The sequence below is a fragment of the Meriones unguiculatus genome, chromosome 18, assembly GCF_030254825.1.
Source record: "Meriones unguiculatus strain TT.TT164.6M chromosome 18, Bangor_MerUng_6.1, whole genome shotgun sequence".
Lineage (NCBI taxonomy): Eukaryota > Metazoa > Chordata > Mammalia > Rodentia > Muridae > Meriones > Meriones unguiculatus.
The window spans coordinates 46,844,238-46,915,396 of record NC_083365.1 but is presented as its reverse complement, the minus strand read 5'-3'; the positions used below and the strand labels follow the sequence as shown (position 1 = coordinate 46,915,396).

Here is a 71,159-nt window from a genome sequence, read left to right as displayed (position 1 = left end):
CCACCTGGCTCCAGCTCTCTACTCAGGGCATAAGTAGCTTTCAACTGTTAATGTTTGGTCACTACTTGTCCCTGTGTGACCCTGATATGGAAATACCTGCCCTTTGTTGGCCAATCATTTTATAGGGGGGCTGGAGAGATGGCTCAGCAGTTGAGAGACCTGGCTGCTTTTCCAGAGGACCTGGGTTCAATTCCTAAAACCAACACGGCAGTTTACAACTCTCTGTAATTCCTGTTCCAGAGATCCATCCGACACTCTCATATAGACATATATACAAGCAAAACACATAAAAATATATTATGTATGTATTTGTATGTTTGTGTGTGTGTATGTAGGTGACCACAGAAACATGTGCCAGATCCCTTGGAGATGGACTTACAGGAGGTTATGAACCACGTGATGCAGGGGCTCAAACTCTGGTCCTCTGCAAGATCAATGTGCACTCTTAACTGCTGAGCCAATCTCTCTAGCCTCTAAGCCTGTTTCTTCTTTGATGTAGCAATGATGCTAGTTACCGCACAGGAACCGTGTAATGGATTGATACATGTAAGCATTTTAGAACAGAGCCTGGTGCTTCCATGGTAAATGGGTAACAAGCATTCCTGGTGCCCAAGGACTTCACAAGCACCAGCTCCGTATTTCCTGCAGAACACTCTGCTAGTTACCATAATTACGGAGACTGTATAGGTAAGTGCTCCTCCATTTAAAGAGTGTTACGTGCTTTGTTAGGAGTGAGGGCTTGCAGTTAGGCCGACACAGCACAGACTCTACTCACAGCACAGGGAGGCGTGAAAATGCCAGTGGGCTCCCACTGAGCAAGTTCAGAACAACTTAAACTTTAAGATAAATAATAAGGAGCTGAGGAGATATCTCTGTTGGTGAAGTGTTCGCTACACAATGATGAGGACCTGCTTTCAGATCCTTAGAAGCGGTGTAAAGATCTGAGCACGGGAGGTCAATCCCACCACAGGGGAGGCAGAGGCTAGCAGCCAGTCTAGCAGAATCAGTGGGCTCCAGGCTTGGTGAGAGATCCTGTCAGAAACTACAGTAGAAAGGCCAGCAACACAGCTCAATGGGTAAGGGCGCGAGCCCTGCGAACCCAGGGACCTTACTTCAATTCCTGGAATCCACGTAAAGGAAGGAGGGGAAAATCAGCTCCATAAAGGTGTCCTCTGGCCTCCGTGAACATACAGTACACATATACACGCATCATACAAGCATACACACAGACACACACATACAAATCAGTGATGGGAACGATAATATATTAAATAAATCATGAGCCACAAGTCCATAATGAAACAAATAAGCAAATATACAAACAAACAAATGGGATGTGAACTATAGTCTTCACTATGTCAGAACACCAACTAGTACATAGAGAAAGTGCTGTGGAGTTTTGAAAGTGTCGCTGATTAGGGCCTGGAGAGGTGGCTCAGTGGCTAATAGCACTTGCTTCTCTAGCAGAGGACCTGGATTCGGTTCTCAGCACTAACATCTGGTGGTTCACAGCTGCCTGTAACTCCAGCTGCAGGGAGTCTGGCACCTTCTTCTAGCCTTCAGTGGTACTTGGTACTTGCACACATGTTGTGTGTTAAAAACTCAGGCAGGCACCCACACAGGCACACTTTAAGTCTCTGATTAGCAAATTTCACAGTAATAACTTGCTTGAGTGGAAATTGTTAATGGATGCTAAAACCACGGGTTGAATTTGAGGGGAGTAGTATCTTTATATATTCCTCCAAAATGCTTATTTATTACAAGGGATAAAGTCTTGACTTCGGAGTAGCAAAACCCAAAAGAAACCTTAGCTGAGGGATTAAAGTTGCCTGCATCAGCATTCAACAAAGCAGCGCCCTGAGCTTCCTGCTTCAGGAAGGACAGGGTGTCCTTTTTTTTTTTTTTTTTTTTTTTTTTACCAAATACACACCAAAAATCTAAGTGTGACTAGAACAGTTGATACAACCAGTGTGAGCCCATTCTACCACAAAACCAGGTCAATACCCCTGAAAAGTTACAGAGGCTGCTAGGATTGTTCTAGATTAGACACCTGGCAACTAAGTGCTCACGGGACTCTGGGCCAGGAAACGTAAACGATTTTTGCTATACAGAAACACAACATGAGTGGAGCTTGTGGTGTTCTGCGTATGCGACTCTCCCGATGCTTGTGTGGATATGAGAGAAAGTGTCCCTGTCTTTAGGAACACACACTGAGGGCGAAGGAACTTCTCCAGTGACCCAGGAACCAGGACTAGAGATATGTGCACGTTAAGGCAGTGTGACATAAGGCATGCAAGTAAACTAAAGCATGGGCATTTGGAGACCCCGTGTAAGGGTCCGTACGTGTTCTGCATGGCACTGGTGTGCCCTTAAAAACAAATCTGGAATTATTCAAAGATTTTAAAAGCTAGTCATAAACCCAATCAAACAATTTCCTTTCATCCTTGTTTGGAGACAGGGCAGGGAGAGAGGGGAAAGAGAGAGAGAGTCAGAGAGAAGATTGGTTAGAGAGAAGTGTGGACAGTTGTGTTTCCAGCGGCCCTGCCGAGCGCTGACAGAGAGAAGCATTACATTACGTCTGGCCCTGTTCCAGTGAAGGAGGAAGCAAGCAGCGGAAACAGTGACCGCCTGTACAGCCCAGGGCCCTGCTCCAGGACCTGTGATGGGGAAGTGGGGAGCTGGCTTGAGCAGAAATGGAGCCTGGAAGGCTGCTAGGGTGAGCTTGGCTGAGTCCCAAAGGTCAGGGCTCTTGCTCTCTCCCAACACAGGAAAAGGTAGCAGGAAGTGACTCAAAAATCAGCCTTGAGTTTCTATTGAGCAGGCGCTGTTCTGGGCAAGGTACATATGTCACTGGACTAATCCACACAACACTCAAAGGGAGGACAGAGGGGCTGTTTAGAGCAGAAGAATGAAAGAGATTCGTTTTCTGACCATCAGGATGAACGCCACTCAAAATGCTGCCTGAGCTAAGAATTTACAAAATTAACCAGTGACTGTGGGGCACTCCAAAACAAAAGCCAAAAACTAAACGAAAGCAGAAACCCAAACGGGGGTAAGGGGGATACTTTGTGTCAGGTACAAAAGAAACTTGGGACAAATGGCTATCTGTGGTGTCTATTAGAATACCAAAGCACATGCTGGCCTCCAGGCTCCATCAGTATCATAATTCTCTGTGGCTCTTTTCAGCTCTTCTCACCCCACCCCCTACCCTAAACTTCCCTAGTTTATGGGCCTCCTTCCCCACAGCTTCTCATTCCCTTATAATCCTGACATTTCAGCTATGTGCTCTCTTGGTCCTCTCTGGTTTTTTGGCTCCCTCTCCATATCCTTTCTCACACTCTCTCTGTCTTTCTCTCTCACTCTCCCCTCCTTCTCTCCTCTCAAGGCCCATCCAGTCTGCTGGACATTTTCAGTGTACTGCTTTCTCTCCCTGCTCTGGATTCGTCCAGATGCTTCTGGCTTTACTCCCTAATAGCTAAAACCTTCTCCTCAACTGTACCTTGGAGCGGTCATATTTCCACTTTATACATCTGGTGCCAAAACCCTCAGTTTGTATTTCTACCACCCTGAGGACATCTGCTACATAATATGAACCTTAGGTTTGTTTCTCTGACTGAGATGGAAACACTGCAGCCAACAGCCAGAGCCCTTGAGCACTAACAGAGGTCCCCAGCCCTTGTACAAAGCTAGGTCCCTAGTGATCTCCACTGACAGCCTGGAGATAAACTAAGAGCCTCCCCCCCCCACCATCGTGCACCAGCCCCCTGAACTTTACGTGGAGATCACAACCCAGAGCTGAGGGCAAAAGCCACTCCCAGAGAATTCCTAACCCTGGTGGCTCTCTGTGATTTCCAAGTCTCCGCTCACATTCCTTGGCTAAATGGAAACATCTGAACCTAAAGTCTTCGGTTTAAACAGCCCTCCAGAGGTTTTGGTAAGAATGTGGAGGCAGTTAGACGCTAACTCCCTCCTCATTTCCTGGGAGATCAAAATGCACAAAGGTAAACAGAACAACAGACTCGAGTTTCAGTTTATAAGCCGGAGACTCAAACGCAGAAAGACTGGAGCAAGCAAATCTCACAGAAAAGACATGGTGATGAAATTATTATGCACAAAGAAAATTATCTGGGGCAGAGAGTGAAGGGCGGGCGTTATAGCAAGCTAGCCTGGGAGGGCCCAGCAAATAGGCCTGACCTGTGGCTGGGAGCTTACTCTCCAGCAGTTCTGGCTTTGGCACTGCTCTATAGTTTGGTCTCTGTAGTTCCAGAGGGTGGGGTGGGGTTCTATGCACATTATAGGTGGTTTAACAAGATAGATGTATAAAGTGAATCTCTGCTGTCAACTTGACGGGATTTGGAGTCACCCAGGAGACACACCATTTGCAGGAGGAAGACTGAATGTGGGCCACACCATCCCATGGGCTGGGGCCTTGGGTGGAATAAAAAGGGACAAAAGAGAAAGTGAGCTGTGCACCAGAACTCATCCCTGTTTCCTGACTGAAGGTGACATGGGACCAGCTGTCTCCCACTCCCACCACCAAGCCATCTCTACAGTGATGGACTGTATACCCTCAAACCATGAGCCCAAACAAGCCCTCCCTCCCTCAAACTGCCTTTTGTCCAGTGTTTTGTCATAACAATGAGGAAAGTAACTAATACAGCTGTGTTCCACCCATTGGCGGCCAGAGGTGGGAGCCCCATACCCCAAACTGTAGAAACAAAAAATGACTAGACATTGCCACAAATCTTTGAGGACAAAGTTTCCCAAGGTTGATAATCCCTGCTATAAAAACAATAATCCAGATCCTTTGGTTATAACACACTCTACAGATCTGTGAGCTCCCAGGAGGGATGGAGAAAACTCACTTTGGTACACAAGGGTACATAAAAAATAGCATAAAAAATACCCCTTGGTAACAGATCCCAGAACACACTGGCTGCTATTGCAGAGGACCTGGGTTTGATCACCAGCACCCACATCAGGGCTCACAACCACCTGTAACTCTACTCTCAGGGGACCCAACTTCCTCTTCTGGCTTCCTCGAGTATTGTACACACTTGGTACACACACCTTAAAGAGCTTCCTACAAATAGAGCCATGAACACACAACTCACCGCATGGAAATTTCTAAAGTGAATCAGCATAGACTAAAGACAAAGACACTAAAGAAAATGGGTGGGAAGGGCCAATGAGCCTACCAGATGGAAAACATTGGCCAGAAAAAGAGGTTGTCATGGATTAGATGAAAATTCCAACCAAATAGTGTTCAGTGAGAAAAATCAGTCTGAATAAGACAATTGCTTCTATGAGGGAAGGCTACAAAGCAGGAACAGAAGCACAGCTGATGAAAGGAAGACAAAGCTGGGAGGTGACTGAAGGCAGGAGGCGATGGAAGAGACATGAGGACAGATAGAAGAATGGCAGGAACGGTTGCAGTTGGAAGCACTTAGCCATGGTGACAGGCTAGAAATGGAGAAGGGAATACAATGGGGCAGAACGGAGACAGTGGTTGCTTTTAATTCCAGTGAAAATTACAGATGCAGAAAAACGGACAAAAGAGAGCCAACGTGCACATAATTAGAATTCCTCAAGAACAAAGGCCAAACAATGAGACACAATACTTAAAATAGAGTGGAAAGAGATGTGCTTGAAACCAAAGATATAAATCTACCTGAAAGGCACTCTGTGTGCCAGGGGACTTTGGCCTAGAACAGCCAATTCCAAGACTCTTCTAACAAAATTACCAGACTTAAAGGGGAAGCAAAAAAATTCCTTTGGCCAGCCACGCCAAAAAAGAAAGAAAGAAAAGGGGAAGAAAACCAGGCTGGTCTCCACAGCAGTCAGTGCTAAACAGTGGCACATGATTCTTGGGGCATTTTAAATATTGTATGTCTTCTTTGGATAATGGCTGAGTCCTTTGCCATTTTTTTCTCTTAAATATTAAAAGAAAAAAGGTGTATATGGGTGTTTTGCCTGTCTATGTATCTGGTGTGTACAGTACCAACGGGGGCCACAAGAGGGAACTAGGTTCCCCTGGGACTAGACTTACAGATGGTTGAGAGCTCCACTGTGGGTGCTGGAAATTGAGCAGCCAGGGCTCTTAACCACTGAGTCATCTCTGCAGCTCCCTGTGTCCACCTTTACTAGGACTGCCTTTGGCTAGAGAGCAGTGATCATTTCCTAAATATTCTGGACACAATACCTTTTTGGACATATGACTCACAAATGTATCATCTCAATCCTATAGATTGTCTATCTTCTTTTAAAGGTGCTTTTGTGTGTGTGTGTGTGTGTGTAGGTCAGAGGATAGCCTGTGCAAATCAGTTCTCTCTGTCTACCTGTGGGTCCCAGAGATGGAACACAAATCATCAGGCTTAGTGGCAAGAGCCTTTATACACATCGTATCATCTTGCTGGGGGGGCGGTATTCATTTTCTTACTGGAATCTTTGATGTATGAAAGCTTTTAATGTTTAAGCCAAGGGCCTCTCATGAACCTAGACTGTCCTGAAATCTTGATGCTCCTGCCTCAGCCTCCCAGATGCTGGAATTACAGACACATATCCTCAAGCCCAGCAAAAAGAGTTTAAGTTTTATTAAATATGGCCTTTATTTTGTTTTCTTTAACTGCTCGTGCATTTGGCATTCCACCTGAGATACCATTAGGCCAAAAGCCCTGCTCCTACATTTTCTTCTAAGATTTTTAGAATTTTGGCTCCTATATTTTAGGGTTGGGCCTCATTTTGACTTCATATTTGTACATGCCATTAAGCGAGGGGCCATCGTCAATCTCTGATCTGTGGATATCCACTTGTTACAGTGCCATGCGATGAAGAAATGCCATTTGCCCGTTGCACTAGTTATTTGTCTTGTTGCTATAACATAATACCTGACAAAAGCTGCAGGAAGGATTCATTTTAGTTTGCTGTTCAAAGGTACATCACAGCAGGGAAGCCATGGTGGGAGGGGCTTCAAGCCAAGACACAGAGCACCACGAATGCTACACAGCTCACTCTCTCCTTCCTTTCCAGTCCAGGACTCCAGCCCATGGGGCGATGGTACCCACATTGTAAGTCTGCCCACTTCAGTTAACCTAGTCCAGAAAATCCCTCACATACATGCCCGGAAATTGTTTCCATGGTGATTCTAAATCCTGTCACATTGACAAGTCAAAATGTACCTTCATGCCCATCCAATGGCCTTGGCACTTTGGTAAGATAACTGGCCATCAACATGTGATTTTAGTTTTGGAGCCTCTGTTCTATGTCATCACGCTTACCCCACTACCAAGCAGGTTAGATTTCTGTAACTTTTTAGTAATTTCTGAGCTAAGTTAAATTTATTCCTGTGTATTCTATGCCTTTTAAATTTTTTCTGTGATAAAATACTACAACTAAAAGCAACTTAAGAAAGAAAGGTTTATTTTGGGTGTACAGTTCTAGAGCATTAAGCTTGATGACATGGATGATGATCATGGATGGGGGAGGGACAGCTGGAAACAGAGATCCCATTGTGTATATACACAGAGAGCAGAGAAACGGCCTGTTTTGTGCTTTTTGAGGCTATTGTAAAGTAGGTTCTTTTCTTGATTTTTCAGATTGTTCTTTGCTGATGTGAAGAAATACAACCAATTTGTAATGTGGTTCTTATATCTTGCGAGTTTCCTGAAACCAGCACACAGTTTTATCCCTGCTTCTCTAGCGTTTCCTAAGTAGGGGAGCCGCCATCTGTGAGTGGACAGAGCTTCGCTGCTGCCTTTCTGAGCTGGGTGACTTTTATTTGCCTTTATGCTTAACGGCTGCACCAGAATGCCCAGTGTGCACTTCCTGCTCACACCACGAAGCTTCCGGTGGCTCCCGGCTTTGTTGTTCCACGTGGGGTTTTGATAAAGGTCTTTGAGGAAGTTTTTGTCTTTTCCTACTTTGCCAAATGCTTTGCTTTGGTTTTGCTTAGACAGGATGATGGATTCAGTTCAGCGATCTTTCTGGATGAATTAAGAGGGCCGAGTAATTTGTTTGTTTGTTTGTTTGTTTGTTTTCCCCATCACTTTGCTCTATTGCTCGAGTGTAACACACTGGCTACTTTGTTTTATGTGAAATCACCTTTGCATTCTGGCTGGTTGTGCCATGCAATCCTTTCGGTATGCCATTGGGTCTGATTTGCATGTGTTTGTTGAGGGATTTTATACGTAGCTGTTGACCTAGTTTTTTCATGGTGGTTTGGCTTTGCTGTTGTGTTTTGTTGACCTCCTGACAGGAGTTGAGAAGTGTTCCCTGGTATTCTACACTTTGGGTGATTCTGAGGGAAAAAAAATGGTGCTACTTGTTCCTCACGTTTGATAGAATTTATCACTAAAGCAGTCTAGCCCTTGATTTTCTTTGCTGAGAGTTTTTCAATTTCTAGTTCAATATCTTTACTTGTTTTAAGTATACAATCATCTTGTTTTTTTAAAAAAAAATTTTTTTTTCAGCTTAAAGCTCAATTTATTTTATTTTTGGGACTCAGAGTCTCACTCTCATCCCCTGCCCCCAAGTAAGGTAAGCCACACTGCCTCAAGAGGTACTTCAGTATATGTAAGAAGCTGGAAACGAAGGGGTGAACAAAGAAAGTCATACCTGCCAGGTAAGAATAATTAGGACACTAGGATCCTAACTGATTAGCAAACAAATGCAGTTCAGGCTAATGAGCACTAAGCATGACGACAGGGAGCTATGTAATATTTCAGAGTGCCACCCAAATTAAATGCAAAACTGTAGCTATAATTAATAGCTGTGCAATAGATAACAAAGTTACTCCACTCAGCATTAATTTCTGCTGTGCATGGAGGTCAGCAGCACACGGATGGGTCACACGGGGAGAGAAGCCGAGTTAGTGTGCGTCTGGGGCGATGCTGCAGAGGAAGAAGCCTCTGTCACAGGGAAAACCTTCATTTTTACCCTGTTAGCCCAGAATAGCAGGCAGATTATTCCACTTAGTAGCTCAAATACCCACATTCCTTCCAAGTTGTGGTTTGATGAAGCCCAGTTACCTCTAGCCAGGCTAGGGTATATATATATATATATATATATATATGTATATATATATATATATATATACATACATACATATATATGTATATATGAAAAGGAAATTAAATAGGGAAGGGGAAGGAGAAGAGGAGAAAGGGGGAGGAAGAGCTGTGATCTGAATAAGAATGGGCCCCAAAGGCTCATATATTTGAATGTTTGGTCACCAGCTGATGGAACTGTTTGGGAAGGTTTGGGAGGTATGTCTGACCTTGTTGGAGGTGTCTGTCTGTGTCTCTCTTTCTGTCTCTCTGTGTCTCCCTGCCCTCCACCCCATGGATCAGGTGTCCTCTCTCAGTTACTGCTCCATCGCCATGCCTGCCTGCCTGCCTGTGCCATGCTTGCCACCATGAGCTTCCAGAATAAATGCTTTCTCTAATAAGTGGCCCTAGTCATGCTGTCTCTTTACAGCAACAGAACAGTGACTAAGACAAGAAGGTAAAAGTAGATCTTCCTTAAAAGCTGTTTGGGGACCTAAGCAGTTAAGAGAATTTGTAGTATATTTGAAAAAAACCAGTTGCCTGGACACTGTGGTAGGATTCCCCTGTGTTTTCTTCCCGTCATTCTGTGAGCCGGTAGCCGTGTCTATGCCTCTTTCCCGCAGAACGTTTATGCTGACTTCATTTCTGCTCATCCTTGCTTAGCCACACCCCTTCCCCTCTCCTGACAGCTATTTTGAGAGTGACAGAATAATAGGCTCCCAGGAGTGAACAAACACTCCTAAGCCAACCCTTGCTCTAAGGCTTCATCTCTCACATGCAAAAGATGGCGGTAAATACATTTGTCTATGTCACAGATACTGAGGATATTCAATAATGTCATTTATTAGACAAAAATAATAAATGTGCCACATTTCTTGTGACCAAAGGACTATCACCAGGTCACGGAGAATAATCTCGACAGCTTTACAAGAAGATAAAACTGTTATAGAAATAATTATCTGGTTTCAATGAAGTTAAAAAAAAGAAACTAATAGCTGTCCTGTTATGGTTAGATTTTTTTTTTTTTTTATCAATTTGACACAGAGTCATCTGGGAAGAAAGAACTTCAATTGAGAAGATGTTGCCATCCATAAGCAAGTCTGTGATACATTTATTAATTGATGATTGATGTGTTAGAGCCAAACCCTCTGTGGGCAGTGTCACCCCTACGCTGATGGTCATGGGTAGTGTAAGAAATCAGGCTGAGCAAGCTGGTAAGGAGAGTTTCTTCATGGCTTCTGCCTCAGTTCTGACTGTGGTGACACACACAGGGGAGGCTATACTGAAGAGGTAGAGGCAGGAGGATCACAGTTCAAGGCAAGCTTAGAAGCAGGAACAGAAAAGTTACAAGTGATCCCTCATAGCTTGTTACAAATCAACTGCGAGAGAAGCCGCCAGTCACCCCCAGCCCCAGTTACAGCCATGAACTGGAAAAAGAAAACCATAGTAAAATCTCCACTTTGAAAAAAAAAAATAACAGGAAAGTGGAGAAGTCACTGGCATAGTCACAGACCAATCTGACCTCCTTCTGCTCTGCGAAAGAAACTGTTGCCTGTTAGGCCAACTTCATCCTGGGAATCTCTCCTTTCTCCACCATCTTCTGGGACTACAGCATCAGCAAAGAGAATGTCAGAGGGCCGGGTCTCTTTGGGAGTTGTGTGGTGCTGGACAATCATGATCAGCACCTTTTATCCCTTTATTTCTTTTTGAACAATAAAATTCAACCAATAAAAACTGGTTTGGGCCAATGAACTGACTCAGCAGGTAAAAGCACTTCACTGCAAGCTTGATAACCCAAGTCTAGTTCCTAGAGCTCATATTTAAGAGGTAGGGAGAGAGAGGGGACAGTGCAAGTGAGCGAGCAAGCAAGAAGGGAGAAAGAGACCGAGACAAAGACAGAAAGACAGAGAGACAGGCAGGCAGTGGCATTTGGAATCCCAGGATTCCTAAGGGGAGACGGGTGGGGCAGGATAGGGACACTCTCCAGAAGCATGTGGGCCAGCTAGCCTAGAGCACACAGCATGGTAGAACAGGAGCATGCCTGCCTTAACATGGTGGAGGGGAAGAACTGACTCCTGGAAGTTGTCCGCTCATCTCCACGCATGTAGCTCCATAGGCATGTACGCCCCCTGTGTATGTATGTGCATGTGCACACATATGGACACACATTTTTAAGGTTTTTAACTCTAAAAGGAACATTTCCCAAATGTTTGCAAGGTATTTGAACTAAGCACGCCCAGCAATGCCTTTTAGGAGAGTCCTGGTGTCTGCTATCATTCTTGGCTTCCTGCCCTCACCCAGCCTTCTTATAATTTTGCTTGTGCCAAACCAGCATATTTGAAGGTAAGAGCTTTAATATAAACCTTGTCTCAGCCCTGGGTCCTTGTTGGACATATTGGGTGGCCTCTGAGAAAGGCTGTAAGCAACTGAGTCTGAAATTTAGCATGTGGGTTAAAAGCACTCATGTTTCTAGACATTGCCTGTCTTTCTTGTAATGATCTTGCCACAGGGAAAGAAGAACAAACAATGCATAATAACCATTGCACTTTCTTACCACTTCCAGAGCCGCCGGCTTTGTTAACCCATGATTGGCCTTCCAAAGATCCTGGAAGTGATTAAACACTTTGCCAACAAGTCACCAACTTCCCAGCTGGCAAGTGTGTACCATCCCTGAATGCAGCAAAAGCGACTGGGCTGGCAGCACCCACTGCCAGCACACAGTTCCATTTCGGAAAGGCTGATATTGCTGGTATTTGGTGGCTCAAAGAAGGCAATGGCATGTGTTGTCATCTATGCAACCCCACCGTGATCACTCCAGACAGTTGTTTAGCTCCACAGGTCCTTAGAGACCTGGGGTCCTTCCCCTTTGTGACCTGTCATCTCCAAGGCCACTGTTTGTGGGCTTCATTGCCATGGGTTTGCTGGTATGTATGTGTGTCTCCATTGGTGAAAAAAGGAAAAGAATGAGAGTGAAGTGTGAGAAGAGGTTCACTCACAGTCTTAGGGCCACGCAAGAAAGTGGGTCATGGGGACTGGCTATGTGGCCTAGAGAGGGGTGGTTGGGCAAGGAAGCATTAGTAACGCCTGTAGGTTGGGGTATAGATAGGTCACAGACCCACTGTGTAGAGCCTCTCCCCCTCCCCTTTATACACTCAGGCCAAACCCTGCTCATTCCTACCCAGAACCCCAAGCAAGCCCCAGGGATTATCACACCACATTTTAGTGAGGTGAGTATTGCTGTATCTCCAAGCTCTCCCTGAAATGGTGTCTGTCATCCTCCCTGTGCCAAATGGGGCCAAGGGAAAGGGTTAGAAGCACCAGAAACACAATGGATATCATGAATGAAAGGGTATGCTAGCCCAGGCTAGCCCAGACTAGCCCAGGCATCAACCAGAGATAATGTCAAAAGAGGGCTGGTGTGGTGGCTCAGCCACAAAGGCATTTCCCACCAAGCCAGACAACCTGTGTTCAATCCCCAGGAACCACATAGCAGAAGGATAAAACCAACTCCTGCAAATTGTTCTCTGACTTAAACTTGCATTCCCTGGTACACATGCATGTACATACATACACACACACACACACACAGTTTTTAAGTGTCAAGAGAAGATGTGCCTATGTGGAGTGGAGCAGGAAGGGACCTGGGAAAGCCTGGAGTAGCTACAAGCTATGATGTGTGACAGATCCTGAGAGACAAGATGGGGAAAGGTTTCCACAGAGGCACTGCAGCCAGGAAAGCTACCGCAGAGCCATTAGCAAATGCTGGGGCTCACAACTCGCAGCTACAAACTCTTCACACCTTCTCAGATCACTAGCCCTGAACACCCTGGTGTCAGCCTCATGGAGAGAGGTGATGGGATTCAAAGGCAGAGCATCCCCTGGTCAGTTACCTGTTAAAAGGTCCATGCTCATGGCTGCTACAGAGGCTTAGAGTAGAAAACTAGGGATCTGTATTCTAGATATAGCACAGGTTGAGTTACAAACATATAATACCGGCTTATAATGCACTAATTATATTTGGTATCTCTCTGTGTGTGTGTGTGTGTATGTGTGTGTGTGTGTGTGTGTGTTTAACAGCAAGGGTCCATGTAACCTAGGCTAGTCTCAAACTCCCTATGTAGCTGAGTAGTATGACCTTGGACTCTTCCCAGCACTTTGAAGGAGCCCTTCTCTGTCAGGCTCTGTGTCAGGTAGGGCAGCCACAGCCCGGGACTGCTCCCTCAGACATGGCCATTGAAACCTCAGTGTCCCTCTCCAGCTCCTCTCAGGGTCACTGGCTCTACTGCACACTTTTCCCATCATCCCTCAGAACTGCCACTTAGAGGCCAAACTAAGAACCTTGTACAAATAGAATAGCACCCCTGTGCCTGTAGTAGGGGCCTTAGCTTAACCACACGCAGGCTAGCTACCCACCAGGACTTTATTATCCTGTGGTGCAGATCTGTACGTACTGACACTAAACGCAAATCCATTCAAGTCAAAATACAGGTTGAAAATGCAGTTTGTATTGCACAAACCCATTTTATCAAAAACCCAAATGCGTACACCTAGGCACAGCCTCCAACCTTTCCCCCCCGAGGGGTGGGAGTATGTGGAGTGGGTTTTGCACTATAGTGAGCAAATATTTTCCTAGAACAATAAATATTAGAATCTGAAAACAAACGGGAAGTAGTGAAACATGCCTATAGTGCCAACACCTGGGAAATGGAGCTGGAAAGAACAGGAGTTCAAGGCTGCCTTCAGCTGCATTGAGATCTGGAGGCCAGCAGGGGTAAATAAGACTCTGACTCTCTCTCTCTCTCTCTCTCTCTCTCTCTCTCTCTCTCTCTCCACACACCACCACCACCAAACATATGACCACCCCTCAGGAAGTACATGTGATGAAGTCATGGCTTCCCCTTTGCCTTTTGATTCACTTTAACCCAGCAAACATCTCAGAAGTGGCTAGTCAGCACTAGTTCTTGCCAGTGCCTGAGCAGAGAGTCAGAGCGATGCAAATGGTTCCTACAATAACCCTCCATGTGGGCTGGAACCATCCGTGGAGCCTCTCCAGGAAGGCCTTCAGGGAGGTAGAGGGTATCATCCAGACGCCTGGGACATCTGGCTCTCAGGAGAAAAGGGAGCCACAGCTGAGGGGCAGAGACAAGAATGGGGGGGGAGCAAAAAGCCCTTGGTGGAGCTTGCCCTCCCCACCCTCGCCCTCGGGCAGCCCAGCCTGGCAGCTGCAGTGACTGTTATCAACCAGAGTTGCCTCACAAGAGAAAGGCCTGGCCGTCAAAAGGGTCCTGTCAGGCTTCCTGTCACAGCGGAGCCATTTTGAGTGACACAGTCTTCTCAGGAGCTGGAACGGGACTAAAGGTCCCAAGCACCAGGACCCTGGGTCTATCCTTCCATCTCTGAGCCAGTTAGGGAGGCGTCGCTTCATAACTTAGGAACATGTTTTGTTTGTTTCATTTCCTCTGCTTTTCTGATTTGCAGAGAGTAGGGCTTCAAGAGATAGAGTGTAAGGAAAGGGCAGTTCAGATACTAACTGGGTCATGTGCCAGGAAGACAGGCAGGCAGGCAGGCTCGCGCGAACACACACACACACACACGCACGCACACGCACACTAGCTCTATTACTACGGAGCACCTGAGCACAGAAAGACAGGTTACCTCTGAGCACAGTTTGAGTTTGAGCCCTGGACTGATTCAGTAGGGTTGGTCAGGGACTGGGTATTTGTTACTCCAGTTGCCACCTGCCGCCAGGCTACACTGCTACACAGCTAGCCCGAGGGATTTGAGGTGTAGACGTGGAATGTGCTGTGGCTTCCTAAGAGCCCTGGGAAGAGGAAGCAGAGCCAGGGTCTGAAGAATCTGCAGCCCTCTTCTCTCCCTGAGATTTCGCCCTGGCTGCCGGGCTGTTTTTCCCTCAGTAAACAAAGACCCAAACTGAGAAAGCGTGGGGATGCGGGGAGAGGGGGGACCCTAGCGCCCTAAAGGCTCCGATCCTCCCTCCGCTGAAGACAGAAGGAGTCTAGGAGGACCTAGGGAGGAAGAGACCGGATCCCCCGAAGCACCGGGGCGCGGGGCGCTGAGCTGAATCGGCGCAGGTTGAGAGATCGGGGAAGGAAGAGTGGTTCACCTGCGCGGACAGCGACTGCACACTTAACCACTCGCCCTCTCCCCGGTCCTTAGGGCTCCAAACTCCCAGCCTGACTTTCCCGTAGTCGGTTTGGATCCGGTCCTGCCGTATCCCAGCACTTGCCCCCACCTCCAGGAAAGGGCAGAGGATGGCATCTTGAGTTAGGTGACCTGGACCTCCCTGGGAGGTCAGCTGCACAGAGGAGGGCGCTCTCCACCCTCGGAGCACCGCCGTCGCCTCTCAGACCCTGTGTAGAGCAGACTAGGGGTGGCAGGAGCGCACCCTGGGCGGGGTGGGGAAACACTTGGCGGAGGGAGGCAGGTGTCACCTCGGTCTGGGGACAAAAGTTTCGTGGGCTACCCGGACTTGGCCCTGCCTGCCCTTTCCTCATCCATCCTACCTCCTCCTCCGCCTTCCAGACTGGACCCCTAAGGTCCAAGAAGTCCAAAGCCCGGAGAAGTGCACCGTGTAAATATATTGGCTTTATTCGTGTCCGTTCGGACGCCTCGCAGACAAACACCCAGGTAAAAAGACCCTTAAATAAAACGCCTTCGGCTATTGCAATGCAAAAATAAATATCAATCCTCCGGCTGCAGCAGCAGCCGCGCTGCGTCCCCCTCCCCCCAAAGTCCCCTCGGTCAACCCGTCAGTTATAAAAGTGTTCAGCGAGAGAGTGTCGGCGTGAGTGCGAACGGGCGTGCGCTGAAGGGCAGGGCACAGTGGAGCGGTGATGCAACATTCAGAGCCGCAGACCCCCGGGGCCCGGCGGCGGCGACCCCTGGCGAGCCGCCCCGGCGCCGGCCGCCTCCCGCGCACACTCACTGCAGAGTCCCGCGCTGGGGAAAGAGTTAAAAAAGAAACATTGACAAGGGCAGAGAAAGCGGCTCCCCTCCCCGGCGTCCCCGAACGCGCTCCGGGGGGTCCGCAGCCGGGCTGGAGTCCTGATCCCCGGGGACGCGGGTCCCCTCCGGGCGCCCCCGCGGCTCCCGGGCGCGCGGCGGCAGAGCGGGTCCCCGGGGCGGCTGGCGCCTCACAGGGCCGAGTCGGAGTCGCTGGAGTCCAGGCTGTTCCTCAGTTTGCAGCCGCCGAGCGGCTCCCTCTGCAGCGACAGGCTCTGCGTGCTGCGGCGCAGGCACTCCAGGCTCTGCAGGAACGACTTCTTGGCCTTCTCCTCCTCCATCGGGGACACCCCCTCCTCCTCCACCTCCTGGATCTCGTCGAAGGTCACCGGCTGCGTCTTGAAGCGGGACTGCCGGGGCCGCCGCAGCCGGCCCTTCCCCCGGGGCAGCCTGGCGGGCCGCACGGGCTGCGGGAACTCGTCCGCCAGGCACACGAAGTGCGGCATCACTGCCTGGTAGCTGGAGCAGATGCCCAGGAGCTCGCCGGGCTTGGCGGCCGCCATGGCGCCGTCGGCGGCGGCGGTGGGGCCGGGGGACGGCGGGGCGCCCGGGCTCTCCGGGGGCGGCCGCGGCTCCGGGGTCCCCCGGGAGGCGGCGGCCTGGGGCTCTCCGGGCGGGGGCTCCAAATCTGCTGCGGGGGTGGCGGCGGGCCTCGCTGGCCCGAGCCGGCGCTGCTGGGGAGGGACGGCGGGCTGGCGGGCCCGTCGGGGGTCGCGGGGCTGCGCGGCTCCGCTCGGCCGCTCTCCGAGAGGCTCCCTGCCGCCGCCGCCGCCGCCGCTGTCGCCGTAGCCTGTGGCCCGCGGCGGCCCGCCTCACCGCTTATATAGCCCGCCTCTGCCCACACGGCTGCAAGCTCAGATGACAGCGAATGCCATTTAAAGCGTGGGCGCCCCGCGCCCTTCCGCCTGACGTCGCCCTCCCCGCTACTCTGGGAAAGTAACGGCCCCTTCCCCCCGGCACCGCCCGCCCGCCGCGCTCCGGAAGGCGCGCCCCGCCCGCCGCGGGCCAGCCGGCGAGAGCGCCCGCTACTCGCGGACCCTCCTCCCCGGACCCCCAGAACCCAGCCGCCACTGCTGGTCCTGGGACACTCCCAGCCCACTCCCAGTCTGCAAGGTTTCGGGACGATTCCCCGGCCCCCGCCACCCCCTCTCCCCCGGCCCCGGTCCCTCCTGGCGCGCAGGCTCTCCTGCCTTTGCGGGTACCTCGCCAGGCGCACGGGGCCACAAGGCAGCTGCTGGCCCTCCTGCCGGTCGGTCCCCGCAGCCAGGGCGGCCAGCTCCCCGGGGTTGAGGTCCAAGAAATGGGAGGGCTTCTGAAACCCTGCCACCCCCTCCGCAGGCGCCGTAAGGAATACACACACACACACACACACACACACACACACACGCATGCACTCACGAAATACAAACACACCCCATTATTCCATTCTGGTTCTTCCTTCCCTACGTGCTTATCTCCTCACTCTCCCTACCCCAAGTCCCACCCCCGGCACCCCCATTCATGAACCGTAGAGTGGCACTTGGATAGGGCACTAACGACAATAATAATAGCTCCCATCTGGAGCACTTCACCCGAGCCAGCCAGCGAGCTCCCTGTGCATACATTATCCTGTTCGTCTTCCTAACACCCCGGTGGGATAATTAGTGTTCCTACAATTTTACATGAAAAAAGGGGAGCTTCAGAAGGGATCATTAACTAGTCCACTAGAACCTGATGGAAATGGGTGGGGTGGACTCCAGAGCCCAACAAGAAGAGCAGCATCCCCAAGCCAAATCCCACCAGTGAGTGCCCCAAGACCTTGGAAAGAAGATTCCCAGGGCAGCATCTTGCCTCAGGCCCCCAGAAGGGAACTCTGCCTTGACCAGGAGGCTCATGGCCTCCGACAATGGAGGGCGTCAGTGAGGTTTGGCCTCCCTCTATACCCACTCACCCAGGGCCTCTTAAGTTGTGTGAGAGCTCAGGAAGTAAATGGGAGCAACAGTGAAAGAGCTCTTGGGAGATGGAGGCCAGAGGATCGTGAGTTCAAAGCCATCCCTGGCTGTACAGAGAATTCCAAGCCAGCCAAGGCTACGTGAGAGTTCCTCAAGGCAGGGAGAGAGACAAAGAAGGATCGCATTGCCTCCCTCCTAAAAGTTGAATTCCGATGGGAAGGGGGCGTAGAAACATCAGGAAGAGCAGGTGCCTTGATGAAAATGCAGAGGGAGAAGGGTGCAGAGCCAGTCAGCAGAGGAGACTTCTCATAGTGGGCGGCTCGCGGCCGGAACCTGATGGACAATGATAGCACTGCCACGCCCTCCAAATGGGCTGGGGCGGGTCTGGCTCCGCATCAACTTCTTCGATGCAGGTGTGCACACCATGCTATTTTCTCAGCAACCGTGGGCATCCAGAACCACTGTCATTGCTGTGGACTCTCGAGGAAACAGAGGCACAGGAGAACCAAGCACAGCCAGTCAGCAGAGCTGAGATCCGGTGTGGTGGCTCCCTGGCGCTCAGTCTACCCACCACACTGAAGTGGAAAATTAAACAGTTGGTGTGGCGGGGGGGGTGGGGGGGGAAGGGGAGGGCAAAGGAAAGAACCACATGGTGCCAAGGCAGGAAGAAAGTGTTTGGACATCAGGACCCCTGGCACAGGTCACTAAGGCAACAATAAGATGGGTGAGTGCAGAGTGATTGAGTAGGGGAGGAGAACAAGAAGTAGGGGCAGTTTCTTAAAGTTTTGAAGCAACGCCATAGAAATGGAATTCCATCATGAGGGCACAGGTAAGGTACTGAAGTGGTTTCCTCCAAGGGATGTTTTTCAAAAACTGGAGATTCTGAGGAGAGAAGCCTAGGAAGGAGTAGGGAATTCACACAGAGGATCCAGAGGATCGTCACATGACTTCAGACTCAGGCCACCAAAGCCCTGCATTAGGGCTGAGGCCAAGGAGATGCAGGAAAATGGTCTGATTGTTGATTTATCTGACGATGAGGTGTGGGGCAGATCACAGGGATCAAGGCTAACTTCTTTGCATTTGTGGCTCCAGCAAGCATCCAAGGACACTACTCTCAGGGTAGAGTCTGCCAGCTGTCCATTTTCTGCCTGAGGGAGACCTCAAATGCTCATGGCAGAATTATACCAGGTAAAAGGACAAAGTCGATTTGCATAATCTTGAAACTTGAGGGCACTTGTCTTTGCATTGCCTTTATCAGCAGTTTAGCGATGCTCAAATAGCAATATGGGTACCAGGAAGGGAAAGCTGGTCCTAATGAAATCTCCTCAAATCCACAGTACTGGTTGAGACAGCTACCAGGGAGCAGGAGGCTGGAACCTTTGTTATGACTGAGCGAAATGCTTATCACTGACATGTGGCTATTTGTAACTCTAGAAAAATGGTTAGGAAGAGCCAGAAGAAAAAAAAAAAAAAAAAAAGACTATTGACTGGAGGAAAAAAAAAAAAAAGAAAAAAGTACTTATTTGCATGTGTTGGCTGCTTGGTGCTGCTTTTAGGAAGATATTACAAGAAAGAGATTGGCTGGCTTACAAGAAGAGGCAGGCAGAAATAGAATCCAGAAAACTAATGTCCTTGGGGTTGGAAAAGCCACTTACACATCCAAAGGGCAGGTGGTCTGACCATGGCCCAGAGCCTCTTAAAGCCTGCCTGTTTTGCCAAAGACTAAGGCTTCAAAATCACTGCTGCAGCCAACTATTGTATAAAAGGTGTCATCCAAGCCCATCATTTCGGATGTCCTTGGGGTGACTCTCATTGTAAAACAGTGAAGAGTTGTCCAGAAAGACAGTAATCATCGGGAAGGCAGTTCTAGGTATGGCTAAGGACCACATGGAACTGAAGACAACTAAGGTTCTGGAGTTGGTATCATCAACAAAGTTGCAAGGCTGGTCTCTGGGATCCCAGGATGAACTGTTCTGCATGGAGGGCGAAAGGGCAACCAACTGCCAGTTTGGCCAGAGGTCAGGGCTGCCGAGGGCAACCAGGTCATCCACACAGAGCTTCCGCCACTGTTTTCTGAGGGTAGGCTTGGGCAGAGCCCTCTAGCTATTGACACAGCTAGGTCACATTCCTCAATGTCCCCCATAGCAGGGGGTCACTGCCATCTGTGGAATGTGGACAGAAATAACATGTCACTTCTACCTCTTCTGCCCAAGAGGAAATGCCTTCTGTGACTTTTCTCTCCCTCTGGCAGGAGCAGCAATAAGGAGATCATGAGAACTCTATGGTAAAGATAGCAATACCACCACAGGCTCCCTCACAGGCTGAGTGGAGGTGAGCTCTCTACAAGCTTGAACTTTCCTTAGAGCTATAAAGAAAGAACTTCATAATTTACAGCCATTCTAATTTGGAGTCTTTACATTGATGCAACATTGTTCTAAGAAGAGCCATAAAATGTCCAAATGGAGATATCAGGCAGGAATGGAGCTTAGGGGAGGCCTGTGGGCTTGAAGTGAAGGTTTGGGGATTCATTTGTGCCATCAACGCGAGGGGGAAAAACGCCTCACTTTTCAGACAGAGGGCTGGGACAGAGAGAAGGGCTGGAGATATAGGCCAGTCAGTAAGTTGCTTGCTATGCAAGCATGAAGCCCTGAATTGGGTCCACAGAACTCATGTGAAAAAGCTGGATATGTTAACATATGCTTGCAATCTCAGGACTAGGGAAATGAAGAAAGGCAGATAGATCCCTGGGGCTCACTGGCCAGTCAGCCCTAGTTGAGTGCCATGTCAATGAGAGACGCTGCTTACAAACTAAAATAAAACAAAACAAGGAGGATGGTGCCTTAGTAATCAGTCTAGGCTCCTGGATGAGCTACAGGCCAATGAGAGAGACTAAGAGAAAATGTCAGAATCTAAGAGAAGGGTTCTCACAGGATGAAGAGTCCAGAGGCCCATCCTAGCCTGACTCTACCATAACCCAATATGTGGCCTTAGATAAGCCACCTGTTGCTCTACTCACAGTTCCAATTGCCACCTGTATAGCATGAAGCCTTCCCTGCTCACCTTCCACAAGGTGACCCTACTCAGTCACCCTACTGTAGAAGTTTAACCCAGCAACACGGCCACTCTGGCAAGGGATTATATTCAAAGACCTAGGTCCATGTGATCTGGCTGGAATACAGACAACTCCTTAGTATACACCTTTAGTTCTGCTGCCTGAAATACAGATACACCTTTAGTACACACGTTTAATCCTAAACATTAACATATAATTGAGGGGCAGACAAAGTGAAAGATCTGACAGAATGAGTCAGAGATAGGATATGCCCTACTTTCATGAGAACAGGCAGGAAAGAGAAGCTACTTAAGAGCAGCACAGAAAAAAGAGCAAAAGATTTCACAGAGACAGTGCAGTAGAGTTCAGGAATACGGTACAAGTTTTTGTTTGTTTGTTTGTTTGTTTTTCCCACTCAGTGCAGTTCAGTTGAATTCGGTTGAGTTTGTAGAGTTCCATTCATGCAGTCAGTCAGTACAACTCAATTTGTGGGATTCAGAGGCAGTTTTTCCAAGCAGAGCAACTCAGTGAGAAGCTGAGAGAAGACACTTTGAATCAGTCAGCTTGGAGAGGCGTTTTGAGCCAGAACTCAGAACAGCTGAGTTGAATTAGCCAACCAGAGTTCAGAAAGAACTAGAAAGGGCGAGCTTATTCAGCAGTAAGTCTTGAAGGCTGAAAACATTTTTAAGCCTAGGTTATTGTATGGAGGCTGGAAGATGAAGCCTTCAAGGTCTGGGCTTGCAGATTAGTTTGGATGGAGGCTAGAAGTGTCCAGCCCTAGGCTTAGGGATAGTTAGATAGAAACACTCTGGGCTCAGCCCAACCTGTATTCGCACAGCTTAGGTATGGCTCTCATCTCATCCCCTCACCTAAGGAAATAAAGACATTTACACCCTACCTCCTTTTATTTGCAATGTTTCCATCTCCACATTAGAGCTCCTCATGTAAGTCATCTGCATTACCTCTATTGCTTCTCCAGCACCCAGGACGAAGCTGGCACACGAAAGGGTGCACAGGTCCTGGTGGAATGGTCAACTACCAAATGCTCACCATTTCCCGTGGTTCCCAGCAGGCCACACTGTCTCTGCCAAGCCTTCCTTCCTAACAGGAAGCTCTCCTGGCTCCAAAATCCCAGCTAGGGGACAGCTGCCCTGGACTGTCCCTCTCCACTCTCAGATGGGGATTTCCTAAATCCTGGCACAGGGCAACGAGAATAGGAAGAAAGGTTTGTGCTTTGTGGTAAGCAGCCCAAATTAGCCACAAGGTCATCCTCCTTGCCTGGGGACTGCTCAAATGAGCCTCTAGGGATAACAGAGAGGGTGAAGAGATGGAACTTGGCTTAACATACAAACAAAAGGGCTGTCCTCTGGCTCAGTGGCAGTTTTTGTCTACTGTGCTTGAGTCAGGCGGCTTCCTGCAGCACCACCCTAGCCAAACAGCAACCAGAGAGTATCCAGCGGGCTGACCTCCCACCCTGCCTGGTCACCTGTTCTGCACTGACCCAGTTCATCCACAAGCACTCCCGCCTCAGGATGGCTCAAGAAGCAGCCCCACCATAAGAGACCTTTGTACACTTCCACCCAGCCCACAAGAGCCAGCCAAGCATTACTGTCCAGTTTGGAGGTCACACGGCTATATTCCAGGCCCTACTCTGCCGCCGAATGGTCACTCGATTTTTGGGTTCACGCCTGGAAAGTCTATGGAAAGTCTGGGAGCCAGTGGTGTGCCTTCGGGCAGCTCCTCAGCCAAACATGTGTTAGCATGAAGTCAAAGCCCCCTTTGTCCTTATGCTCTCATGCCGGAGTCTCTTCCTCCCCCCAGCCCCCAAGGGAAGATATATCTGGCTGTGGGAAACCCCCACATTACAGGACATCTAGGTGCTCAGTGTCTGTATCTCTCTGCCTGACTCACAGCTTAAAAGTAGTCAGATTAAGCCACCGCGAGCTGAAGTCGGGTTGCTAGGTGAAAACCGTGGTATTGGACTGTATATTGAGTGGCACTGCCCGTGCCCAAAGGAAGGCCCAGAAGGCCTCTGGGGACATTAACCCATTATTTAATATATCCCCATCTATCCATTGTCCACAGGTAAAAGGGCCAATGGCTTCTGTTTGTTCAGGATTTTTTTTTCAAAAGTTGTGTGTTGGTATGTGTGTGTATGTGTGTGTACATGTCCACACACACGTGCATGACGAAACTAAAGGTCGACTCAGGTATTATTCCTCAGGAACCTTCCGCTTTGTTTTAGTCAGGGTCTCTAACCGGGACCTGCTGCTTCCTCGGGCTGACCGTTCAGAGAGCCCAGGGATCTTTCTTTCTCCCCCTGCCCTGTCCTCATACCACAGGCATATTCCTCTGTGCCCACCGATGCAAGTGGAGACCAACCTCAGGTTCTCATCTTGTGTGGCAAGCTCGTCACTGGCTATCTCTCCAGCCCACTTTGCTTTTTGCATCCAGCGTGTCATGTAGCCTAGAGCGGCTCAGAGACTGTTGGGTCCAAGGATGCCTTTGAATTCCTGATGCCGCAGCCTCTGTTTCCCACGTGCTAGGAATACAGGCGTGTGCCACCATACCTGGCAAAGCCTTCTCTTCTGTCATGCATATGGTGGGGTGGGCAAGCCTGGGAGTGGGGACTGCCTTCTGGAGGTGCTCAGACCCTGGATCCCTGCTGCCCGCTGAGCTGCGTTTGTGGAGGCTGGGGCTCCGGCAGGGGGCATTGCCCAGTTTTATACATAGCCTTGCCTGGGTGCCCAGGGGCTGTGGACGGCAAGTAAAGAGGATGCAGGATAGTTTTGCCAGGGCTGCAGCCCTGGGTATACAGAGGGTCACGGCGATGTGCTCAGTTGGGCACAGGTCATGTGCGGACTCTGGGCCAGCTCTGTTCAGTGCATCACCTCACTAAACCACCCTCTGGATTCCTCTGAGGGGTCCTTGCACCATATCTGCTTTACAAGTGGGACCAGGGGAGCCTGGTACTTTGCCGGGTCCACCCAAGTCCTGAAGCAGGAACTCAGAGCCAGGTCTGCCTGCCTCAGGAGCTTGCTCACTGTCTGCCCCAGCCCATTCTGTTCTCTCAGAAGCAATCTCTCTTCTGACAGAGCCAGAATCAGACCAGAGGTTAGATGCCTGGACTGCTGAACCCATCCAGTCACCCACAACCTGTGGCCTTGAGTCTGTCTCTGAACTGCAGTGCCCCACCTATGAGGAAGCCACCCCTGGATTCTCTGGACAGTTCTGGGTCTGTTATCTTTGGGGGAGGACGTAGGGATAAGGAGACCCATTTGCTAGAAGTAGGTGCTTTCTCTCAGGAAAGTGTGGTCAGCAGGCCGGGCTGTGGCTGAGGGAGACGGCGCAGCGCACAGAGAGCAGATGAAGCAAGGAGGGGGCCGAACACAGGGAAAGGTCTCTTCCACCACCTCCCCCACTGTCCCCCCAAACCCTGGCCTTTGGGCAGAGCCAGGCTTTTAAGGAGTTGTCGTCAATTCTCCATCGATGCCCTTCATTCTGCTTCCAAGGAGGCCCTGGCATGCTGCCCCAGGGTGGCTGACAGCCGGCTGTGGGGGAACTCAGCAAGCCAAAGCCAGGCCCTGAAGGGCACATCACAGGAGGAAGAGGGACAGGGTGACAACTCCTTGGGTCCCTCCTCTGGTTTCCCCGGGTCTGGGTAAGACTGTCATGTCCCTCCTAGTGGCTTCTGGACCACGATGGCACAGACCCGCTATGATCTACAGCCTTGGTCAGATGCTCTCTCCCACCCCCACCCAGCTTACCCTGACGAATGCCCAGACTGGGTCTCAGAGATCCAGCCACTCAATGAGAAGTGGTACTTCACATGGGCTGCCTGGGTCAGTCTGGAATTGGGGTGTTACTAACCCAGCCACTTGTGTGTGTTTGTGTGCATATGAATATGTGTCTCTGTGTATTCATATACATGCTTGTATGTGTGTGCACGTTCATGTGTTTGTGTGTATAATGTGAATGGAACAGAAGAGGATGGAATGGGAGCAGACAAGCAACAGACAGGCTGTTTTGGATAGCGAGTCTCTGCCTGGTCACACCCTTCTCTCCCACCAGCATTCACTCCACTCTGTAGCAGGCCCTTGGCACAAAGCCCCTGACTTCAGCATCCTACCAACTGCTTCTCTTTGCTCAGAATTAGCACTTGTCTGGAACAATTGGGAGCATAAAAAGTGCTTCAATAATTTGGCTGGAGGGTTGCCATGACGATCCTCAGCAAGCTCCAAGAGGGGTGTCAGTGTGCAACGAGCAGGGAACAGGCTAAGGGAAAGGGCAGAGAGGTACATTCAGACAGGCAGGGAGGAGCCAGGTAGGCCTCATGTCAGACCCTCAGTCTCCAGTGGTACTCTTCAGGCAGTGATGAACTCACTCTCCAATCTGGGCTGCACTCTCCCCTGGGCAATGGGACGGACACCAGCTGCTGACAGGCTGCAGGGCTAGCATAGCAGGACTCCTCCCATCAGGAGGCGTCCCCAGGAACGCCAGACTGGGGTTGAGAGTTGGAGTCCTTGGGAGTCCTGGGAGGAGAGCCCAGGATATCCTTTTGAAAACTCTGTCCAGCCTGCGGCCCAGCGATGCTTGAGGGAGAAATAAGAGGAGCCCTGCTAAGGACTTCTTCCCACCACAGCTGCCCAGCCCAGGTCCAGATCTCTGTCCTTCCCACAGCTCTGAGCATCACTATCAGGAATGAAGTGCTACACTTTCTTGAACATTGCAACAAGGTTTTTCTCACTTTCTTGAACATTGCAACAAGGTTTTTCTCCTCCGCCACCCAAGCAAGGCAAGGATATCTTTGCTATCTTCTGAAATGAAGCCAGAGAAGGGGAGGGGGTGGACCAAGGCCACGCAGCACATAGCGGGAAGGGCAGTGAGGACAGAGCCTAGCCCTGGACTGTACCCCAAACCTCACTGCTTCCTGAGAGCAGAGGCTCTCTGGATTAGAACCATCCAGCTCCACCTGCTCTGTACAGATGGGGAAATTCAAGCTCCGGGACGTGCCCCAGCCTCTTAAGGCATTTTCTTGCCACTGCTGTGCTAGCCAAAAACACGTATTCCATAAAGCAAGCCCTGGTGACATTTTTATGTCCTTAGATGAAAGTACAAGTCTCTTCTCAGGAGGCTGAGGCAGAAGGATCACTCCAGTCCATGAGGTTGGGACAACCTGGGGAAACAGGAAGATCCAACTGAAAGGAGAGAGGAGGGATGAGGGGTGCAGAGGAGAAGGCAGACCTTTCTTTGAAAGTCCCTCGGCTTTTGCAAGCATAAGCAGGGGGTAGCTGGAGCCAGGAACACAAAGGTGGAATGTCAGAGGCAGAATCAAGTTCCTCTTGTCCACAACAGCCTTGAAAAGGGCTTCCACTGTCCCCACTGTTGGGCCTTAGCAAATTGCCTGGCTCTTAGCAAGAGCCCTGAGCCTTGCAGCAGTCAAAAGCGGACATAAGTGAGATTATGGTTCTTAATCTAGGAGCCCAGGAAGGAACCATCTTCCAAGATCTGGAGAGGGCAGGCCTGGACCATCAGTCTCTTGATGACAGAAGTGTCCTCTGCCTGAAGCTGTCTCTAACATGGAGAAGGAAGCACGGAGGGCCTTGTGGACACCAGTGAACAAACCTTTCACACGGCCTTGGTACTGGGGATAAACAGCAGCAGCTCAAGAACACTTCCCTGTGTGTCCTGATTCTAGAGCTTGCTAGACGGTTCTTTTCACTACTTTGAGGTTGTGAAGCCTCATGCCTATTTCATCCTCGTCAAAGGCATTTATGGGGATCGCATTAGGAAATTTATGAGAACACACTGTCATGAAACCTGGGCACATCTTAATGGAGTCCACAATTGGGGTTGAAAAGATGCCCTACTGTGTGATGCACCATGCTGACCTGCGAGGAAGTGGTTGGTCAACCTTGTACTCCTGTGCCGGCACAACTTAGGGGCCCAGAGCCCCTCCCCCTCGGGTCTGCATGCATTCTGCTTAGACTGTGGGTACCATGTGTTGGGGTATGGTGCCGCTCTCAGCACACTCAGCTAGAGAAGGCCACTCCTGAAGCAGAAGGCGTGTTCTCTCTCATTCTTCCAGCAGGAACAGCTGCCATTGCTCCTGCCTGTCCTATGGATGGATGCAGAATGAGGTTTTCCTGAGGGCTAATCTCAGGTCCTGGTGCCAGTGCAGAGAGGTGTGTGCCTGGCATGGCCCCAGAAATCTATCCTTCCAGGCGAAGACTATTACCCCCAAGATTTTGTTGAGACAGAGGTGGAGGGAACTTCCCAGAGGCCACACAGCCAGGCAGAGGTGAGTCTGGGGTTTGAACCCAGGTCTGTAAGGTCCAAAGGTCTTACCCACATGGTGACAGCTGGGCCTAGGGAAGATTCTAGAATCTCAACTGTTAGTCAACTGACAGTAAATTTCTCATAGCAAGAATGAGTGTTCACAGGTACAACCTATACAGTCTTAAGAGTGGAGGAGAGGGGTTGTACAGATGACAACATGCCCCCTCCTGCTTACCCATGGTAACAGGAAAGGTCACAGGATTTACTCACACACTCGACACTGGCAAGCAGCCACCTGGTAGACAGCTGAGGAGTCCTGGGGCCATTAGACAATGAGTTAAGGTGGGAGAGTAGGTTCTTGGGAGAGTGCACCTGCAGCTACTACCTGTGGCCTGAGATAAGAAAAGGCTTCCCCCAGGAGCAGAGGTAGAAGATAGATCACCCAGCTAGTTCCTGCAGCTGGGTCACTGGCGGGATCTCACTGTCCGTTCCGTAGAAACTATCTTCCCTATTAACTATGATACTGTGCTGTTCCCAGCCTAAATGGGGAAGAATCCAGTCTCAGGCTAGAGTGAAGGACAAGGTGGGAGAGAACCTTGGCTGCTGGGACAGAATGTTCTCGAGCACCTTTCTATCAGGACTGTTCCTCCCTAATCTCTGCCACTGCTTTTCCTCCTCCTGTGGGAACACTTGGGGTTTAATCTTCTCTCCATTTTCCCTCTACTGATGTCCATGATGTACCTTCAGACTGGACCCTTGCTTCCCCTGGCCTGTGCTAGACTTGCATATACATCAGCTGCCCATGAAGTTGAACCCTTCCCAGAGCCCCACAAGTTCTGCCCACCCTGACCCAGGCATGGGGGTGGGGCATCCTTTTTTCCATCTCACTCACTGGTCCACAGAAGAGCTGCTGGCCCTACCTAGACAAACCCAGATACGGTTTTCCGCAGTTCTTGCAACTGGTTTATAGGTAAAGAAGCCATGAAGTCCTAAGGGGAGGAGCTGAGACTGCGTCTTTGGCTGTTGATACTGACTTCTTCACCACAGGGATGCTCTGCCTGCTGGTTGCTGGCAGCCTTTCCTCCCAGCCATTGTGATTACAGAGGACAGTTTGGGGTGGGAGTTAACCTTACACTGTCATCAAGAAGGACCACTCACCCCCAGGAGAAAGGAAGGCTTGAAAAGCACCAACCACCCTTCTCTAGATCTGGATTTATTAGGACTCTACCTGCCAGGAGAGTTTGGGAGGGCACTCTGTATGGTACAGGGACCCTGCCCTCTCTGTCCACCTGCTACCACAGAGAGAATGAACTGCTCAGCTCCTCAAGTCCACAGAGGCTCCTCATCACAAGCCCCTGTCCAAGTAAGCTCTCTGCCTCATCTGGGCCCATTTTCTTCTCTCATCACCTCATGCAACTTGATACCCCCACCTCCACGGGTCTGCTATACACCCTCTACCTCAGGATCTTCTATGCTCATGGGCAGAGTCTGCCTCCCCATTCTCCAAGCGCTTCTCCACCACAAAGACCTCCCTAACCACTACCCCACATCATGCTGCCTGTCCTGCCAACTGTGGCAGCGATTCTCAGAGCCCGTTGCTTCTGTGGTTCTTCAACAGTGGGTGACACAAACTATAACAGTGGCCATCCTAACACCAGCTCTGATGTCCCAGGTCCCCAAGGCCAGGGGCAAGGCTACTTCTCCTTCAAGTGGGGCAGTGTCAGAGAGTCCTGAGGGAACACTGCTGGAGTTTACTTCCTCAGACAGGCTCAAGTCCTGTGGTAGGAGAACAAGCAGGTGGCTGAGCCTTTCCGGAAACTACTTGCAGTACACATCCTGAGCCTTAGAAATATGCCTTCCACAGACATGATACTAAGGATAAGGGCTGTGCTAGATTTCTCCTGTTGTAAAGTGGTGATAAAAATAGCACCTTGAATTCTGGGAGATGGCTCAGTTGGTAAAAACCTCAGTGCTGGGAAGACAGCAGCATGGGGGTTCACTAGGCAAAGGCCGCCCAGTCTAGCCTAGTCAGCGAGCTTCAGGCCAACCAATGAGAGGCCTTGTTTTAAAAAAAAATCAAAATCGAGCACTCACGAAGGAAACCAGATGTTGACCTCTGACCTTCCTATGCACGTGTATGCACGTGCACCAACTTGGACATAAATACGCACACACAGTCCCTCACAGCTGCTGTGAGGATGAGTAAGTCCGGCATGCGTAAATCGTGTGGCCCACGTGAAACACACTAGCACCTCACCTACCATATATTATTAGCACTCGTAAAGTCCTTTACTAGGTGCCTGGTGAAAGTGCTCCCTGTTGCTGACATCTGAATTGGGGCTTCAGTAAGGAGTCATCTCGGCTGTTGGCTGTGTCACCATCCTGCCTCCCAGTGTCCATCCTCACAGTTTCCAAATCAGAATCCACCAGTTGTAAAGAGGGCACCAAATAGCTCCCAGGATCTACACACCCCATCCATTACTGCTGTCTGAGAACTCCGTGTCTCATATGCTGCTACCCCTACCCTCTGCGGCCACTCAGCAGCGCTGGGGACAAGAACTAAGGTCTCACACCAAGGTTCAAGGCTAAATCCACTGGAAAGCGCGCAGATGTGCAAGATGTGGGCCTGCCTTCCCCAGCTAATGAAATTGCAAAGTGGTTTCTTTCTTTTTAAATCTTTTTAATTTCTTCCAAAGAACACACACTCCTTTGGAGGTAAGGAGTGGAAAAACTAATTTTGCAAAAGAAAACACAAGCTCTCTTGGTTTGCTTCCATTTGTAATGAAAGAGACTGCCTCCCTTTTATCTGTCCACCACAGTCTCTGGACATAAAAGCCCAGTCGTGAACAGAGCTCTAAGCCTGGCAGTCTGGTTTCATATTCTAGGCCAAGTCATTCAGTATAGGGTGTAGAAAAGGTCAGCCAGCAAGAGAGAACAATGTGGGGGTGGGGTGACCTGTTTGCGGGGCTGGCAGAAGCCAAAGACTGACCTCAAGGGGAAAAGGCAGTGGGCTCCTGGGCTCCAGCCACAGGTTTGCATTGGGCCAATTACCTGGGGAGCATGTGGTAGGGCAGTCAAGGGCCAGCTGGGCATCAGGGAGAGGCCACTTTGGCACCTGAGAGCTTTCAGGAGCTTGAATGTCTGAGAGGGGATTAAGTATAATCAGATTTTAAGATGATTAGCCCCACGATTTTCATTCAGGCCATTCTCTAGAAAGCCTCCCCACCCCCAACCTCAAAGACTGCAATAGCAGCGTGTGCAGGGACAGGGACCACGTATCTGAGAAGGACAGCCCACAGAACACAAGGGTCAAAGCTGTGACATGTACTTAAAAGAATTGTATTACTAAACACACGCGTAAATCAGGCAATCAGGCATGTAACATGTCAGATGTCAACATTTTTTTTTTTAGCCCCCTCAGAAGAGGCTGCTCGTGTGAGCATCTCATGGCCGAGGAGACTGAGACTTGAGGGTTGATGGGCTGGTTACCCCTAGGTAAGTCTGGAAGGGCCGAGCTGGGTCCCGGGCCGAGCTGGGTCCCGAGCCCAGGGCTGTGTGACTCGGGCCAAGCAAGGCTTGTTGCTACCCGACACCCCACAAGGGCTTTGTAGTGGTTCTTCTGTCAAGAGGCAGAAGCTGGAGTGGGGCTGGGGGTGTCAGTTGCTCCCTAATTCTGCCCTGGTTGGTCATACCGTGGTTGAAAGGGAGGCTTGTTACCCTGCAAGGTTGCAGCTACCTGGTTGGGGAGGAATGCAGACCAACAGCAACCTTGCAGGGCTGCTTCACAGGTACAGGGTCGCTAAGGCGCTGCTGCGTGGTCACTGTCTGGGTTACTAGGAGTGGTGGGTGCACCCTGCCACATCCAGTGCTCCCTCGTTCCCTGGGTGACTTTGGAGAGAGAGCGTGCTTTAGCCTGATCGGGGCCATGAAGGGAATGCTTATGAAAGGGCTCACCTCCCAGCGGCTTGTCGTCTCTACTTCCCTCTCCCTGACAGTGAGGGAAAGCTGAAGGCTGGGTTCTGGGAAAAACAACAACAACAAAATAGTACTTCAGGCCAAGAGGCAGCAGCCAGGAGGCTCCTAAGGGAGGCCCTGGCCTCTGCAAGGCTTGGCTCTTTTCCAGCCCTGCCTGGGTGGTCCTGCAGTGGGAATGTCCCTGGGACCCTGGGTCCAGGCGACTCTTCACAGACCATACCACAGTCACTCTACAGACAGGGAGGATAAAACCTTCCTCTTAGAATTTCCCCACAGGGGCTTTTCTTTCAGCACGCGTGGAGCTAGTTGGTGGTGAGGCTGGCGTCTCCCTTGGCGGGGGAAGGGAAGCCTCCCCGCTGCGGCAGGGCGAGGTATTGCTTGCTCCTCTGGCTGGGGACCCTGGCAGGCTGCGAGCTCGTCACCGCACGCCCGCACGCCCACACGCCCACGGCCTTCCCGCGGTGGGAGGCTAATTGCAGCCCGGTCACGAGGCTCGCCAGGCTCTCCGGCGCTGGCTGGCGCAGCCCACTGCTTCCTCCTGCCTACTCACAGAGCCTCTGCAGCAAGCCTGGGGCAAGGACGAACGGCTGTCACCTGGCTCTGCCAGGGCACAGGCACGGGAGCCAGGATCCCCCAAGTCCTCTGCGTGCTTCACTTTCCCAGAGCATTTACAACAAACGAACAACTCATGGGATTGCTTTTACTCATGGGATGGAATGCGCCCAGCAGCAGACTCACACCCTGGGCTCCTATCCCTTTTCAGACTACAGCATTTGTCTACAGAGCCAAATCACAGAACTCGGACTGGGGACCATGGCCCTGCTGGAACAGTGACACATCCATACTCCTGGAGGCTACATGAGAACGGGACTGTCCCTATGCTGAGTGACATCATCATTCCCTTGAGGGGGAGTGACAGCACAAAAGTCATCCTCTTGATGTCTCTCTGTCTCTCTCTCTCTCTCACACACACACACTTCTGCCAGCTCAAAGGGAGCTGACTGGAGAAGTTTGGTTTCTGCAGTGCTGGCTACAAGTGCTGTCTTACCTGCTTCTCGAAACTGCCCAACCCCCAAATTATACACAATCAGCCTAGCCTGACACCAGGCTCTGATCACAGGCAGGGAAAAGGGAAAGGAAAAGGCTTAAAAAAAAAAAAAACACCACCAACAACAAAAAACAGGTGTGTGACTGCTGACCCAGTTGGGGGAAGCACCGTTAGCAGTCCGCCCTGCTAAGCATCAAACTCAGTCCTTTGCCTATCAGATCCAGGGTTCTTATCTGAGAATGTACTCGAGCAGCTCAAACGTGACAGCAGTGCCCCTGCCATGTGTGTGTGCGTGTGTGTGTGTAAGCCAGGGGAAAGGGCAGTTGTGAACTAGTCCGTTGGTGGGAGTTTGTAGGTGGAATCCTGTATAAGGATTTAAACAAACAAAATGCATCACTATGGAAACGGCCGGCTTTTCAAAGAAACTGTTAAAAAATAAAGTAATCAAGACTTCAGATTCAACACTCCCAAGTGTTTATGACCAGAAAAGGCAAAGCGGGTCTTAGACACTCAGCAGCCAAGAAAAAGCTGCCAGAACTCAAGGAAAAAATACTCCCAGGAGAGCAGGAACCCATCATCTGTCAGGCTTTCCTCTGAAACCCTCAGAGAGGAGCATTTTGTTCACTGCAGAGCTACTTAACGCTTTCAGGGTTGCTATGATATGGCTCAGCAGCCTGGGCTCTTTACTAATGGGATCCAGACAGACCTGCCATGCAGCAGAGCAGAGTCAAGGCAATGGAGGTAGCAGAAAGGGGTGTGGAGTGTCACGTCTAAGCTGTGAGCCACGTGTGTTAGAGATCATCAGCTGAGCTAGTAAAGCTGGACGCTCATGTGCCTGGAGGCATTTCTCAGGTAAAGCCCAGCTCACCTGCTGTTGACAGAAGAACTGATGCTGTGAAGATGCCTCATACTTAGTGTGGACATCACCAGGATATCACCAGTACATTCCCACATGTACTCAAGGAACACAGAGGAAACCGTAGTGAAAATTCAACCTGCCTGTGAAGGTTCTGAGACATATCTGCTTGCACGTGGTTAGGAACTACTTGCTAAGGAGGCTGCCCAAGACAATTTCTAAATTCATTGCAAACTGGATTCTAACCCCCAACCCCGTCAAAATGAGTTTCCCCACTTTAATGACACTGCCAGTTCAGTGGGCCATACAGTTTCTGACGAGAAGATGCTCACGTTGACTAAGGAGAAGTAAGATGCAGGCACCTGCCCTGATACACAAGTACTGGAGCTTGGGGCACACTGGTGGCATGCAGCTGGCTATGGTCAGCTCTGCTGGAGCAAAGGCCTTAGCGGATTCCAACTCAGTTCAGCATGGATGAGAAAGGGCACACAGGCTCTGGAGGTAGCCTTTGAAATGTGTCTCTGCCACCACAAGTCCTACTAAAATACTTAGAAACTCAGCCTCTCATCTCTACAGCAGAATCAGTATGGGGGATATGGGGGAGATAAGATGACAAACGGAAGCTCATAGGACAGGGCCTGCAGGCAACCAAAGGTTACAGAGGAGGACCAAAACAAAACCTGCTTCTCATGCTCAGCTGTAGATTGGCTGTTCTGTGTGCTTTGTGTCAGCAAACAGCTTCGCCTCACTTCCTATGTAGGATCTACAGCAGGCTGATATGGTAACTGAACATTACTAAACTCTCTACTTCTGGTTTATGGCAAGAACCTGCTTGATACTTCAGAAGGCATGGGGTGGTGGAATGATCCAGCACTGGCTGCACACTGGAGTAAGGGCAAGAAAGAGAAGCTGACCGCTCTTTGCCCATGAAATGCAGGTGGAGGCCCAGCCTCTCCACAGTATGACAGACAGGGGCTGTGATGAGTGCAGAGATGGAATGCTGCTCTAAAGCAGGAAGAGGTAAGCTCCAACAATGTGGCGGGGTACTGGAAGACCTGAAGCCATCTGCCAGGTTTCATTTATAAGGGAAAGAGCAGGCATTTCCAGCCTGTCATCAAACTCCTAATCCAAGCTGACCATACCACCCTTGCCAGGTTTTCTTGGTTTTAGCTGGAGAACAACTGGGAATTAAATAGAGGACTTATGGTCATGGTGATTCATACCTTCTTCCTAGGAAGGCTTAGTATGACACTTAAATTGTATACAGCATTAACAATTTCTTACAAGAGAAGCTGTACACATTTTAGAAAACCAGACTCTGATACAAGGAACCAGAGAGCTTGAGGGAGCACAAAGTCTGGTCAGGCTGCTTCCATTTGAGCCCTGAGTAAACTTGTCTAGCCTCTGGCACCTTTCCATGTCATGGGAACCATCCGTCTTACAGCGTGGAATGGAAACAGGATAAAAACCAAGACAGTAAAAGTTCCTCCCAGGATGAGAAACTCTAAGCCCCGTGTCCCACTTTCATCCACTGACACTCATCTTCCTCTCGGTGTGAGGTAATCTGGTACATTGCTCCTGAGTCAAGGTCAGGAGTCATGTGATTTTATGATGCATTAAGGGGCAGCTGTCCCATTCTGTTTTGGAAACCTTGGTGACATCACAGGCTAACCTCTGAACTCAGGCACCCAGTAAAAGGGAACACTGAGTCAGAAGAGCCTTAGTCACAAGCTTCTGAAATCTAAGGTAGAAGAGTCATGAGGTCATCCAGGCTATTCCCTGCAGGGCTGCTCTGATTCTATCAGGCTTGGGTTTAAATGACTCAAGGAATTCTCTCGGGAAATTAATCTATTGGAGCAGCTGTTACTAACAGTGCATTTGCTGCTCTTCAACCAAAGCTTCAGCCTGGTTCTCCTGACATTCCCAACTATTCCTGCTTCCAGGAGGTAGCATTGTCTCTCCTTACAAGAGTTCCCAGGTAGAATGGCCTGGGGTGTGGAAAGGAGCATGCTGCCTTCTCTTTATTCACAGGCCTGTAGCTTGTCCAAATGTGACCCAGGAAGACTGACAGCTGGGAGATTCAGCTAAATAAACAGTGTCCCTGAACATGCAGCTTTCCATTATAATAACACATACGCCAAGATGTTAAGGAGTCAAGGAAGACTTCAACAAAGCCCAGAGAAGCCACCTCTGTTTGGGTTTCAGCAGCTGTCTGCCCGTGGAAGGCTCCAGAGTCACTGACACGTATTTATATCTCCATTTTGCTAACGTCATAAGGAACAAACATGTTCAGTTCTTCCCCAGAGGTACAAGGCCATTTGTAGTTCTTCAAATTAAAGGGGGAAGGGCAGACGAAAAAGAGTTTATGCACCAAATCATCTGTGAGCACAGCCAGAGCAGTTTTTAATTTGCCTAATGATAACCCTTGATTTAGAGATTTGTCTCTAACCATTCCCATAGCAGACATGTTGGCAACATGAAGTGCTGGTGGCTTTCATTCAGGAGGAGCAGGATCTGAGAAGCAAATGTCACAATTTCCAAACAGCCCCATCATGAGAGTGCATGGAGCAGTTTCTGAAGTGCTTCCAGGAGGCAGGAGGGGCTGCCAGGTGCAAAGCCCTCACCTCAGCGGCACTCTGTAGACATGTCCAGTTACCAGGGGGCTCCTCTGGGGTCTGGATAAATGGTCCGAAAGGTTAGGTTTACTCTCCGTTCTCTAGAGTGGTATTCCTTGGGCACTCGGTGCTAAATGGAAATATAAATAGTTGTCTGGTGTAAATATACATGCATTTTTTTTTTTTGTTCAACATGATTTACAGCTATGTATGAAGATATGGAAATAGTCCCATTTTGTCCCTGTCTAAATGAGCAGCACTTAGGTGTTCAACTGTCCTGTGGGACAAGGTCTCCTCCACTGAAACAAATTCCCAGCTGATCCCAGCAGGCTGTGCCAGTGCCCTGGCAGCAAGGCATGTCAACCTTTTCTTACTGTTGCTTCTACTCTAAATCTTATTTAATACGACCTCACCCACACTGACCTAGAATAGTTGTGGTACAATGAGGCCCAAGACTGCAGCCACTGAGGTTACTTACAGGTAAATTAGTGCCTGTCGCTTTGAGTGGTCAGCAGGCACAGTGACTAGTGGCTCCAAAGGCAGCACAGATGTGGACACCTCCATCACTACAAAAACTTCAACCAGAAGCCTCTGCTGAGAGGTCTGTTTTGACCAACTCCTTGCACATGACATCACTTTATTGCTATGAGTGGAAGCACTTGCTTCCTTGCTTATGTGTACTTTAAAATGGCTACTCCTCAGCCAGGGCAGAAGCTGCCTCCAGAGAGTGGACTGCTGGTTCTTGCAAGTCCTCACCTGCCAGTCAGCTTGAGTGGCTCCTTCCATGATTAGCAAGGTCCCGTGATCCAATGGTATCTTCACTCTTTCCACATACGTGTAGTCTCCATTCTCTTCCTAGAAGACAGCAGCCATCCAACTGAAGTTTTTGTTTATATGGTCAAGAGGCAAGAGAACCTGGAAGCAGTTACTCTGCCAGACCGTGGGAGCTCAATGCCAGGCCAGCTGTTCTACCTCTCTATTCCTTATATATGTACTTGTAACATGGGATAGAGACAGCACCTACTACATAGGGCCGATCTGTGTCTCCAACAATGTGTGTAAATGACTTGGGGACTGGCAACAGGAAGAAGTGTGTAAGAGTTAGTTGTGGATACTGTTCCCCAGAGAAGCTCACCCTGACCTAGGAGGGAGGTAAGACTCACTTACCCCTGCCATACAGTGCTATAAGTCAAAAACAGCTTTTGACCAAGGCATGCTTCACCAGGCAATGATATGCTAATTCACTAATTCGTAATTACTTTAGACCAGTGGTTCTCCACCAAACTAATGCTACGACCCTTTAATATAGTTTTTTCATGTTGTGGGGACCCCAACCATAAAATTATTTTTATTGCTACTTCATAACTGTAATTTTGCTACTGTTATGAATTATAATATAAACATCTGTGTTTTCTGATGGTCCTGGGTGACTCCTGTGAAAGGGTGGTTTGACACCCAAAGGGGTGTGACCCACAGGTTGAGAACCACTGCTTTAGAAGTAACCTCAGTCCTTTCCTTGGCTACTCTAGGTGTTTGAGAGCTGTATTCCTGCCTCTTTCCAAATAGGAATTCTAGCAATGACAGGAACTTCTCATAGAAAGGAGCTCTGGCTTGATTAGACCATGTTGTCAATGAAACCTGGTTGTTTGATGTTTGTGCTTCAGAGAACAGATACAGATCCTGGACACTAGGAGCACAGTGGGCAGCTCAGCTCAGAGCCTGACACTGTCACCACAGCACACCTGCAAAGAAGTCAATGGGTGGTTTGCTCCTCCTCAGAGCTGCTGGCAGCAGTGAAGAGCCATGAAGAGTTCTGGGTGAGACTGAGGGAGACCTGAGTTTCCTGGTTTCTTCACAGACAATGGGCCTATCCGGTTCATCTGCCTCCCTTCCCATGCAATGGTTACACTTGAGTTACTGCCGGATTTACTGTAGTGCAAATCTGTTTATGTTTATTGCTGCAGGGGTCTTTCTGAGAACTTAACTGTTTACAGTGACTTCCCCCAGGAAAATCTAAAATCAAAACAATACTGAACTTGTATAAACAGTCTACATTCCAGGGCCCAAGCCTTGGCAATGACTTTGTCAAGGACAGCCAGAATTTTTACAGACAGAAGACATAAGCAATGTGTGAAACAACTTTTGATTGGTTGGTTGGCTTTGTTTTGTGTCTGCCACCTTTTCTCTTCCAGGAATAAGTAACCACCAAAACACTGACCAGCTCAGCCTCCCAGAGCACACTGGGAAGTCACTCTGCTCACAGAGGCTCACACCTGCCTCCACAACTGCCCCCACTTGAGAAGGCAAAAGTCAGTGCTTGGAAAAAGCGTGCCGTGCAAAGGAGAAGAGTGCCTTGCTGAAGAAACGGCAGCAAAAGAAGGGGTCCACCCTCCATGACATTACAGGGCTATCAAGGCTTAACACAGACTGAGAGGCAGCTCAGATGAAGTTAAGACTTGGCTGGAGGCAGAAGGATCCTCTCCTGCTTTCTACAGAATCAGGTAGGGCAACATGGCATGAATCTGTAAACTGTACAGACTCTAGGATGAGACAGTGAAATGACGCTCAGAAAGACTTCATGACCACACAGGGTAATTCTGAGATCTTCTAGAACATCCACAACACTGTGGGGAGGTAGAGGCACTGAAAGCAATGGGTGGAGAGGTGAAACTGTAATTCCATCTGGAACCATGAAGCAGGAGTGCACCTGAGAGTTGAAAGAGAATTCCACATTCAAGATGCTAACATCAGCATTGACAGAACTGATTTGATGTTCTTAAGATCTGCTTGTTCAAGCAAGAGAAATTTCAGGCGTATTTTGAACACAAAATATACAGCATAGCCACTAGCCACACCAAAAGACAGATCCTCAAGGGTGAGTATTCGGTGGTCAGGATGGAGTAGGGTAGAGTATTGCTCACCTCAGCATGTGCTATGAGAGGTGATATTGTTTCTTGTCCTCCTAACACCAGTGACTTAGAAAACAAATTCCTAACTACAGGAGATAGACAGTAAAGAAGGCAAGAGAGCCTCCCAATGTGGCAGAGCTCATTAATGGAACTATCTTTTAAGACAGATCAGCAACTGGGGATAGTGACACTCTAATTTCCCACCTAAGAAGCAGATAAAAGACTGGGGTGATGTGGGGAGCAGGGGTCACACTGTCAGAGAAGCTCACTCATGGGTGCCAATGGCTTCATTACTAAAGCATACCAGTGTGACCCTCTACTGTACCCAGGCAAGACAAAACACCCACCCACACACACACACACACACACACACCTTAAGATAAAAATGTCTGTCCCTAATACTAGATAAAAGAAGCTTCTAAGGAAACAGTCAAGCTAAGGGAGACTGAGTAGTGACTGCAGATGCTCTAGAATTTTCCACATACTGAAATCTTATAACTAGGAGGAAAACCACAAATGGCATTATTTTTCTATCAGTGCTAAAGAGTGCCCTCAGTCTCAAGCACAGCAGTCCATCTGGATCCTCAGGTACTCTTCCTTGAGGAATGCTGTGGCTTTGCACACTCCTGCCCCATCCTAACAAGATGCTACCATATTCGGTTTCCTCAGGAAGAGAGTACTTAGAAGATCCTGGGTGTTCACTGCTATGTCATTACTGACCATCACAGACGAGAAGCTAGACAATTTCCTTCTCAGTAATAGGTAATGCACAGTATGCAATCTAGATTTCTCAGCTAATTACCTCTTTCCTGTCCTGTCCTGTCTCACCCATCATTACTTCAAAACCTTCACATTTTCCTTCTAGAATACTTCATAACTTGTGTAAGGGGTGTAAGTCTAACTTCTTAGTGTCAGCTTTCCTGTTCTCACAACAAGGGAAGGGCCATGTGTGGCTGCTCCTTAGAAATATACTCTACGGACTAGGACAGGTAGACAGATGCTAAGTGACTAAAGAAAGTGTCAGTAATACATAGAAACCCCATCCTCCTGCCCTCCAGAGTTCACAGGCAGCATTCCATCCATACAATCATCCCCATTTTTTAATGTATGAGCACTTGGCTGTCTTTAAGCATATAACAGAGCTGGGCACAGTGGCACACACCTTTAATCCCAGCTCTCAGGGAGGCAGAGGCAGGCAGATCTCTGTGAGTTTGAGGCCAGCCTTGTCTATAAAGTGAGTCCAGGACAGCCAAGGCTACACAGAGAAACCCTATTTCAAAAAAAAAAAAAAAAAAAAAAAGACAAACAAATAAAAAAAAGTTCAAAAAATATTGTCATGTACTGTTCCTTTGCGCCAGCAGCATATTCACAGAAATGTCTGACAATCTGTGTGTCAGGCATTATACCTGACACAGTGCTGGGACACAGCAGCAAAGAATGCATTGTGAGACTGAGATTTTAATATGGGCCAGTATTACCTATTTGCTGTTGCTGTTGTTTTTAAAGGAATACGAAAGGTTACTGCAAGTAGAATTGAGGTGAAGCATCACTAAACAGTAATGTCTTGGATGGAGTTTTAAAGATGGATTCTGGGCAAGGGTCTGACCTTCAAGGTGCTTGCTTTACAGGGCCGAGCTGCTTCCTTACAATGCCTCCAGCAATCTGTAATTCCACAAGGAAAATACAGCAGTACCGATCTTTTCTCTGCTGTGGTCTCTCTCCAGTGTGCTGGGGGAGTTAGCACTTTCCTAACTCACTGGTGACTGCAGATTTAAGCCAGCAAGCCATTCCCTTTGACATAAGTCCTGCAGGTACCATTCTTGTTTTCTGTTTGCCCTTTAATTGTTATTTGTTGTTGAATGAAGAATTTCTGGACTTGACTCCACTGACCTTTCTTTGACCTCTTTCATGAGTTTTATGCTTAGAAAGCCTTTTTCCATCCTGAGGAAAGTTAAATATACAACTGCATTTCCTTTAATTAAAAAAAAAAAAAAAAAAAAGAGTTGATGTTTTTCAGATTTAACTCTTTAGTCTCCTCGGCACTTTTGTTTGTTTTCCATACCTTTGGGGGTGGGAGAGAAGGTACCTAGGTTTCATGCACGGCAGGTAGGCACTCTACCACTGAGCTAACCCCTAGACCAGTGTCCTCAACCTTCTGTAACCTTTTGCTACAGTCTCTCATTTTGTGGTGGCTGCCAACCATAAAATTATTTTCATTGTTACTTCCTAACTGTAATTTGCTAGTTATGAACTGTAATGTAAAGATCTGATATGTAGGATCTCTGTTAGGTGACCTCTGTGAAAGTACTGTTGGCTCCCCCAAGGGGGTTGAGACTCATAGGTTGAGAATCACTGCCCTAGACTGAATGTTTCTCTTATAACAATATCTAAGTACTTAATGGAAGCCTCCTGCTGGACCTGTGGACAGGCTTACTGTGCTGATACCATGGCGGAGGTGAGCACATGGGCTCTACAAACATCATACATAGCCACCACTAACAGTCACTGCAAACCCACAGGGAGAGAGATGCTCTCCACTTCTCATAAGCAAAGGGGAGTAGAATGAAAAGCTGCCAGGAGGCAGGGCAGCAGGTGAGCACAGACCCGTGAGTGCTCAAACCCTCAATCACTTCCTCATACTACTTCCTTTTTGAGGTGAGCTCCACTCCTCTCATCCTGCCACACTGTCGCCTCACGACATGGCACATTCACCTTACTGAATGAAACCACCACCAAGGAGCACGAAAGAGATACAGCCAGGAGTTACAGAGCAGGAAGTAGGGATCCTGAGGAGCTGAGGGTCTGCAGATAGAGATGAATGCTGTTGAGGAGCAGCCCCTCTCACTGCTCACCAGTGTTGTCTCATCTTCTGGCTTTTCTGGGGGAAAAGCTAAGTGGGGTTTTATAGGAAATATCCAGTTCTAAATGTGGTGTTAGGGAGTTGGTTTGATGCTTATATTTTTCCCCATCTTTTTTTTTAAATTTATTTTTTATATTAATTACAGTTTATTCACTTTGTATCCTAGCTGTAGCCCCCTTCCTCAATCCCTCCCAATCCTACCCTCCTTCCCTCATCTCCTCCCATGCCCCTCTCCAAGTCCACTGACAGGGGCAGTCCTCCTCCCCTTCCATCTGACCCTAACTTAACAGGTCTCATCAAGACTGGCTGCATTGTCCTCCTCTGTGGCCTGGTAAGGCTGCTCCCTCTTCAGGGGGAGGTGGTCAAAGAGTCAGCCACTGAGTTCAAGTCAGAGACAGTCCCTGTTCCCATTACTAGGGAACTCACTTGGATACTGAGCTGCCATGGGGTACATCTGAGCAGGGGTTCTAGGTAATATCCATGAATGGCCCCTGGTTAGAGTATCAGTCTCAGAAAAGACCCCTGGGCCCAGATATTTTGGTACTGTTGCTCTCCTTGTGGAGCTCCTGACCTCTTCGGGTCTTACTATCTCCCCCTTCTTTCATAAGATTCCCTGCACTCTGCCCAAAGTTTGGTTATGAGTCTTAGCATCTGCTTTAATACACTGCTGGGTAGAGTCTTTCCAAGGCCCTCTGTGGTAGGGTCCTGTCCTGTTTCCTGTTTTCTCCTTCTTCCAATGTCCATCCTGTTTATCTTTTAGAGTGAGGATTTATCATTTTACCCAGAGTCCTCCTTCATGCTTGCTTTCTTTAGGTGTACAGATTTTAGCATGTTTATCCTATATTATATGTCTAGCATCCACTTATGAGTGAATATATACCATGTGTGTCTTTCTGCTTCTGGGATACCTCACTCAGGATGATCTTTTCTAGATCCCACCATTTACCTGCAAATTTCTTGATTTCTTTGTTTTTAATTGCTGAGTAGTATTCCATTGTGTAAATGTACCACAATTTCTGTATCCATTCCTCCTTTGAGGGACATCTGGGTTGTTTCCAGGTCCTGGCTATTATGAATAAAGCTGCTATGTACATGGCTGAACAAATGTCCTTACTGTGTACTTGAGTATATTTTGGATTTATGCCTAGGAGTGGTATAGCTGGATCTTAAGGAAGCACTATCCCTAATTGCCTGAGAAAGTACCAGATTGATTTCCAAAGTGGTAGTATAAGTTCACATTCCCCCCAGCAATGTAGGAGGGTTCCCCTTTCTCTACATCCCCTCTAGCATGTATTGTCACTTGAGTTTTTGATCTTAGCCATTCTGATGGGTGTAAGGTGAAATCTCAGGGTCATTTTGATTTGCATCTCCCGGATGACTAAGGACATTGAGCATTTCTTTAAGAGTTTCTCTGCCATTCTATATTCCTCTACAAAGAATTCTGTTTAGCTCTGTACCCCATTTTTAAATTAGATTACTTGATTTGTTGCTTTTTAACTTCTTTACTTCTTTATATATTCTGGATATTAGTGTTCTGTCAGATATAGGGTTGGTGAAGATTCTTTCCCGATCTGTAGGCATTCGTTTTGTTTTGATGATGGTGTCCTTTGCTTTACAGAAGCTTTTCAGTCTCATGAGGTCCCATTTATTGATTGCTGATCTTAGAGCCTGTGCTGTTGGTGTTCTGTTCAGGAAGTTGTCTCCTGTGCCAATGAGTTCTAGGCTCTTCCCCACTTTTTCTTCTAACCGATTTAATGTATATGGTTTTATGTTGAGGTCTTTGATTCCACTTGGACTTTAGTTTTGTCTGATGCTTGTATTTTGATGCTAATTACTGCCCTATCCTTGCTGTGTAAATCTGCCATTATTCCTGATTGGTTAATAAAAAAGGCCTATACCTGGGCAGGGTGGAAGGAAGTAGATGTGGCTAAGGTTCCTGAACTCTGGGAACAAGAAAATCACAGGAAGGAGACAGACAGGAAGAGAAGAGGAAGGACAGCACAGTGGGTTAGAGTGAAGAAGAAACCATGTGGGCTAGGAGAAAGGACTCCAAGGATAGTGGAAAAAGAAACAGCAAGATGAAAAATATATGTAAGTATTTATAAGATTATGGATAGAAGGTAGCCCAGTTAAAAATGGTTAAGGCAGATGGCATTGGCTGGCAGGTAGATGGGGAGGTTACTGAGACTGTAGGTGGAGTATCTGCCCAGCTCAAGGTTTTATAAAATCAGCATTTATAAAATCTAACATGTATCTGTGTCTTATCGATTGTGATATTGGGTTAAATAATACCACTCTAATAATTATAGGGATAACAATAAACATTATTAGCCCAATGCCATTTAACTTACAACAACAATGTGGAGAGCTAAGGCCAGACCAAGCACAAGGTCTTCCCAGCAGTGCTGCTGTAGAACCCAGCTAGCTCCTTCCAGTCCTACACTTGCCACTCCAGTCAGCCTGCAACTGCTGTCATTGCTGTTTTTCCTTGGCCCCCCTTACTGTTCCACATGCCACTGTCTTCATATATCAGTCTTTGTCTCCCCCACAACAGAAATGGCTGTTCAGACAACATGCTTCCCAGTGTGCGCTGCATTGACAGCAGTGTTTGATCCTCTACACCTCTTCAAGCCTCAGAAGAGCTTTTTAAGAAAGCTCCCATCTTGTTACAAGATCCTAACAAAAACAAACCGTAAATGAGAGAAAGGGCAAAAGAAACAAAGCAAGCCTGCTACCTGCTTCTCATTTCCCAAGCCCACAGGAAGCCCCAGGCACATGGCAATTCCTAGTTTCTGTGCTGGCAGCATCAGGGGAGACTCACTGGCTACAGCTGCCCTGGAAGCCCAGACCCAACTTGCAGTTAAACAGGAAGTAGTGAGCATGCCTAGTAGGCAAAGAGAGAAGTCAGGAGAAGAGAACAACCATACAGTGAGTAGTGGGAACCCTACTGTGCAGGCCAGGCGTAGATAGTGTACACTCCTGACAATCTGGTTATGGGTTCCATCCTGCCCATTGTTCAAGCAGCAGCAATTGACTTTTCTGAGCTAGCAAGCCAAATGACAGAAATAGACCCAAGGCTGGGACTATGCTCCTTTCCCTCTGTTCTCTTGTCTTGGATGGGAATGCAAATCCCATGGCTTTACATAGTACTCATTAATTAATTATTACTTTAAGTCCAGCAAATAGTTTCTAAGCCGTCCTATGCAATGAGCTGATGCTGTGTCTGTTATTACCCTATCTGTACAATGAGGCCAGAACAGCACTAACAAGATTCAGGACAGATGAAGGGTAAAGCTTTTAGAATGCAGCCTAGAAGACAGGCAACACCCTATGATGGCTGTTATCAGCTTTTTACCTAGTGGTGGTCTCTCACAAGTGAAGCCAAGGCTTTCATAGTCAGTGGCCTACTTTACATGTGTAAATTTCAGGCATCTTAAGCCCAGCATGTACAAAAAAGAATTCCTGGGGCTAGGAAGGTAGCTCAGAGGTTAAGAACATTGGATACTCTTGCAGAGAACCTGGGTTGGGTTTCCCACACCCACATGGTGGCTCATAACTGTTACTCAAGTTTCAGGGGATCCTATGCCCTTTTCTGGATACCTGGCATGCAAATGGTATGTGAATATACATGTAAACAAGACATAAAAATGAGTCTTTAGAAAAAAGAAGCAACCTCTTTATAAAAGGGCAAAATCAAATCAGAAATCCCCTTCACCCACCATCTGAATTAACAGCACCTCCACCCACCAACCACTCAAGCCAGAAATATGAGAGTCATTCTCGATTGTTGTCCCACATCTGACACACTGGCAAGTTCTGCTGCTTCATCCCCCAAAACATACTTCAAATCCACTCACTTCTCTTCCTCCCACAGCATCTGGCTCAAAGTAGCAGCCTCCCATTGGGGTTACTCCTCCCCAGGTAGTCACCTGCTGTTACCTGCCCCATTGCTATCCACACAGGGCCACAGTTAAACATGGAAATGGATCATGCCCCAGCCTCCACTGCACATAGAATAAAACCCAGACTCCTTCTGTTGTATAGCTCCTGGGATGTCTATCTTCCTCTCACTCAATGTCACCTTCCCCAGAGTTTAAGCACAGTATCTGACACACAGTAGGTACTAGTTAATACTCGTTGGTGGGTTGGAGGAAGGCTGGTGCCACTCCTAAAGTTACTCCCTACCATTTGGACACTGGACAGAAGGGTGACATTGATTACGGCTGAGGATACCCAGGGAAAAGGCAGTTTTGGCATCTGGATAAGTGACAAAGAAGCCTGGGATGAAGGTGTCACTGAGAGATGGATGGAATCTTTAGACATCTCAACAAAGAACCAGCGGCAAGATAGCAGCAAGATAGGACAGAGGATTGTGCATGTCAGCATTCTTGAGACAAGAGGATCATAAGTTCAAGGCTCCCCTGACTATATAGCAAGACCAAGTTTTATGAAAGAAAAAAAAAGGAAAAGAGAGAGTGTGTATGAAAGAGGAAAAGGAGGGAGAGACGAAAGCAAACAAAAAAAGTAGAGAGCGAGGACAATTATAATCTTAACAGTCTAAGAAGATGAAGGAGAAGGATTGAGAGTACAAGGCAAACTTTGGGCAGAAATATATCAGAAAAAGAAAACTAAGAATTATGATCATTTAGACACTGATTTGATGAGAACCAGGGAACAAAGAACTAAAAATAGCATTAACCTGACCAAGAAAATAGGGATACAATCAAGAGAAGTGGATTTATATGGTGGGATAGTGGTCTTTTTGGAGAAAATAATGGCTAACTTTAAAGCTGAATTTGGAACTTCCATATGCTATTATGAAGTAAAAACATCTCTCGAATATGGCAAAAGTGACAGAAGAACCTGGAATAAAAGATTGGCAAGTCATCCACCACACTGAAGGCAAGGCAGTGAGATTTGAGGAGCTCAAATAGAGCTTACTGCTACTTAATGAAAGCACACACAGTGCTAAGCACTAGGCACACAGCGACAAGACAGAAAGGGACCTTACTATGTGGTATTTACAATTTAGAAACTCATACACTCCTGAAAAAATAAGAGAAAGATAACAAAGCCAAAGATAAGCTCTAATATCCATATTGAATCCGTCTTTGAATGTCAAGAAAGAAGAAAATGCAAAGGAGATAAGTAGTAACAAGAAAAGTACATGAATAATCCAGACAAGACAGGATTTCAGAAGCTGGTAAAAGAAAAAAAAAAAAAAAAAAATTGGGAGTTTTCATGCCTGCAAAAGGTGGAAACCAGTGAGTGACAGTGAATGAGAAGATGATGGCTGAGGAAAGGCAGTGCGCTTGATTTCAGATAAGAGCATCCATGTGCTTCTACAGAGCAGAAGATGAAAAGGTAGTTCAAGAGGAGCTCAAATGTAAGGAAAGAGAGACTATGTAGATAGCTCAGGCCACCCAACCCTTCCTTTTCTCTCCCTCCCCTCCTTCTCGTTTTAAATTTTCTTTGTGTGTGTACATGCACACACGGATGCACACAGGTGTGTATGTAAGTCAGAGGTCAGCTTTCAGCTTTCCCCCATACAGAGGCAGTCTCTGGCTCTCCGGCTCTGTTCTCTGCCACTTAACTCCACACGAACTGACACATGAACTCAGTTCTCAGGAAGCCTGGGATTACAGGTGTTCATTACTACATACTGATTCTTTTTTCCAGACCAAATTCAACTTGTCAGGTTTTTGTACAAAGTGCTTTTATCTGCTGGGCAGTCACCCTGGTCGGTTGCAATTGCATGTCTGTTCTTCTTTTCCCCTACCAGGAGGGAAGCAAGTGCTGGGGAATTAATCCCAGAGCCCTGAAGAAACTACTACTGAGCTACACCACCATCCCCAAAGCTGTTCTTCAGAGCCAAGATGTTGGAACATGGACAGGAGCAAGTAGAGCTTCCTCAACATGATAACAGATATAAAGGAGGTTGTTTTTTGTTTTTCCCTAGCTCTCTGGCTCAGGGATCAGAAAACTGGTAAAACTGCTTGATAAGTATACTAAAAGCTGTTGTTGCTGATGCTTCTTCTCCTCTTCTTTTTCTTAGTCAATGATATTCTAAAAAGTAAAGGCAGCTACATGCTACACTATATACTTAGCTACATGCTAAGGCCACATGTCCTTCTTTGCCCTATCTCTCAATGCATGGCTATACTAATAATGACCTTTTTGTCAACAATATAATTTCATTGCTGGTGGTTTTCCTCAGTGGTGTTTGTATTGCCTGTGAGCACCTGGCTGTGGGCGCCGCTTCATGGGTCAAGCGCACCTGCAGGAATCCTCTAGCTTGAGGTGGTTACTGCAGCACTGGATGCAGGGGGGCTCTTTGCACAGCGGTGTGAAGAGAACTACACAACAAAGGGATGGAATCCCACAAAGTCATCTCTGTGGTTATTCTGCTGACTCAACCCAGTGAAGTGACGGCATCCTGGGCATTGATCTGAGGCACATTACATTAAAAACAGAAGCAGCTGCCTCTGAAATGAGATCTGGAAAAGCAAAGCTTTGTTGACCACAGAGCTTCATGGCTCAAGACCAGCAGCTTGAAATTCACCTGCCCAGCAACCCTTTGATTTTTACCATTTCCCCTTGGTTTTTGGCATTCATTGGGTTTGAAAGGTTCTGCTGAGTAAATGAGAAAACTGAGTGGAAAGGGCAGGTGGATATAACCAGTCACACACGCCAGGCACACTCACTGATTCCTGGGGAGCACACCAGTGCCTTGCCGGCTCACACAGAGGTCTGGAGGCTGGGGTAGTCCTTCGGCAATTCTCTCCAGGCACCAGGACACTGCAGCCCACACCAGCAAGCAGATCCCTGCACTTCCTCCTCAACCAGACATGCTAGAAAGGAACGGAATCCAGAGGATAGCACTTGCTGACGGAGTGTACTACTCAGATTTATGGCTGGTACAGTCTGGGGGGCTGGATGGAGCAGGTACTGAACTGAAGCAACAGCAAGCCTGGGTTACCCTCACAGCTGTAGCCGTTCCAGTTACGCTGGATGTGGCCTGACGTTTGTGGTAAGGGTGCCATTTTCAGTAGCACACACTTCCTAGAAATGGAATCTGAAGGAAGTACTATCATGAAAGAGCTTCACCCAAGAGTGCAGCACCAGAAACACCCTTCATCCTCTAAGAGCAGGAAAGCACATCCAGCTACGCCTGGCATCCAGCTGACCACAGTCATTATAGAGGTGAACCTCATAACGGCAGAGCACTCCTTCCCAGACCACTCATAGACATGATCTGATGACTCATAACCTGCCTGCTCTTGCTCAGTGGGAAACACTGTCACATGATAAGGCAGAAAGCAATCAATCAAAAGGTCATCTGGAGTCAACCTCTGATTCCCATACATATCCACACGAGAATATATCCTTCCCCAATATTAAAAAAAAAACAAAACAGCTTAATCTAGGGTTGGCAAGATGACTCAGCAAGTAAAGGCTCCTATCATCCAGCCTGATGAGCTGAGTTTGATCCCCAGGACCCACGTGATAGAAACAAACTCCTACAAGCTGCCTTCTAATCTCCACATGTGATATGTAACATGTACACCCTGATACATACAAATACACACACACACCACACACTCCTATAATGTCATACCTATAATCAAACATTCAGAAGTTGAGGCAGGAGCATCCAAAATTCTAGTCCAGCCTAGGCTACATGGTGAGATTCTTTACAAACAAACAAGCAAAAACAAAAAACAAAGAAACAAAAAATTGGGAACTAATTATTTCCTGAATATGTCAGGGCACAGCTTCTGACTGAGACAACGTCTCAAGGAAGCAAATGACAATCCCAACTCTCCTAGAGTTTCAAGTCCTACAAGATGGTGTATCTTTATTTACTCACCCCCGCTTTAAACCTGTGCACATTTACTTTCTCTTTCACATCCTGACTGTTAAAGGAGTTCAAAACCCCCTCACTATTTCTGAGCCAGTGGCTGCCCCTGTTCCCAAAATTCCACTATACTCATCACTATTCACTTCCTTTTTCAGCTCTTGATTAAGCCATCAACATACCATTTAGAACAGCTCAAATCCACCGATTACTCCAACAATGTTCTTGGCAAAGCATTTTGATGATTCCCTTGAAGTCACTACCAATGATCATTTTTCCCTTTATGAGAGAAGAGTAAGCATAAAGTGTACAGGCAAGTGCTGTTTCCCAGCCCAGGTGATGAAACAGGAAGCAAAGGGGATCTTCTGATTTTCACTGGAGGGTGACTGAGAAGACCACAGTCATCAAGAAATTCAAGTGTTTCTTATAGGCTCTCAGGGCAGATGCTGCGATCAGATGGCCTATGAAAAAGGAAGGAGCCTGGATGGTGGTCAACTGTAACCCCAGCCCTTGGGAGGCTAACTGTGAGCCTGAGGCCAGGGTGGGTAAGACAAGCAAGACAATGAAAAGGACTGATGATGATAACTGAAAATCGTATCAGAGGGGGCCACTGCCTGAGGTGGAAGCTGGCTCACTAATTTTGAACACTACAGCCCTAGCCTGTCCAGTTTCCAAGGTTTAGCCACTCAGTGCCATAATATTTTAAATCTCAATATCTTCCTTCTTTCTAAAGTCCTGGGGAAAAAAAAATCAATATTTATGATCAGGCTGACTTTTTAATACTCTAGTGTTCCCAGGAGTGTATAACAAATCATTTAGTGGTGTGTTCTCAGAGACTCTACCATTAATGTTGCTTTTACAGCCACTCCCTTCATAAGGCGCTGGGGAGAAGAATGGCCAGAGAGAAGCCCCTTTTTCCTCAACTCAATCATCTTGAGCCCCTCCCACAGGCACAATTCGGTTGACGAAAAAGAGCTCATCCAAGGCAATTTGCTACAAAAACAAGGCTTTTGGCATCTAACCCTCCAGTGCATCACAAACTTCCTGCTATTATCTAATAACCCCCCAGCCGTCACTGTTTCCATGGTAACCGACAGAGAAATAGCAGCCTGCCAAAGCAGCTTTTGTAGTTCCCTTTCTAGTTTGCTCTTCTGTATAGAATTAGAGTTAGCTGGGGAAAGAAGTAGGCTAATCTTTATAAACAGGGACATAATGTAGTTTGGAAAGAACAACTGGGCTTGGGATATGCAGTATAGAAAAGCTTTCACGAACCCACTCTGATGGGGTGTAAAGATCTGTTGATGAGTATTTGGTAAGCTTTCCCTTATCTTTGGACAGGACAGGCTGACATTAGACAGTCTGATTTGACCCACAGAAAAGGCATCAGGTGCACAACAAGACCAAAGACATCCGCTGTGCCTCTAGTACCTTACTGTCACTAGAGGAAATAGTAGTTTACTCTAAAATAAAAATAAATGAGCAAAACTCACCTCTTCTCTGAGGACAGTGAAGGAAGGACAGGCACCTTGACATTCCATGTTTAACCCTGACAGCGTGGGTTAAACCTGAGGGCCAGAGTTCTCCCACCATCTCAGCAAGAGTGAAACTGTTTGAAATAGTGAGTAGAAAATGGGGCAGCTTTCAGAAGATCAGCAGCCAGACTACAGAAGCAACAGGCTGCAAAGCAAGCAGCTGCTACACAGGTGGAAGAGTCTGAATTGTTGTTACAAAACAAAACAAGGGCTGGAGAGATGGCTCAGAGGTTAAGATCATTGGCTGTTCTTCCAGAGGTCTTGAGTTCAGTTCTCAGCAACCACATAGTGGCTCACAACCATCTATGAGATCTGGTGTCCTCTTCTGGCATACAGGCATACATGCAGGCAGAACGCTGCATACATAATAAACAAGAAAACAGATCTTTTTTAAAAAAATCACAACAACAACAACAAAAAAAACACCCCAAAGAACCAAGACTACTTCTCTTGCTGGGCCTGGTGGTGATGCCTTTCCAGCACTGGGGAGACAGAGGCAGGAGAATCAAGAGCTCAAGGCCAGCCTCTGCTACAGGAGAGCCTATCTCAAAAACCAAACAAACAAAAGGTCTTTGAAGGTAGCACAAAGACTTCAGTCTCAAAACCCCATTGCTATGTGAGACACAGGAGATCCCCTGGCCCTGATCTGCTTCACATAAGGAAGCAGCTCAACCAGGCAGGTGACAGCCTCTCATCTGATTGACCAGAGCAAATAGGTCTAAGCTGATAGGAGTGTGGGAGACTCCCTCCTACAACCACTAACTCAGATGCCTTGTGGGCAGACAGGAAAATTACAGCCAGTAGTGAGAGCCAGGTCCTAGAGTACCGAGAGTCAGTCCTTCAGCCCCGCACTGAAAAGTGACTTATCCTGTTTAGAGTACACTTTCACTTTGGGTTATGAGTCACAAGGCTTACTCTCTAAGCTACTACCTCGATCTAGACAGAAAAACAAAGATTTGCAGAGCTGATTCCCTTGAATCCTTAAGGAAAGGGCCCATTTGCAAAAAAGATGCATGTCCTGAGAAATCCATGGTTGTCAACTCAAAGAATGGCTTTTGCATCTGGCTACATTTATGAGGCTCCAGAATTTGGGGGATCTATTAATGAAGCCTGAGTAAGTCCTCAGAAGTTTAAATGTGCTGTGTTTACTCAAGAGTGGAACTTCTAAGCTGTAATTACCAGTGTGTGATTCTCATCTCAAACACAGTAACATTCAGTTTCTCCATCTTAAACAAAAGTCAAAATTGAGAGTATGCACAAGAATTGTGCCAAACTCAATCAGTTAAAATGAGGCCAGAAGCCAAAACTTACCAGAGCCAGTAACCTGGGGTACCGACTGTTTCTTCCCAAACTCATTTCCACAGCCAACTTTATTTCAAGACCTCAGAAAAATTTTCTCACTTACGAGATGCATTACGTTTCATTAACTCAGCCGGCATAGCCGTCGGCCAGGGACTCGCCCTCTTTCATTACTCCCTGACCTGTGCTTTCCCCAGGTTCTTGAAAACAGTCTTCGGGAAGTCTGGGAGGAGTCAGCCTTGGTGTGGGCAGTCTCTCTCTCAAGCAGAGATTTGTTCCAACAGTCACACGCACAAACAATGCTGGATGTGTTTGTTATGCTTGCTGATCACACACCAGCCTACAGCACAACTCATTCTTGTTCACCATGTGCGGGGATTTGTTTTGTTTTGTTTGTGGTGCTATTATAACCCAGGTCTTGCACACCCACTCTAACACTGAGCTGTAGCCCCAGTCTCTGAGACAGGTCTTTCTATCAGGGAAGGAAGAGCTTCCATGCTGGGAGCAAAGACAGGAAGGGGTGTTTCTGGGCACTAACTAACTGCTAATGTTTAGCAGTTGGGAATTGCATGTACATTAAAACTAGATAGGAAGAAAGCATACTTTGGGAAGTCTTAAGTTCCCATCTATAAATAGGACCTCAGTTTTGGTTTTTTTTTATAATGGGGTGGTGCTGAATGTACATGGGTAAAACAGTCACTGAAGACTTAAATACTTGGCAACAAAGCAAATAACTGTGAAGAACCAAGAGAGGGTAACACCAAAGCTTCCAGCACTGGGGCTGGAGGAGCTGCACCTCACTTATTCACAGCCCTACCTGCAGCCCCAGGATCTGCCTGGGAAACTTCATATTCCATCCATCTGCTTGACAAGAAGGTCTATAAAGCCATCAGGCATACAGAGCTCCTCCACTATCTGTAACATAGAGGAGCCGTAACAAGAAGAACCCTTCATATGTGCAGCATGGAATCCAAATGCAGGCCCATGTATAGAAGTATAACCACGCCTAAAAGACACCAGCAAAGGCCAGGCAGTCTGGTGCACAGCTCTGATTCCCTGGTCCCCAAGAAGACTCTTGGAGAATGTGGTCACAGTTCTTACACTGGTGACTAAGAATGCTCTATCAACAACCACCAAAGTTTAGATGGAAACAAAAGCAAAGCAAACCTCACCAATAGAAATTATACCAACAAATGGAGTTTGAGGTCATATGTGCTAAATAACTCAATGTGCTATAAAATAGCATGCGTCGAAACCCAATGGCACTGCACAGGCCTGTTAACTGCATTCTTATGGAAGTATCTGATGCAGAACAAGCAGGAGCTCTGAGTAACAGTCAGGAGGCCTGAATTAGGTCATAATCAAAACACTGCCTGCTGGCCTTCCACACTGCTGGGGCCTGGTTTAATGATGTGAGCTGAATAACCAGGAACTCTGAAATCAGGATGACTTAGTAAGTTTCCTCTCCTGGAGTTTCTTCCAGCTTTCTATCTTTGTTCTAAGATTCACTTTTGATTCAAAACATTAGGGCTGGACTTGGGGGTCAACTGCCATGTACTCTATATGAGAGCCAGGGTGAAAAACTGAAATTCCAGTCCGTTTAATCACTGCTCCCCAACTTCAACCTAGGCCTGAAAGTCTGGTTTGCACTTCGTCTCCCTCAAGAAGTCACAGGCTCACATGTCTTTCAGAGGAAGACTAAGAAGGGCACGAGGATCCTTCTGTTACTCTTCAGTCACACACAGCATGCATCACAGTTGCAATCACTTAAATGCTTTGTCTAATAGCTGCCTTGCATAGGATAAGGACTCTGTTTTTCCATCGGTGGTAATGGACCCACAGGACGCGGCATAGGGCACACGACTCCTGCGGGATAGGTAAATGCACAAGTGGGCATTTTGGGAGCCACATGATTCCTGTGAAGGACACAATCAGTTGTACATGTTTCAGGTACTCCTACCCGCTAATCCGGAAGCAGCAGCTTTGAGATTTACATCCTTCGCTGAGGAGGAGGTAAGGGAAAGCATGTGTCTAAGGCAGAGGATACTTACAGGTGGGGGTTTCTTCCTCATCTCAAAAGTCCGAGTGGCACCAAAACTTAGTGAAGCAATGACAGGGTAGCTCCCCAGAGAGGGCTCATCATCACTGTGCCAGTCCACACTGTCCTTCTCGTCCCGGTAAAGGTTACACAGCAGAGAGTTGAAAGTGTGGCCAGTGTTCTCCTCAATGCGGCTCTTCAGAGTGGACAGCACAGGATGCCACTGTCAGCAAGCCCAGAAAAACAGAGACAGGCATACCAGACCCAGTGGGCAGCCATGGGAAAACAGAAAGAAAGGCAAAATCAGCATTCTAAGAGCAATGCAATAAACAGAAGGCAAGAGTAGCTTTGTCTCCTTCCTCCATCTCTATGCTAAAGCAAGTCAACCTCCTCACTGTAGGAAAGCACTCAATCCAAAGGCTGGAGCCTGCCTACCATCTCCTGTTTTTCCTTCCTTATGTCCTCATAAGGAAGCCAATGCCAATGTGTTCAGGGTGCCTCTGGAAAGTTAGTGCTGTGCTAGTGGAACAGTGAAGCCGACATAGTCAGCCGGTCTACTCGCCCAGGCTCACGTGAAGAACAAGAGGACTCTCACCTGTGTGCCTGCCAGTCATCATAGCCCTATTTTATTCTCAACAGAATTGCTTTCTTGAGAAATATTTCATTTTTAGAATGGCTAACTTCCTAAAATCAGAACCCAAAGCTTGGCATCGTGGTGTGTGCCAGTAATCCTAGCACTTGGGAGGCCGAGGCAAGTTTGAGGCCATCCTAGTCTATGCAATGTCAACAAACACGGAGGTTTTCTTCTCTACAGAACAGAACCCAGAGCGCACTCTTAGAGCTGTAAAATTGTGGAATTACTCATACTGCACAGCACTGCTTGCTGTCCGCCCCCAGTTTAGGGATGTAGCTGGCACCGTGCAGTATGAACACACAAAGCTATGAACATCAGTTTCAGGCTGTGTGCTGGCTCTCACTAGAGTTGTGTCTTACTGAAAGTCTCAAGAGCCTGATGTATACTTTAGGACAGTGGTTTTCAACTTTACATTATCAAAACTATTGATGTCCTCAAAAACCTTTGTTGAATTTTACTGTTGGTTGGCTAACCATGTAACCCTGGTTAGCCTGGAACTTGCCAGGTAAATCGTGCTGGCCTTGAACGCACAGAAATCTGCCTGCTTCTTCCTTTCAAGTGCTGAGATTAATGGTCTGCACCACCATGGCCAGCCTGAACCTTTGTTCTTACAGGTTACAGCTATCGATATTTACCATATTAAAACTAATGCTGAATGGAGTGTGGTGGTTTATGCTATCTTGCCATGGATGCTGAGGCAGGAGTACAGAAAGTTCAGACCTCCTAGGCTATATAGCAAGACACCATGTCAAGATAAACAAACACACCATTGATAATTCATTCAAAAATGCAACAACTACTCTGTGTAGCTTTGTAGGAAAAAAAGTATTAATTAATACAAAAATGTGATGAGAGTGGTCCCATTTTGCAAACTCTACAATGTCTGCTTTTACAGGAGGCAGCATGATCTCTTCCACAGCCCTGTCTGATGTCAGGTTCTGTGACTGCATCCAAAGCTCCAACCATGCTGATTTCTTGAGTTAGCCCCAATTCAGAATTGAATGCTATCTCAAACTTTTCCTGTTCTTTTCTATTTAAACCCAATGGTTTACATCAAAACTTGAATGGATCTTTACCCTTGTATGGCTTTTGTAAAATCCACCCCTTGTTAGGTTATACACCTTCTAAATAGTCACACATTTCATTATACAGTAACAAAACATTTGTAAATAATGTCACTAATCTCATCAGAGAAGTTTAGTTATGGGAAGAAGCCAGGCTCAAAGTGACGGATACTAGTTTATCCAAAGTCTGGTTTTTGCTTGAAAATTCAACTTTTATCATTGACAGCAAACTCTGTTCACTGTTTTCACTGAAGTGAAACTAATTTCATTTATTGATGAGAAAATATTAGTCAGATTCTCAGATCTGAACAAGTCTGTTTGCCAGCTGTTATAAATAAAAGAAATCTTTGGGGGGGAAAAACAATGTAGTCAATCACTATCAGTTTTTAGGAAACATGCTTTATTTATTTATTCTTTCAATTTCATCAAATGAACTATTAAGATGTACTACTTGAATGGAGGATTTAATAAAATTAAGGCCACTGTTTCACAAGGCTAATCTTCAATGAAGTTGGGGTTTTTTGTTTGTTTGTTTTTGAGACAGGGTCTCTCTACATATCCCTGGCTGTCTTCAAACTCATTTGGCAGCCTTGAACTCAGAGATCTGCCTGCTTCTATTGGGATTAAAAGCATTCAATACTCATGCCTGCCTCGGCACTTTTATTTTTAGTTGAAAAAAATTTAGATTTTTACTTTATATGTATGTATTTTCATTTTATGATTACAAGTGCTTTACCTGCATCTATGTATTTATACTACGTATTATGTGCCTGGTGCTCAAAGGGGCCAGAACAGGGCATCGTACCTCTTAGAACTAGTTACAGGCAGTTGTGAGCAGCCATATGAGTGAACCCGAGTCCTCTACAAAAGCAACAAGTGTTCCTTAACCTTGAGCTATCTTTACAGCTCCCCTATTTTTAAAATTATATTTTAGTAGTGCATGTGCGTGCTCACATGTGTGTATGCACAGCACGCATGTAGGGAGCAGAGGACAATTTGCAGGAGTCTCCGCTTTCACTATGTGGGTTCTCGGGATTGAACTCAGGTCACCATGCTTTGGGGGCAAGTCCCTTTACCTACTGAGCCATCTCATAGCCGCTAAACTACACATTTTGTATGTTCTAGGTGGGAGTGCGCAGTGGTGAGGAGCAGGGGATCACTGGCAGTTTGATGTGCTTAGGTGCTTCCCATTCATCCGTCTGCAGTTCTGCAGCATCAGAGTGGATGCTACACAATTGCAAACATACACTCGGCATTTGAAAATATTCAAGTAGTCCCTACAAAGGCTTCCTGGACCCACAGGCTGTCCCTCAAGAACTACTGCTTCCGGGAGCTTTGGGACAGCTGTGTCCCACCTGGCAGTGACAGCGTGGGCACTCAGGAAAGACAGCATGGTACCGAGTCTAGCCCCATTCCTGCCACAGAAGCACCGGAGCAGCACAGCTTTGCTGCAGTGTGAAGCCAGAATGGGCCTCTTTGTGGCTATCAGCATCACATGTACTATGCAGAAGGTTAAGAAAAGAAATCAAACAGTAACAACAAATCAACCAAACCAAACAAAAATGTCATTAAGCTGGCCCCCTTCCAAGAGAACAAATTCCAAAGTGAAATCCCTGTCAGGGCATAGGCGAGCTGTGCTTCCTGTCCATCTCCCAGCCATAATCTACCTTCACGAGAGACAGCAGATGTTAGAATTACATACTTAACAAGAAAACAAAAATGGAAAGAAGATGGCTTTTCTAGAATGGAACTGAAAATCTCATTAGCACTTGCCTGACTCGATTGGGACTCAGCACTGTGGCAACATCAAGTTTGCATTATGTTTCTAAGTGGGTATATGTTTTTTCCCTTGGCTATTTTTGGTAGTGAAGTAGAGAAAGGGAGATATGGGGTGGGTAATGGAAGTTTAATTTAGACTCCTTAACCAATTCTCTAAATAGAGATCCTTTAGAACCAAATGTCTAAATTAAAATTCAGCGTCATCTTGCTGTTCAGTGAAGGCATTCTATCCTTACAAGACATCAGAGGGAAAGTGTGAGAACATAAAGTCACAGCACAGACTTCAGTGTTAAGAATGGCCTTAGAGGTGGGTCTGGGTCTACAGGTCCTGATGGTAGAACTTGCAGGGAACTAAGTTTTAACCTATTTTATACATCAGGCGCATTTTCACTCAGTTTGTATAAAGGCAAACAAGCTTCAAAACCTGTAACTAAAGCGGTGTATTGTGCCCATTGTAACCCAACCATGGGGGGATAGGGAAGCAGGACTTTGAGTTTGAAGCCATCTTCAGCTATACAGATTTGGAACCAGCCTATCCTATCTAACAAGGCCCTGTCTCCAAATAAATAACACACGTGCACACACACTAAATACATTACTAATAAACACACAAAATTCCACAATAAGAATTATAATTTGAGAATCTTGTGTGTGTGTGTGTGTGTGTGTGTGTGTGTGTGTGTGTGTGCATTTGCACATGTATATGCTTGGAGACCAGAAAACAATTTGTGTCATCCTGTATGTGCGGTACATTTCAGTTCTTTGTTATTTTTTTGACACAGGATTGCTCACTTGCCTGGAATTCACGAAATAGGCCCAACTAACTGAGCAGCAAACATCTCAGCCCTGGGATTCCAAGTATGTCCCACTAGGCTGCTTCACCCTGTGTGAAGTGTGGTTTCTACTCAGGTCTGCAGGCTTGTGCAGCAAGCACCCACTGGCTGGGCAAGCTCTCCAGCCCTATTTGACACTCTTAATATCCAGCAAGAGGCTTGCTTGAAGACTATGGAATATTATACAGGTTTTTCATCAATATAGACTATTTACTGATACTAAGATTTGTTAACGATATACAGTTAAGAGAAACACAGATAATTTTTATGAGTTTTATTCATTTTAGGGGGTTTTGTTTTGGTTGGTTGGTTGGTTGGTTGGTTGATGTTTTGTGGTGTAAGGAAACTACCCAGGGCCTGGGCACTCGAGGAAAGCACTGTTCATCGAAGCCACACCCCAAATCACTTCTTTCTAGGGAGGGCCTGACTTTTTTCAAGCCTAGAGCCCTTTTACCTCTTCCTATGTGCTGAGACTACAATTTCAGTAAGACTCAAAAAGGCTTGTCACTGAAAAAAAAAAACTTTTGAATTGAAGATTGTTTTGTTTTGTTTTTTAAATGCTTCCAAAGTGAAAGAATATTCAGCAAGGCTATGCGGCTTCTGTATACTATAAAAATGTCAGTTTTTAAGCCCCGGAACTGCCTCCAACAGACACAGAGCAATGTCTGCTGAGAAACCTGACTGGTAGCTGGAACAAATGAAAAAGAACCTTCTTACAGCATGCTTAGGCCCCAGCTTCACTGCTATCCACAGATGAGCAGGTAAGTGGCTGTGACTGAGAAGGGGCAGCTTCCTCAGTGCTTCCAAATCTATTTCAGAACAAAAAGGTCTCCACTTCTGAGGCCACAGCTTCACCCAGTCCTAGGAGCAGAGCCCTTCAAAGCAGAGACTCCTCGTCAGAGTGACAGCCTGCTCTGTCCTGTGTCCATGCTGCCCCTGGGGATTTCAGCACATAGGTTTGTGCTTACATGTTCCTAGGACTTTAAAACATGCCACGTTTCTGTGTACTCAAATGAATAAGCAAAACTTCATTTCTTCCAAGTCTCTTTCAATAAAGCATAACATTTTTATCAAAGGCAGGAGTCCAAGAACTAAACAGGGAGCTATTTCTTGGACCTTAACTCTAGACTTTGGACAAGCTTATTTATATACTAAAATATCTTTGTCTACTGTCACGGATTTTTTTTTCAAGAGATAGGGTTTTACTGTGCTGTTTGGTCTGGCCTTGAACGTATGATCCCCCCTTGCCTTAGCTTCCTGAGTTGTAGCATATACTACTACGCTCAGCTGTCACGGAAATCTTCAAAAACAAGAGAAGTAGTAGAAACAAGCCCAAGTGGCAATCAGTTGGAAGTCTGGAAACTGCACCCACAGAACGAATATAAAGTTAAAACCCAGATTTTTTTTTTTCACTAGTAGCAGAGCTGAAAAACAGAAGGGCGCTTTCCCCTCACTGCCAGCCATAGGGATGTGCTCACGGAGGAGGGCTGAGGAAAAAACAGCTCTTCCCCTGGGACTCTAGACTCCAGTCCCAGTTCACTGTTCCAGTTTCCTTCCCGTCTCTGAGCTTATGTATAAGTCATGGGCACAGAGAGGATGAGAAGCAGGGTTCTGAGCCCAGAGGATTTTCTGCAGTGGGAACTGTCATGTGCCTCTATGAGGAATTACTTCTAGTACTTAGCTCTTAGGCTAGAAACCCACACCAGTGACATTGTTTCAACATACGTGAGGATTTGGTTCCATAGTGATCCTTGAGTATGTGTAAGGAAGCTCTCCATACCATGCTGTAAGTCTTGGTTGCGGATAAGTTATATCTAAGAAAGAAAATACAGGGCTCTTGAGACATTGCTGACAGTTAAGGTGTGCCTGCTGCTGCCCAATCTGTGCCTTCACTGTTTGAGAAGCATGAGAGACACAAAGGAAGAGCAGGAATGACCCCACTCCCTTCCTCAGACAGGATGTGGGAGGTGGCTAGTAGAACCTGAAGGGCTATATAGGGAAAAAGGCATGCTGGCAGAGACACAGCCTGGGCAAAGGCTCTGAAGAAGAAACGTGTAAGATCTGTTTGTTTCAGCCACGGAAAAAAAAGAAAAAAGCAGAACATGAAGCCTGGACTTCATGAAAAGGAATTTGTGGTACCAATAATCCATCTGAAAACCAGAAACCGGGTTGAGTCACCTATGTGTCCTAGCAACACTAAACATGCCCTTTTGATATAAAAAAGTGTTGGCAAATGTCACACACATTTGCTGTCGTTACTACTGTGTGGTATCTAAACTATTTTAGAGATGTTAGGAGGTTACCACCTCTCCCCAACAGACGCCAATCACAACAAGATTAAGTGTAGGCTGGGTACAAGTGGTAGAGCTTGCCAAACCTGCACAAGACCCTGAGTTTGACCCCAGAACTGCCAAAAAGTGGGTGAGGGGGGAGCCAATATTCATTAAAGGCCAAACACACGCACAGGCATGCATGCACGTGCGCACACACGCACCAGACATTATTCTGTTAAGCAGATTTCATGCATTATTTTAATTTTCTTAATTAACACAAAATGTTTAAATTTATGTACTATTAGATAAATTTTAAAGATAAGAAAACCTAGAATTACAGTCAGTGAACTATAATTTGTTCACATTTAACAATTTCTTGGAAGGTTGAAGCAAGAAACCCAAAGTCACACTGTGTAAACCCCTAGAGTAGGGAGAAGGCTTCCCTAAATAGGCTGGCTCCTATTCTGACACCCTTTAAAAAAAAAATGCCAATTTATATACATTTTGTCTCTTCACTAGCAATTCAAACTCCCTGTCCTACACAAAGTCTGCCAGAGCACAAGCGCCTCCTAGTGGCCACATGTGGCACCACATGCAGGGAGAAGAACTGAAACAAATCAATTCTGATGCACCTTTACAAGCTCTGGAGAGCAGATGCTAAAACGGAAGGAGACTGGCTGACTCCAGTGAAAGGAAACAGAACAAAAAAGTCAGTAAGACAGAATGTGTGCCAAATGGATTAGCAAAAAGAAAGCTCTGGAAACTTCTGTGAAGAAGAAACTTGGTACCACCTGAACCAACAGAAGAGGCAGTTAAAGCAAAGGGGAGAAGGATGCCAGCCATAGGCCAGCTATCGAGGCATCCTTGGCTCTCTGAGCTCTTGCCTCTTGTCCACTCTAACTGACTACAGGACCTCTGCAGGTTATGGCTTCTGCCTGGCACACTCCTCTCTGTCCCTTAGGAAGTCTTGGGTTTTAACTTGCTTGAGACCAGCTGTGTTAAGCAGATGTAGGAAATTCAAAAACATTTGAATGTGGGCTAGGCTGCAACAACTGTAACCTGGAGGCCTCCTTACCCTCTCTGATGCCCATCCTCTGTTTCCAGGGAACATCCCGACAAAGCTGCTCCAATATCCAGTCAGCTTCCTTCAAGTCCACAAAGCCAGGATATAAACACACCCTTAAAGCAGAAAGAACTGCCATTAGCTAAACTACACAGAAAAGGCAGGCTAGGGTAACTACTGGTGGATCAGTTGATTAGACCTCTACTCTTAAGAGAAGACAGCTCCACCTCACCACCTCCCTCCAACATCTTTATGTAAAATAAACCCCTTTCATGGTACCACTACAGACACAAGGAAGTACAAAGAATCCATGAGACTTAAGAGTTCTGCCACATCCTGCAAAGGAGATGAGAGGCAGAAATCACTAGCATGCCGTGGCTTTGAAATCCTGGGCAGACACTTAATGGCTGTCAGTTTCCCAAAGTGTAACCCAAAGATGACATCCAGTTCAGAAGGTCACCATGAAGAGCAACTAGTAAAAATGCAGAGGCCAAAAGATAGTCTTATAATTACACCAATTAGAAGACAGAGACTATCATGACTTTCAAAACAAACATACCCAAATGAGGTCCCCTTGTCTTTCCAAATAGATTTTCTTCCTGACACAGACTGAGCTAAAACAAAACAAAACAAAACAAAACAAAAAAAAGCCTGTTTGTATTTCTTTCTAAGAAGAGTTCTGGAGGCACACTCTCTCCTGAGCAGTCTTGACAGCAGCAAGCCCTCAGAAGGTGCATGAGATTTACAAGATCCAGAGGTCAGCTAAAGCTGAGCTAAAAAAAGATGTGGCCAAGAAAACACAGCTCTCTTGCCAACTGTTAGATTTTGCTTTAAAAAGGTGGGTCCTGGTTGGTTGGTTGGTTTGGGTTTGTTTTTGTTTTTGTCAACCTGATATAAGCCAGGGTCATTTGGGAAGGACTCTAACTGAGGAGTTGCTTCTCAGACTGGCAAGTCTGTGGGGTTTTGTCTTCATTGATGACTGAGGTTGGAGGGCCCTGCTACTGTGGACAACACCATCCATGGTCAGATGGTCCTGGGGTGTTTAAGAACACAAACAGAGTAAACCAGGAAGAAACATTTTTCAGTAGCCTCTGATCCCGTTCCTGCCGACTTCCCTCAGTGATGGACTATGACCTGAGAGTTTTAAGTTGAACCACCCTTTCCTCCCACATTGCTTTTGGTCACAGTCTTTATCACAGCAATAGGAAAAAAAACTAAGACAGAGAGGTTCCAAAAGTGATAAGACAATAACCACAGCAGCCAGTTTTACAGGGTGCTTCATATCCAGCAGAAGCTACTGTTAAGCAATTCTGTCATTTCTGTTGTATTTTTAAAAAAATATCTCATTGGTTTACAGTGCATTAATATACCTGTGCATTAAGGTATTTTCAAATTATGTTTAAAATAGTGACTATACTTACTATATTATATATATATATATATATATATATATATATATATATATATAGCTATATTGCAATTCACCTTGATGTGGCAATATAACGCTACATAATGAACAGACGTAGTTCATAAAGAGCAGCACTAACAAAGAGCCAGCTCTGGCACTAAGTTACTGTGAGTGGTGGGGTGCAGAAAAAGGACTGTCTCTCTGGGCCTCGCTTCCTCATGAGACATTGCAATCACAGTAGTTATTGTAACTGGGCGATGCTGTGAAAATATTTCGATGCTAGGAATATTTTGTAAAAAAGGAGGCATTACCCAAGTCTTGTTCCTTAATAAGACAGTTTTAAGAGATAGCTCAGATGACAGCAGCAGTCACCTTCCAATGAGGATTCACCTACCTAGACACACCTGTGGGTGATAGGCTGATTTCATACACACCTTCCCTGCTAAAGAGGCAGAGGAAAAGCACATGTTAGTGTGAGGCAAAACAGTCCAGCCAATTTCTGCCTTCCCAAGGTCCTGGCTCCCTAGGACAGGTTAACTATAGAGCACACTGGGAGGCATAAGCTCCACCCCCTTTAACAGACAGACAAGGGCCAATGGTGTTGCATCACTAATGGCACTAGGAACAGAACCCTGATAGGATCCGGCCATGGAGAAAAAAGTGGGAGAAAGCAACCTCTGATTCTATCTCTCTAGGTCTCACCCATAATTTAGGCTAGTACAATCCCAGAGTCTATCACCAAAGGAGAGATTGGAATGATGAGTACGCCCCAGGTGGCAAGAGCATCTCAGAACCTTGAGCTTCTGTTACTTTCAAAGATACACACCTAGTGAATTCTTCCTCTGAGCACAAAGCCTTCAGTGTCCCCATAAATGCTCTAATGGTTCCTGAGACCTAGACCCTGTTTTGACAATTCCCAGAGACACTGTCCTCAGCATCAACTGTTTGCTTGGACTAAACACAGCCCCACAAGTGTTTCTAGCCCATGTTTTTGTATGCTTGAATACTTCCCTACCATTCAGGAGCCCCTATCCAACTCACCTGATAGTACGGGCCCAGTGAAAACTTCTGACTCACCTACAAAAATCTCACTTAGTTCCACCTCCAAATTTCCCCTGACCATTAATCTGTGCCAGTAACTGCAGTGAGAATTTCGGTTTCTTAAAAAACATAGTTATGTTATGTGAATGTTTTTGTTTTAATCCCAGGTGCAAGATATGGGGCTTCTTCTGATTGTCCACAGCTGCTAACAATGGTAAGTCTACTGCTCTAGGAGGGGCGTGATTTTTGCCCATTGCAGATAGTTCATGTTTGGAATTCTGAGGACTCTTGAAAGGGTATAATTCAAGAGTCTTGAAAGCGCCTGTGGTGCCTGCTGTTCCCCTTAATGCTGCTGGTTCCTGCTCCTACTCAACTCCTGTTGCTACTCCTCCTGCTCCCCCTCCTCCTGCCTCTCCTGTTCTTCCTCCTTTTCCTCCTGCTCCTCCTCCTACTGCTGCTTTTGCTGGATTGCCGGTTGCTGGCAGGCATTCTGACAACAAAACTTAGACTTGCCCAAGGAATTTGACGACCCTAATCAATAGGTCTATGGCCCCTTTCTCCTCTAACCTTCTTTCTTGACTACCTAGTGTTGGGGAGGTTGGAAGGGTTTGAGGTGGAGACAGGTGGTAAGTATAGGGACCCAATAAATGCCCCCCCAACCCAGTTACAAATAACATCATCCATCCCTAGTCGGTGGGTCCCTTAAGATGCAAGGAGTGAAAGGGGCACGGTGGAGATGAGGGAGGGAGGGAAGTACTGGGAGGGAATGAGGGATCGGGACACGGCTGGGATACAGAGTTAATAAAATGTAACTGATAAAAAAAAATAAAAAATTAAAAATTAAAAAAAAAAGATGCAAGGAGTGGTTTATTCACAGGGCCTGCACACACTGGATGGTGATTAAAGTTCATGGAATTTAATCCGATGTGGAAAGATACGAAACTTGCAGATATGCAGGTGTAAGTTCATGGCAGAAAAGCAACAGAGAAGACAGGTCATTTACTACTTTACAGGATTTCATATCCCCTCTTTTGAGAATTTTAGTCAGTGGTTCACAACCTCCTAGGCAGCTGAATGAGCACAGCCTGCATATATTTCACTACGACCACATTTCTACAGAAGTCATCTTTATAAGTCCTGAGGTATGAATACTGTGCTTTAATGACATATACTACTCTGTATATAAAAACTGTCTCACTTAAACATGGAATACATTTCTGGGAACTGGCAAACAAAGCTTGGGAGAGTTAACTTTAGATTCAGCAAGGCTGTACAATCGGTGGACGCTGTGACTTTTCTTGACTTGCAAACTTACTATTGTAGCCCCTCCCACTTAAGCCTGTAACAGTTTTGTGGTCTTGTTCATTCTATCAGTGATGGAGGCAATACTGCACAGCTACTATTCAAACAGTCAAAGACTCATAAACCTAGACTGCGATTAAGTGATTAGAATGCAAACCTTTAATATACAGTCAAGGAAATCAAACTCTAGGGAGATGAAAGGAGTTTAGGATTGATTACATAGCTAACTAGTAACAAAGAGGAGACTAGATGCTTTTTGAGATTTGATGACATTTGTGTTAGCTTCAATTCTAGTACAAGCCAATCTTCAGGCATCTAAATAGCATAATAGACCGCTCATGGGCAAGAACAGCCACCTGATGCTGTTAGCATAAATCAATAGTTCATAGTGATAATTTATTTACATCAGGTGGAAAGTGAGCAGCAGGAGGAATGAAGCCAAAGTATCTCTCACCAGCTTTGGAGAACATTTCAGACACAGATCAATATGAAAGGAACATTTAGCACTGCTTAAGTTGCTCAGGAACAAGCCTGCGGTTTTAATGAGTGGGCCGGAGGGTCTCCTAGGTTACAGCAGCTCCCATAAGGACTGCTAGTGAGATGGTGCTTACCCACTTCTCAGCAAGCCAAGCTCCAATGACGCAAAAAGAGAGCTTTTCTGTTTTCAGCTTACTTGTACACACAGCAGTAAAACAGGCCAGGAGATCTATCCCAGGGGCAAACTTTAATGTGCAGAGATCTTGCTGTGTTCTCTGTACTGTCAGTTACCCTAAAAAGTCTCCTCCAAAGATCACGTTCAAAGACTGAGATAGGGCTGTTCCTACCAGCTAGGAATTTAGAGTTATCGGGCCATTCTCTTTTAAATGGAAAATCATGGAGAGGACCATCCAGGTCATCCACTTCACTGTGGACAATGCTTACTTACTCAATCACTCTGGGTTCTGGAGCTGTACGTACAACCTGCAAGGAAACAACAAGTAGATCTGAATTCAGAATGGCCAGGGGTCAAGAAGACCCGGTACCTCTTATTTCCAGCCAAAATAAACTAGGTTTACAGCTATCCTCTTTTCTCTGTCTTTTTTTTTTTTTTTTTTAAATTTCATATGCATTGGTCTTTTGCCTACATTTATGTCTATGTGAGGGAGCTATATCCTCTGGAGCTGTTTGTAGAGGTGTGAGGTGCCATACGGATGCTGGGAATTGAACCTGGGTTCTCTAGAAGAGCAGCCAGTGTTCTTGACTATTGAGCCATCTCTCTAGCCCAGTTATCCTTTTTTTCATCCCCATCTTCATTATCCCAGCAGAGCTCTGTCCCTGCAATTCCCAGAACTCTGTCACACTGGCCAGCTGACAGAAAAGGTGATACAGTAGTCAGCTTTCCAGTGGGCCAACTCTGCAAAAACCTTTTATTAATAAGGGAGATTTTTTTAAAAGTAGAAGATATTCTAAGATGGATTCGGATATTTATATGATCATTACTATATCAAATTACATCATTTTTAAGCTCTTTTTCATATTATTTTCTTAAGGGAGGAGGCTGAGAAGATGGTTCAGTTGATAAAGCATTTGCTACAAAAGTTTGAGAGACTAAATTCAAATCCTCAACACCCACATAAATGCTGAGTGGGCTAAGAGGTTTATCTGCAATTGTGGGGCTTAGGAAATGGAGACAGGGAATTCCCAGGACAAACTGGCTGGATAGACTAGCTAAACTGAAAGTTCTAGATTCAACTGGGAGACCCTGACTCAATATAAGGTCGGAATCAACTGAGGAAAGATACCTGATGTCACACTCTGACTTTTGCACGCGCGCACACACACACACCCATGTGCACCCATACATGTGAACATGCATTTGCATAGCACATACATGAAAAAAGAAAAAAAAAACTGGGAGTCAAGCTTAAGGCAGAGCACATGCTTAGCATACACAAGACCCTGGGCTTGATCCCAAGCCTGCAACACTCTGTATCCCCAAAATCAAATCCTCTATGCTTTTTATATCCTTCTTGGGAGTGGCTAAAAATCAGGCATTTTGCTACAGTGGATTTTTGCAATAGCTCTGGAGAGAACATGATTATTGAACTGTTAGACTTTAGCTAGCCCATGCAAGTCCTAGTCACAGAATAGCTGGTGGTCAAGGTAGAGCTTCCCTGCCAAAATAAAAGGTGGAGGAAGAAATGGCCATATAATAAATGGGGCAGAACACAAAGAATCTTCAGGCATATAAGAAAACTGAAATGTTCCATATTTCATTATTACTAGAATCCTTTTGTTCTGCTACTCATAAGTAAATTTATTCAGCAACTATTGGAGCACCTGCTACAGAAACAGCTTTTATAAGCATGCCTCTGTTACTAGCAAAGGAGAAACAACAATTTACCAGCTGAGGTTCTCTGAACACAAATTCTCTGTCAGACGGCTGCTGTTCCTTTCTCTTCCAAGTCTGCCCCAGTGTCTGGGGAAGATGACTCCTGGCGGTAGTAGCTGAAACAGGAGAGAACAGTCTCAGTAAGAACCCATAGAGCCTCCTTGAAGACAACTTATGACCTCTAAATGTAACCGATAAAGACAACAAACAGCCTCAGCACAGTACTGACTATTTAGTCAGTACTGAGGTAGTGACTAAACAGGGGAAACTGAGTTCACACCCTTAGCCCACCATCCACAAGACCAGACAAAATGCCAGCCACATTTAGAGAAAAACTGTTAAGAATTCAAGTGGGAGTTTCTTATAAACCAGAGAATAGAAATAAAAGATGACGGCACACACACACACACACACACACACACACACACACACACACACACACGTCCCTGCAGGTTCTTGCCTGGCTGAGCAGCAGCCTGGCTCTTGGGAGGAGCAGCCCAGGCCCCCTGCACTCGGGCTCGCCGTCTTTTGTCCTCCATGGTGAACAAAAAGCGTTCTGGTCTGAGATTTCAGAAGATTTCATTCCCAAGTCAAACCATGAGATGGTTACCTGTTTTTGAAAAGAAACAAGGGCTTTAGTAAAGGCTGGGAGAGCCTGGCCTATTAAAAGGTTATTATAGCCCTTTTGGTCAGAAGAGATGGTTCAACAGTAAGTAGAGCTTCTACAGAAAGTCACCTGTCCTTATGACATCTCTTCTGAGGGCTGACCTCACTTGAACTGCTGGCTATACCAGCACTTTGACAATAGGCAGCCATCACAAAACAAATACTAGTCTTAAGAGCAGAACATGTGCAGCTGTAACATTCCCCTTGTCCTCAACATGAATATTGAAAAATAGGCCAAGATCCAGTTTCCTAGTGCACTGCTACTGACCACTGGCTTTATCAAACTTCCTAGAAGCTTTAGATCACCCATGACAGAGAAATCTGAAGGATTTCGGCCACGTGAGGTAAGAGAAGCACACAGATACCCAAGAAAAGCTGACCGACTAGGAGTAGAATAGAGTTGCTGTGACTAGGGAAAGGGGCTAGATGGGGAAAAGGACACTGAGGACCCAAAACACAAAGTTCCACTTGGACAGTAAAAAGCTTTACTGGTCTACTGCACAGAACAATGACCATAAATACCAAATCACTGGATATTTCAAAGTTACTAAGGGTGGACTTTAAATACTTCCATCACAGAAGAGTATGTGAGGTAAAAGATGTATTAATTTGATGCACTCGTCCTATATCATAAGCATATATCAAAAGGTCACAGTATCCCATAAATATGTATAATTTGTCAAGTTTATAATTAAGCTTAAAATGAAAATCTAAAGTATCTATGCACCACCTTCAAAACCATGATTTATGAAAGATTCCGTTTCTATATTTATAAGAAGCAGTGAAGGGTAAAATATGTTAACAGGGACCAGAAGGTTTAGAGACTTACAAAGTCACTCAGGAAATCAACATTAACTGAAAGTTCAACTTTTACCACGTTCCAGCCTTGAGCTAATCAACCCCCTACATTTTTTGCCTGTAAGTTTTACCCTGTAGCAAATACAGAATCCAGGAGGATCGGGCCACAAGTTCTGAATCCATAAGTCACTTCTTTATGGGTCTAGGAAGGCTTCAAGTTCACAAAGCTAGCCCACTTCTATGACTGTTCAGCCCACAGATCCCCAGGCCCCATCTCCTAGACCTTCTGATCCAATAGAGCAGATCTGGGCTCTGGGCTATGTTTAAATTTCCTTAGGTGTTAGGAATTATGGTTTACCAGCACACAGCGGTAACCACAGCATTCAGGAGGCCTGAGGTAAATAGTGAGAGCCCATCTCATCGACAACAATCCATCATGTGCTTATCATTTAACAGGTAGGGACATGCCCCCAAAGAGTTAATGACACAATCAAATCCAGCCTCATGAGATGTGCCAAGGAAACCCCCCGTGTGTCATCTTCCCTGAGGTCTTAAGGGCCTAAGATGAGGACTAGCAGTAGTCCTCGAAGGCCTCAGATCTGCTCATCTGGACGCTCCATTCACGCGGGAGCAATATCACTCGTCTAAGGCAACTGATGAAAATAAAAATTCCAGAGTGCCTTCTCAGAGTTAACTCAGTTTGTGGAGTCCCAGAATTCTAACCAAGGTCCCTGCCTCACTGGACTCGAAGCTTGAAAACCTTAAAAAGAACACGGGCTCTGGAGGTAGAGGGAACTTGCTTTGAATGCAGAGCTGTCCCTGACCCACCGGTAAACTCTGGCAGCTGACATCACCGTCTGAGCAGCACTCTCCCTCACAAGCACAGGCTCAGTACCCCTCAAGGTTGAGGTCAAGTGAAATGGGCACCAGCCTGCTGATGAGTAGAGCTGGGTTGCTTTCCCTAATCTAGATCGATTCCCTTCCAGTCGGTGTCCTAGGAACCGGCCGCGGAGGGTCTTCACACGCCCGTCCCGGCCCTCGGTCGCAAGCCAGCAGTTGGGCGCACCGGACCAACCTGGCTGGGGTGAAGAAAGTTCCCGACGCTCCCGTTCAGCTGTCCGGGCGCCGGGGGACCTTCAGAGCGAGGCACCTACTCCTGCAACGCCCAACCACAAGCCTCCGTTTCATGTACTTCCTGTTATGTCACTCACTGCCACCACTTCCTGTGCGTAGCTAGGAGTCCGGGTCGCCCCACATCCCTGGCGCCTAGAGGGCCGGGTCGAGATGCTGAAGGGAACCGGATTGGAATTAGAGTCAGGGGTCGGGGTCTGATGCAGCCCTGGTAAGACGATGGTGAAAATGATATGAGCCTAGATTCCCAGGAGTAAGCTGTCACCTTCGGTTTGTTATAGAAAGGGCAACCTCAGTCTCCTGGAACCTGGTGTACTAACTGGGGAGTTGGGAGAACTTGGATCATGGTGTGTTCAGCCATAGAATTGGTTTGTTACTGTGAAAACCTTGAAGAGCCTAAGGTGTGCCTTGTTCCCACTGTAGCCTGCGTATCTTTTCTTCATAGCATTTAAGGCAGAATATGAGACCATGTCTGGG

At 47.0% G+C, this 71,159-nt stretch overlaps 2 protein-coding genes and 1 long non-coding RNA gene across 4 annotated transcripts; 1 reads left to right on the top strand and 2 right to left on the bottom strand.

Moving 5' to 3' along the window:
• Window positions 1-15,632: 15,632 nt before the first annotated feature.
• C18H11orf96 (chromosome 18 C11orf96 homolog) lies at window positions 15,633-16,916 on the bottom strand. Its single transcript, XM_021627232.2, has one exon. The coding sequence runs from the start codon at window positions 16,568-16,570 to the stop codon at window positions 16,199-16,201; it is 372 nt and encodes a 123-aa protein (XP_021482907.2). The 5' UTR covers window positions 16,571-16,916; the 3' UTR covers window positions 15,633-16,198.
• Window positions 16,917-35,586: 18,670 nt separating this feature from the next.
• Window positions 35,587-70,764, bottom strand: Alkbh3 (alkB homolog 3, alpha-ketoglutarate dependent dioxygenase). 2 transcript variants are annotated; one of them, XM_021627348.2, is made up of 10 exons: window positions 70,627-70,764; window positions 68,548-68,697; window positions 68,100-68,203; window positions 66,642-66,676; window positions 63,768-63,815; window positions 61,978-62,081; window positions 60,355-60,443; window positions 54,333-54,542; window positions 36,580-36,678; window positions 35,587-35,953 (listed from the first exon to the last, which is right to left on the bottom strand). In XM_021627348.2, exons 2-10 carry the CDS (start codon window positions 68,624-68,626, stop codon window positions 35,861-35,863), a joined length of 861 nt encoding a protein of 286 aa, XP_021483023.1. In that variant the 5' UTR covers window positions 68,627-68,697; window positions 70,627-70,764; the 3' UTR covers window positions 35,587-35,860. The 2 variants fall into 2 exon arrangements, with proteins under 2 accessions (XP_021483023.1, XP_021483028.1); XM_021627353.2 differs by lacking the exon at window positions 70,627-70,764 and adding an exon at window positions 70,380-70,611.
• LOC132649038 (uncharacterized) lies at window positions 38,072-47,808 on the top strand. Its single transcript, XR_009587442.1, has 2 exons — window positions 38,072-38,324; window positions 47,375-47,808. It is a non-coding gene; the product is annotated as an uncharacterized LOC132649038 (long non-coding RNA).
• Window positions 70,765-71,159: the final 395 nt, after the last annotated feature.

Coding starts and splice junctions, on each gene's coding strand:
- Alkbh3 (XM_021627348.2), bottom strand. CDS start 68,626: ATGGAGGACAAAAGACGGCGAGCCCGAGTGCAGGGGGCCTGGGCTGCT. Junction 62,082..63,767: donor TCACCCACAGGTGTGTCTAG/GTAGGTGAATCC, acceptor TTCTGCTTTAAG/GGTGTGTTTATATCCTGGCT. Junction 35,954..36,579: donor CCACTCAAGCTGACTGGCAG/GTGAGGACTTGC, acceptor ATTTCCATTTAG/CACCGAGTGCCCAAGGAATA.
- C18H11orf96 (XM_021627232.2), bottom strand. CDS start 16,570: ATGGCGGCCGCCAAGCCCGGCGAGCTCCTGGGCATCTGCTCCAGCTAC.